General features: G+C 33.1%; 3 protein-coding genes and 1 long non-coding RNA gene across 4 annotated transcripts in view; 1 reads left to right on the forward strand and 3 right to left on the reverse strand.

Moving 5' to 3' along the window:
* Positions 1-19,343: 19,343 nt before the first annotated feature.
* On the forward strand, positions 19,344-21,615 carry LOC135149330 (uncharacterized). Its single transcript, XR_010287732.1, has 3 exons — positions 19,344-19,703; positions 19,880-19,937; positions 21,383-21,615. It is a non-coding gene; the product is annotated as an uncharacterized LOC135149330 (long non-coding RNA).
* An 18,146-nt stretch (positions 21,616-39,761) lies between these two features.
* On the reverse strand, positions 39,762-42,969 carry LOC135149426 (uncharacterized). Its single transcript, XM_064085145.1, has 2 exons — positions 41,787-42,969; positions 39,762-40,958 (listed from the first exon to the last, which is right to left on the reverse strand). The coding sequence occupies exons 1-2, from the start codon at positions 42,816-42,818 to the stop codon at positions 39,762-39,764; spliced, it is 2,229 nt and encodes a 742-aa protein (XP_063941215.1). The 5' UTR covers positions 42,819-42,969.
* A 4,108-nt stretch (positions 42,970-47,077) lies between these two features.
* Positions 47,078-49,184, reverse strand: LOC108201290 (disease resistance protein At4g27190). The gene is given in 2 exon segments (XM_064084178.1): positions 47,078-48,189; positions 48,192-49,184. Coding segments are annotated over 2 exon segments (1,449 nt in total). The 5' UTR covers positions 49,075-49,184; the 3' UTR covers positions 47,078-47,623.
* Positions 49,185-69,767: 20,583 nt separating this feature from the next.
* The window catches only part of LOC108201291 (probable leucine-rich repeat receptor-like protein kinase At2g28990), a 5,414-nt gene continuing 3,092 nt past the window's right edge, over positions 69,768-72,089 (reverse strand). The window contains exons 8-13 of the mRNA XM_064085146.1: positions 72,026-72,089; positions 71,694-71,920; positions 71,457-71,583; positions 71,041-71,103; positions 70,763-70,955; positions 69,768-70,383 (exon numbers count right to left, since the gene is read on the reverse strand). The exon at positions 72,026-72,089 is cut by the window's right edge and continues 67 nt beyond it. Coding sequence (XP_063941216.1) covers positions 69,921-70,383; positions 70,763-70,955; positions 71,041-71,103; positions 71,457-71,583; positions 71,694-71,920; positions 72,026-72,089 — 1,137 coding nt within the window. The 3' untranslated portion in view covers positions 69,768-69,920. The remainder of the gene's footprint in view (positions 70,384-70,762; positions 70,956-71,040; positions 71,104-71,456; positions 71,584-71,693; positions 71,921-72,025) is intronic.

The raw sequence follows: 72,089 nt of genomic DNA on the forward strand, positions 1-72,089 counted from the left end.
CAAATCAATATTTATCTTTGATTATTTGAATCACATACAAATTCAGTTCTTCTCATGTCTTTCATTACACAAATTTGATGCAAATATAATCAAATGTAATTCTTCAACTTCAAATTAGGATGTTATATTATTGCTAATAATTTCCCCCATTATGTTCACTTGTTTATCAATTTATGTAAGTCTAAATGTAAAGACAACCCTATCTGTTACATAGGGATGATAACTCAACAATAGAACAGGACAAGTAAATAACACTACGCCTGCACCGGAATTGGAAGATACGAAGACAAAGGTTGAAGAAGCCATCTACAGTCTTGAAGGAATAAGTTCACTGGAAGAAGTTCATTAATATGTTCATGCCTCAGTGAAGAATAAAGATTGAAGTATTCAAGATTGTGGAAGCAATGAAGATGTTGTCCAAGTACTCGAAAGATTTCAGTGCAACCCCTGAAGCAAGATATTTCTATATATCTTGGTTGGTTATTTATAATCAACAAACTGAAGCATAAACTAACCCGGAACCGACTGATCAATGTTTGCTGACAAAGAAGGTACAATGTTTGACTTCAGTGTTAGTCGCTTGTGAACCAGACCAGTGCACTAAGCGTCAGCACGTACGGAGCTTTGCAAAGTATTTATCGATCGAAGAATTGATCCAGTCATATCAAGTCATTTGTTCCAAAGCCAAGTCAAGCCAAATGTCAGCTATGCCAAAGCTTACTGCTCAAATGCCATATGTCAAAGCTTCCACAGAAAGCCATATCAGGAAGTGACATTTTATATATGTGTGCACTTATATATTTGTATATGTACAAATATAATTATATATGTATATATGTATATTTAATTAAATATAATATATATAATATATATGTATATATGTTTTTAAACATATGTATATGTATATTTATATGTATATATATTTAAATAAATATATATGTATATAGTATATGTATTTATATTTTACATAAACATTTATATATTTAAGTGTATATATATATATTATATTATGTGCATAAATATGTGTATATTTATATCTATAGATAATTATATATATATATCCCTATATATATTTATATTTATATTTACATATAATTTTATGTATATTATATATATTTAAATATATGAGAATATATTTAAATATATGTATATATATATATATTACTATATGTTTATATAAATATTATTTATATACATTTATATATATATCTTTATTTATACATATATTTATATAATATTATGAATATAATATAAATATATGGATGGAGCAAACTCAAGTCAATCTCAGTCAAAGGAGTGATAACAAGGAAAGCTCTTACAATGTGAGGAACAACATTTGACCGAAGTCAACAGCTCTTCCTTACTTAGAAGATTTTCTAAGTACATCACAATGGAGTATCTACACTCTTGAGGAGCAAACTTTGACCAAGTCAAAGTTCGTCCCAAGAGATGAGAGAGAACAAGGGAGCACCTTCACTATGGAGAAACTTTGAATTGGACTTAGAATATTTTCTAAGTCACATACATACAACACCATGGAAGCAACTTCACTTGGAGAGCAAACTTTGACCAAGTCAAAGTTTGCGCCTCCAAGCCATTCATGCAGTGGTGCACCTTGCTCTAACTTAGAAATTTTTCTAAGTACCATCACAAGTGAAGACATGCACTCTTGAGGAGCAAACTTTGACCAAGTCAAAGTTCGTCCCAAGAGATGAGAGAGAACAGGGGAACAACTTCACTATGGAGCACTAGTTGGAGTATTTACTTAGAATTATTTTCTAAGTCTTGGCTGATCAACTTGGAAGAAGAGGAGCCAAAGCGCAACCTTTGACTTTAGTCAAAGTTTGCGACTTTGACCTCCCTAAGAGAAGAGGCGCAAGTTTACTTGCATGAATTAATTTTAAGTGAACTCCCCTTGCTTACAGTGTAACTTGGCGCAAGTTTTGACTCAATTAGTCAAAATACAAGGTACATACAATGAAGCCAATGGAGCGCAACTTTGGAGCGCAAACTTTGACTTAGTCAAAGTTTGCGACTCCAAGTGTCACAGTGATCCCTGCTTAAAATTCTAAGTTGATTTTATCTCAAGGCACAGCCACAGGGGTACACTGATTAAGCGCAAACTTTGACTGTCAGGCGCCAACTTTGACTTTGCTGTGGGATATTGAACTGGCGCAACTTCAAGTATATATATTGGAGTTAGATTTATTTTGGATATCTGAATCCGTCCAGGACGAACTCAAGTCGTCCAGGACGAACTCGTTAACCATGGTTAGTTTATGAAAGTCTATAAATATGTGATTGTGGTTCTCACAATTCAAAACATCCTTCGGGATGAAATGGCCAAGTGCTCTGCACGGCTACTCCCACTATACACACACCCTAGCCTAGCTTTGTAATAGAAATATTAGTAGTGGTTAGAGTTTGTAATATTGAGAGTAGTGGCCATTGTAGCCAACCTTCGGGTTTGGATTTGTAGCACCTTCGAGGTATTTATCAATATACAGATATACCTTGGAAAATATTGTGTGTTGGTTTAATATTTTCATATCCTCAGAAATCGACCCAATAAATATCCGGAACACGAAACCCATTACAGGACTGCAATTTATTTATCCGCAAGATTCGAAAGAATTTTAAATTGTAGTGAGTATCGTATTCAACCCCCCCTTCTACGATACTTTGGACCTAACAATTGGTATCAGAGCCAGGCTGATTGATATACAAATCAGGATCCTTATCGTACGGAAAATCAAGAACCTAGCTTTTGATATTTGATTAGGGGAAATGTTCTTCCGGTTTGTGTTGCTGAATTTGTCCGTAGGCCTAAGCAAGGATTATCTGTCGGATACTGAACTTTGGACCGGGACTTACAAATTTATACTTTAAATTTTAATAAGTTTATTTTATAAATTTAACTTAATTTATTTTAAACTTATTAATTGAGTTTATTATGAATTAATTAAATTTATCTTATAAACTTAATTAAATTTACTTTATAAACTTTGCTAAATTCATTTAATAAATTTGCTTAAATTTATTTTAGACTTGTAAAGTTTACTCTTAGACTTTATCAAGTTTATCATAAATTTTTATAAATTTATTATTTAAATTTGTATAGTTTATGATTTAAATTTAAGTTAAAATATAAAATATAAATTTAAGAGGATTTAACTGATTATGGATATAAGTTCAAGTTCAAGGGTTCAAATTCATTTGTTCTGGAAGCTATGATTTAATTGGAGACGAGACACTTGAATATTTTCAAAAGTTAAATTTATCTAATAAATTTTAATATATTTACTAAATGAATTTGAAATAAATTTATTCTAAACTTATTCAGTTTATTATGAATTTATTTGAATTTATTTTTTAAATATAATTAAATTTACTTTATAGATTTAACTAAGTTTATTTTATACTTTATTTTCTTTCATCTTTTAAAACTTAATTTTAAAATTTATTTTCTTTATAATTTAAACTTAGTTTAAATAATCAAGTGTCCCGTAACCTTTTTAATTATTCTACACCAAGACAAATCAGATTGACATTTAGTTGAGACAGATCAGGCTGACAGATTACAAGACAAACACCGGGATTTCAAATACCAGATTCTCAGAACCGGTAATGGAATTACATTGATGACCCAATCCAATTGATTACTCAAAGGATTATTAGAAGCAGTTTTCTATGTTCAACAAAGCTGATTGTGATTCGAAGAAGATTCTATTGAAGACTAATTTGGTACTACTAACAGTGAATTTTGAAGAAGGTACTTCAGGCCTTGATTTGAGTAATTACTCCGACTTGATTATCAGATCACCAGATCAGGATGGGAATTTGCTACATCTGCAATGAAGCATCTTTCCAGGGCTCGGAATATCAACTTTGAATGGCACCACTAGTAGTAGGAAAAGAGAAGTTTTTGCAAAAGAATCTTCAAGGGATTTCAATCTAACTCAGTGATTCAGGGATATACAATTACTCAGTGAATTGTACCAATGCTAAATCTATCTGGAATCAGCTGAGATCAAAGACAGAGAACTGTGGAGGTTTAAGGATATAATTATCGAGTTACTACCGCACCAAATCAGTTTCGTGCATTTATGTCAGAACCTTAGGATTGAACAGAAGAGTTTGTAACTGCTGAATTTGAGGAAGCTCAAGTCGACGAAAGTTAACACTTTTGAAGAATGTGAGGACATAACTTCAAGGATTAGCATAACACTGTCTGAGAGGTTTAGTCATGTCAGATTCAGATGGAATCCATTGGTTTCAAGTGGTGACTCTTCAGGGTTCAGTTCAAGGAGGTTGTTTTCAAAACTGAGTTGGTCAATACACACAATATTGTTTGGTATCTTTAGCAAAGAAGGGTTGCTATATATATTGAAGCCTCGACAAACAAGGATGATAGGGCTTGTCTGAAATTCAAGTGGATGTTTTGAAAGAAACATCACAACAAGTTCTTATGCTATTTTAGGAAAGGTGTGAGCTGGATCAGTTGCTGATGAGAAGGATGATTATGGTTATCTGGCTATCATAGCATTCTCTGAAGATGACTCAACTCGCACATCTCAGGTACGAATTCTTTCTAACTATGCAATACATATTTCTTTATATTCAAAGCATGTTATATATCTCTGAGTAGAATTGTTTAACACACAAGCACAAGCATGATAGCATCACAATAGATAATGTTGAACTAGTATGCTAGATCACTGTTCTGGTAACTAGGATTGATGATAATCTTGTGCATGTGTCTTTAGCAGATTCTTAACATGTGCATGAATATTTAGGATTTGATTATTTGCAATGGTGAGATTAGAAGCTTTCCTTTGGAACACGACTCTTAGTTTTATGGGTTATGATCCTAGCATATATAACTTTGTTAAAACACTTAGTTTCAAATTCCCTAGTACAACTAGATTTGCTTATTTATCTGAATTGTTTGTTAAGGAATTTATTTGTTCTATGATGGAATGTCTACCTTGTGTCAGTAGAAATTTTAGAACTTCATGTTAGATCTAAAACTGACTTAGGTAATAGAGATAGTATAATGCCATATAACAACAGATTGGAATCAGATCCTTATGCTCTTAGAAGATTATTGAATATATGTAATTCTACTTTATACCTGTTGCACTTGTGTTAATTGGTTTGAGTAGAGAGTACTGAATCTTCTGAATTGCATAACTGCCTGTCTTGCTCTTGTCTTATCTTTGTCTGTTTGCCATGTGTACTCAACATCATGTCTGTTTATTTTCATGTCATGAATGCATGTCTTTGTACTTGCATTGATTTTAGAAAAGCATGTTTGAGAATCACATTAGGGCAATGTCTAGATAAGAATTAGCATGTTAAGGCTGCTTCTGTTGTTACCACTGTTAAAGAAAAATCTCTAATCCATCCGGACCCAGTTATGATTGGGGACCATAGAACTCTTTCCATTTGTGATTGCAGGTTACATATGTTCCATATGATTTTTGGTGCACTCTGTTTGCTGAGTAGCTGAAATCATATATTTACCAAAAAGTACCCTGTTAGCAAATGTGATCATGTGAGCAGTTCCGTCAATAATCTTTGAAAGATGACAACAAAGATTCTCTTACGGGACATGCCTGTTTTCCTGGAATGTCATCATGGAAGCATATCTTTCTTGCAAGGAGTCAAAACACACATTCCTAGTATCAGACGGTTCTCTGACAAAGGACATTATGTCAGTTCATGGAATAGTGTTTTATCTTAAATCAGGAAGGATGTGAATTTGCTCGTGGCTAATATGGAACTTCAACTGAAGATGGAGTGAACTGTTTTGATAGTGAAGCTTCATCGGATGAGTATTAGCTATGGCACTTGAAGCTCTCAAACTTGTATGTCAAAACAAGGAGCTCTTTTTATTAGTAAGAAGAGATTTGGTGAGAGGACTGCCTCATCTGGAATTCATTATGGATAAAGATTATGAGGTATGTCAATAGGGAAGTCAAAGGAGCATCGCACAGAAGCAAAGATATGATCATTATTACTGAGCCGCTTCAGATGATACGTATGGATTTCTACGGATCAGTTAATGTCATGTCTACAACAAAGCCAAATATCTTTTTGCGAAGATCATTGACTACTCTAGATTCTTTCGTGTTGTTCGTATGTGTTCAAAGGACAAGATGTCACAAATGAAGGTTGATCAAGATGAACCCTGATCATTGATAAATCCAGAAAGACACCATTCTTGTCAGTGGCCAATCAGAAGCAAACACTAACTCTTGGTATGTGTTTGGAGGAAAATGCCTCTTTGCAAGTCTTGCATTTGAAGCTCAAAGAATATTTTCCTCGGCTACTCAATGGAGTCTACAGTCTACAGGGTGATTGTGATTAATCAACAGAAGGTGATTGTAAGTCTGGACAGGACATTGAACGACACTTTGCTCCAAGCTGTTAAAGGTGATATCATTGGTATTATGATGATTCAAATCCAAGCAGAATCTCTTTGCAAGGATAAGGATTGTTAAGAAAATCCCAGCAACAGCTTAGGGGGAGCATTTGGTGGATCCACTAGTCAAACTCAACACCACATTGAAGATGAACAGGACATATCAAGAACGTATCTGCTTAGACAAAGGGTTTGGAGTCAATATCATTCCCGGGTTCTAGTTCTTAAATGTTCCGAATTGTGAAGTGAAGACTAGGAGAGCTATTGTAAAAATACGTTATTTCTTTGGGTTTCAATCTTAAGTGAAACTAGATGAAGATTCAGAAGCTCTTAAAGGGATCCAGATTGAGTGATTGCACAGCAAGATGATCTCAATCAGTTTGAAAGCAGATTGTGCGGATTCTGATACCCTGACTTAATGACAATTTAGTACTTGGTATTTGTCGGGTATTTAGATTCCAACTGGATGTTTTTGGCTCTGTTACGAGGGACAAGCCAATTTGGTTGCTCAGAGTTATTACAAAGGAGAAGGTTATGAAGATTATGGAAACAGAATCTTCAAGTTCAGGACTCTACATCTTAGGGACTCAACGATCTTCATTATTGAACTAAAGCACCATTGACGAGACTCGGGTTCAGGATATTACAGTGAGCTAGAGGATGAAGCTTCATGCAACATTTCAAGGACTTTGCAGTTGCAGATCCAACAGAATTTGTATGCTCTTTCTTCACCAGCTCTCTATGAGTTGTCATCCAAGACCTGATGATCGTCACGGACATGGTATGACTTCTGACTAGCATATTATTTTAATATCTGTTTGCTAGAGTCATATTTGGTATCCAAATTATTACCTCTCATGATACAAGGCACACACAATACAACTATCTGTGCTGTGATACCATGATTATATTATATGTGGACTAATGTCACTTGTGCAAGATAATTGCTAAGTGAATGCAGATTAGTGATATGATGATTTTGTTGGAAAGTTGCAATTCTTTATGGTCTACTAGCTAGCCTAAAGAATGATGGCAATAAAAGGAAGTCAAAGATCTTTTGAATATGCGCATTTTGGAAGATTCTAGACCTGCCAAGACTTATGCCAACAACCACTGGACTTAATCAGTACAAGAAAGGTACATCAACTGAAATGTCAAGTCTCAGAGGTATTCAACTTATCACTTTACTTAACTGCAAGTGGATCACATGATATATTTTCTATAAGGTATTACTTCTTTCATGAGCATGTCTATCGTATTTCTTGAATGAATTCATGAGTATTAAATTGTCTATACATAGGACTTGTGAATTTATTTAAAATCCAGTACCTCGTGCTTTTTGCTATTATATATGATTGCCATGTTTATTGATTTGCATGCTTAGATGGTGATTATATGTTTTAGCATGAGTATTTGTTATTTCAAATTATTTAAATTGTGTTGCATGACAATTAAGTGACTTATTTGTTCATGATTTAAATGATTAGAGATGACATGAAGCATGACTTAATTATGTTATCTTTCTTGATCTATACCTATTTAACAATTGGTATCTAGTAGAGAACTTTGTCATAATCAAGTTGTGATATATCTGTTTTTGTGAACATACTTAGGATTATTTTCTAGGTTGAATTCATTTTTATAGGTATAAAATCTGAAGCATGACTTATTCGTTTCTAGACTTGTGACTTGTATCAGTAATTGGTATCTAGTTTGAATCTAGTTAGAATTTAGTCATGATATACTAGTATTTGTGGAGTTACTTAGATTCTCTCTAGGCTAAATCCATTTATATTAGTGTATATATTTGAAGCATAGCTATTTGTGTTAGATATTTGATGATTTATTAATTGGTAATTTATTTCATGTCTAACTGCATATAGGTGTGATACTTTTAGTGTTAGTGATATTTTGCATGCTTATATATAGATCACTAATATTAAGTGTTAATATTTTCTGCGAGGAGTTGTGTGAGTTTACTTGTACTTAATGCTTACATGTATAGGACTCGTGAACTTTTCTTCAACTTTCCCTCGGGCTTGCGAATATCTTTGTATGATTGTCATGATTTTAGTTGTTATATGCTGATATGATAATTATATGATATTGCGTAGGTAATTATTATTTTATCTTAGTTAAATTGTGATCCACAATTATATGCTTATTTGTTTCATGATTAACTTTGATAGAATAATAGAAGCATGATTAATTCATCTTTGAAATATTTGATTGGTATCTTTTCTTGATGCTTTATTGATGTTTTATTTGTGAATTGATTGTGATGTATTGGCACTGGTGAAATATTGTTGCATATTTCTTAAAACCACTAGTGCAAATATATATTAGGTGTTTAATATTCTGAGTACAAGGGAGACAACAAAATCTTTATTTTGTCTCATATTTATGTTCTGGAGTGGTGAGTTTCTTCAAAGAAATTTTCTTATCAATTGATTTCAACAATTGGTATCCACTACTCTATTTCATAAATATTTCTTAGAATATTTTGCATCTATACATGTAGCGTCATAGGACGAGACATTGATTATCTTGTATTTGTGTACTTGGTGATCTTTGTCACTTGCAGCGTCTGTTTTGACGATGTGCTAGTATGAGGCATTTTCACTAATTAGTGTGGCGAGTGCTTTATACACTGTAGCGCATAAATTTTCTTGTTTCCTTTTTAAATTGTAGTGAGAAACAGGAGTCTGTGTCTTTTTCAAAGACAAGTTCATTTAAACCTTTTATGCATAGATTCAGACTCTCGTACTCAAACCAGTTTTTAACGGAAAACTTTGATTCTTTCATCGGTTTTGATTGTCATTCTTTATGAAAATCATTTTTACAATCACAACTGATTCATTTTTTCTAAAAAGATTAAATGCAATTGCTTTCATTTAAAATCATAGATTTTCTAAAGTGCATTTATATCTCATTCGGTTCTTTGGAACTTTATCAGCCTCTTGGCTTTCCTAGATAGTCATAAGGTTGAAAACCAACAATCTTTATCCCAGACTATAAAACCAAATTCAGAACACATCCCAACTTTTCCCCTGGAGTAATAAGGAACTTTTTAGACTAGAGGTCAATGAGGGAGAAACTGTACTCGTTACAGCAAATAAGGATGTGAGGGATATAGTGTACCCACAGCTCTACCTCTCAAGAAGAAAAGGTGTTTTCAAATTTGAGGTAACTGTTGCTCATCTGTATTCTCCCAAAAGAATATAGAGCTGAAAAGGCAATAAAACAGTCTCTGGAATCATTCTCTCAACAGGATGAGTCCATTGAAATTCGCTCGTCAGCCAGAGCATCTTGTATTGAGTCAAGCACATTATCAGTCATCACTCTGATGAAGAGCCTAAACAAAAATCTTATGGACACAATACAAGAGAGTGCACAGTGAGGTTAGAGGTTTTGTTCCAGAAGCAACTTCTTCATTTACCATTTTACGGTAGATAAGATGGTTGATGCCTTTACAGGTGTAAGGAGGAAACGAGGATCTCAATTGCCAAATCTTCAGGATTCTCGTCTCCCTCCCCAGATAAGAACAGATCTGGATCCAATCGGAATGGATTTCCTATTTATAGGAGATCGGCAACTCTCTGACTATGAGTCAGTTTATTGATGAGTCAGTTGAGGATTGGGGATTTACGAAACCCCATTGCACCGCCAGTGACCTCTCTTGAAGGGGCTATGGTGATTTTCTCATGCAGGTACAGAAGACCATACTTTGAGTGCTGAGAGAAACACTATGAGCCAAACACTGAGAGCTAAACACTTGGTGCGATTCTGAGAAGAACCAGTGAGATATCAGAATGAGAAATCTGTGAGCATGAGTGAGTGCAAACACATAGGAAATTGAGAAGAGTGAAACACTTGTGAGGTACATATTATAATATTTAGTATCGAAAACTCACATGTTGTTGAAAGAATTGACGGAAGCAACTACGGTTCATTCCATTTCACGGTGTGAACTTGTGGTTGATGATTCTCTTGAATCAAGTGTCTTCACAGACATTGAGGAGGACTTAGGCCTTTGCCATAATTAAGCCTTTGTCTAACCTCCCAGAGCAAACAACTCTGGATCCTTAATTGGATAAGCCACTTAGTGGTTGGCAACTTGTGGACCATGATTCGGATTTATCTGATGAGTCTATAGGGACTGGGAATTACGAACTCCCATTGCACCACCGGTGACCCCCTTTAAGGGTGGCTAAGGTGATTTTCTTGCAGGTACTCAGTATTTTGGAAGCTCAGTATTTGTGTGGAGGGATACACTTACAGAACTCGTGAGTGACACCCTTACCCAAAAACCGAGAGAAAATTGAGTGTTGAGTGATACACCTGCAGAACATTTTAGTGAGACACCCACTAATTACCAAATTTATACCTACAGACATAGTGGATGTTGTTACTGGAATGTCAGTTTTTATTCCTTACTTTTCCGTTTGGAACCTATTCTTTCAGCATAGGCACCAACCCAATCAAAGTAAACCCTTCTTCTGAACTCTTTCTTCGACCCCAGCTTTAGCGTTGTTTAGTTCTCTACGGGGATATTATCTTTTGGTACAGGATGTATTGGACACGTTCCTTGACCATATTTGATACCACATATCCTCGGAGGATTCCACAACTAAGGGGGAGAATATATTTAGGGGGAGAATATATGAAAGGGGGAAGAAAAAGTAAGTTAGCTTTCTTCTGCTGTCTACAACTAAGGGGGATTAAACTACTCTTTAGCTGTGTACTACTGAGGGGGAGATTCTTCTTTCAACTAAGGAGGAGGATTGATCTTTCATCTAAGGGGAGACAACTACTTATCACTAAGGGGAACCTGATCAAGGTAACGGGAGGAGAAGTATAAGGTGATACATTTATTCTTCAGTAAATGGTAGACATGAACTCATTCATTACCACTGAAGAATTCAATGAAGCTGCTGATTGTTCTTTGCATAATGGAATGTTTTGAATTCTCTTCAAGACAGACTATCAGGATTATCTGGCAGGTAAGCAAGAACCAGAGAAATAAAGGTGATATGCACATTTGTTATTTCTATTCATGAAATCTGGAAATGTATTATATGATCCAGAAACTTTGTAGCATTATTTACTAGTCCAGGACTTTACTTTTTCTAGTGTTAGTTGAGTTATCCTCCAGAGGATTTGCTTGTTATGATTAACAAACAAATAGGGGGAGATTGTAAGTCTAAATGTAAAGACAACCCTATCTGTTACATAGGGATGATAACTCAACAATAGAACAGGACAAGTAAATAACACTACGCCTGCACCGGAATTGGAAGATACGAAGACAAAGGTTGAAGAAGCCATCTACAGTCTTGAAGGAATAAGTTCACTGGAAGAAGTTCATTAATATGTTCATGCCTCAGTGAAGAATAAAGATTGAAGTATTCAAGATTGTGGAAGCAATGAAGATGTTGTCCAAGTACTCGAAAGATTTCAGTGCAACCCCTGAAGCAAGATATTTCTATATATCTTGGTTGGTTATTTATAATCAACAAACTGAAGCATAAACTAACCCGGAACCGACTGATCAATGTTTGCTGACAAAGAAGGTACAATGTTTGACTTCAGTGTTAGTCGCTTGTGAACCAGACCAGTGCACTAAGCGTCAGCACGTACGGAGCTTTGCAAAGTATTTATCGATCGAAGAATTGATCCAGTCATATCAAGTCATTTGTTCCAAAGCCAAGTCAAGCCAAATGTCAGCTATGCCAAAGCTTACTGCTCAAATGCCATATGTCAAAGCTTCCACAGAAAGCCATATCAGGAAGTGACATTTTATATATGTGTGCACTTATATATTTGTATATGTACAAATATAATTATATATGTATATATGTATATTTAATTAAATATAATATATATAATATATATGTATATATGTTTTTAAACATATGTATATGTATATTTATATGTATATATATTTAAATAAATATATATGTATATAGTATATGTATTTATATTTTACATAAACATTTATATATTTAAGTGTATATATATATATTATATTATGTGCATAAATATGTGTATATTTATATCTATAGATAATTATATATATATATCCCTATATATATTTATATTTATATTTACATATAATTTTATGTATATTATATATATTTAAATATATGAGAATATATTTAAATATATGTATATATATATATATTACTATATGTTTATATAAATATTATTTATATACATTTATATATATATCTTTATTTATACATATATTTATATAATATTATGAATATAATATAAATATATGGATGGAGCAAACTCAAGTCAATCTCAGTCAAAGGAGTGATAACAAGGAAAGCTCTTACAATGTGAGGAACAACATTTGACCGAAGTCAACAGCTCTTCCTTACTTAGAAGATTTTCTAAGTACATCACAATGGAGTATCTACACTCTTGAGGAGCAAACTTTGACCAAGTCAAAGTTCGTCCCAAGAGATGAGAGAGAACAAGGGAGCACCTTCACTATGGAGAAACTTTGAATTGGACTTAGAATATTTTCTAAGTCACATACATACAACACCATGGAAGCAACTTCACTTGGAGAGCAAACTTTGACCAAGTCAAAGTTTGCGCCTCCAAGCCATTCATGCAGTGGTGCACCTTGCTCTAACTTAGAAATTTTTCTAAGTACCATCACAAGTGAAGACATGCACTCTTGAGGAGCAAACTTTGACCAAGTCAAAGTTCGTCCCAAGAGATGAGAGAGAACAGGGGAACAACTTCACTATGGAGCACTAGTTGGAGTATTTACTTAGAATTATTTTCTAAGTCTTGGCTGATCAACTTGGAAGAAGAGGAGCCAAAGCGCAACCTTTGACTTTAGTCAAAGTTTGCGACTTTGACCTCCCTAAGAGAAGAGGCGCAAGTTTACTTGCATGAATTAATTTTAAGTGAACTCCCCTTGCTTACAGTGTAACTTGGCGCAAGTTTTGACTCAATTAGTCAAAATACAAGGTACATACAATGAAGCCAATGGAGCGCAACTTTGGAGCGCAAACTTTGACTTAGTCAAAGTTTGCGACTCCAAGTGTCACAGTGATCCCTGCTTAAAATTCTAAGTTGATTTTATCTCAAGGCACAGCCACAGGGGTACACTGATTAAGCGCAAACTTTGACTGTCAGGCGCCAACTTTGACTTTGCTGTGGGATATTGAACTGGCGCAACTTCAAGTATATATATTGGAGTTAGATTTATTTTGGATATCTGAATCCGTCCAGGACGAACTCAAGTCGTCCAGGACGAACTCGTTAACCATGGTTAGTTTATGAAAGTCTATAAATATGTGATTGTGGTTCTCACAATTCAAAACATCCTTCGGGATGAAATGGCCAAGTGCTCTGCACGGCTACTCCCACTATACACACACCCTAGCCTAGCTTTGTAATAGAAATATTAGTAGTGGTTAGAGTTTGTAATATTGAGAGTAGTGGCCATTGTAGCCAACCTTCGGGTTTGGATTTGTAGCACCTTCGAGGTATTTATCAATATACAGATATACCTTGGAAAATATTGTGTGTTGGTTTAATATTTTCATATCCTCAGAAATCGACCCAATAAATATCCGGAACACGAAACCCATTACAGGACTGCAATTTATTTATCCGCAAGATTCGAAAGAATTTTAAATTGTAGTGAGTATCGTATTCAACCCCCCCTTCTACGATACTTTGGACCTAACAATTTACGGTTGCCATATAGATTGATCTCTACACATTGATTTCCCATTATATTATTTGTCCAGTTGAGGTGATTTATACAAAGACTTGTTCATGTTGGATGGGTAAGTTGTATCCTTACAAAATCTACACACTTGATGCACAACTATACAAAGTGATCAATTTATGCAAATTGATGGGTATTATAAATGTTTTGATTAAATTAAACCCAGCCAAATATTTTGATTTTCAACCTAAAAGATTTCTTATGAATATGATTTCTATTAATATATCCCACTTTTTTTTACTTATTTATATTCATGCTCTTTTTGTCTTTTGATGGGTGTTTATCTTTTATATAAGCTTGAATTCAACCAATATTATAATTCGAGTTTGATCATAAATAATTATTGTATTATGATTTGGATGCACCTAATGTTCATAATAGCCCGTGACATATTTGTTTAATGGAATTTGAGTTTTCTTCAATCGTCAAATATTGGAAATATTTATTTGACCATATACTTGAAATAATAAGTTGTATAAATCAAGTATATAAAAGGAATATTTGGAGAAAACAATGAAGAATGTGCTCCAAGATAGATTGATCTCGGATCCATTCTCCTTGTAGTGCTTATAGGTACGTTTAGAACAACACTCACTACCTCATAAGTGCTCATAGCCAATACTTTGGTAGGTTGCACTATACTTTTTAGTTTTATTTTTGGTAATACTACCAAAATTGTGTTTTATTTGACATGATTACACTTTTGTATTAGGGATAAATGCAACTTTACTTTCAAATATTACATTAAACTCCACCTCAAATTGTTGCAAAAGACTCAATCGTTTTAACAATTACAAAAATTAAATGTATTATGAAAATATATATATATATATATATATATATATATATATATATATATATATATATATATATATATATATATATATATATATATATATATATATATATATATATATATAAACTGAAATTTCATCCTCACACATTTCACTCTCGAAGATCTCTGGTCTCTTGATGCTCTCTTATCTTTTTAAGCTCAGGTCTCAACTCCCATTTTTTAAATATTTGACTCAACTGTTTTTTTTATGTTGCTCAAAATTTTTATTTATATTCAGGGTTTCTCTTTGTAGGTATAGTTGCAGTCTCTCTCTATCTTTATAATTATGGTTTTATTCATATTTTTGGGCATACTTTTAATTTGTAATTAGGGTTTTTATATTTGGGGTTCATTGGGGGTTTTTTATATAGGGTCAATCGGGTGTTTTCTATTTGATTTGTTGTTGAGGTTTCAGATTTGTTAATTTTGGTCTTCGTGTAATTGAACTATAGTTATGATTTTGTATATTATAATTTAGGATTTTTTGGTAATTGAACTTGAGTTAGGGTTTTGTAAGTGAACTTTAATTGTGCTTTGAATCACACTGCAAAACACAATCTCCAAGCTCCTAATATTTTAGTAACTGAGTTGAAAATAGTCTCTCTCCACAATAATGATTAATATATAGAAATGTTGCAGCTCTCTCTTGATAAATTCATATAGTATATGCTATTATATTCTCTCATGTACTTGTGCTGTTATATAGTGGAAAGACAACGGAGAAGCTCTTAATATACTCATGAATGAGTTAAAAGTATTCTCCCAGCATAAAAATTATTGATATAGAGAAATTATTACTCGGCTGATAATTTTAATAATCCCTCTATATACCATATCCTCTAAACGTACAATCCTCCAATGTCATTTAACATGAATGATTCAACGGGATGAATATCACCTCGCACTCGAATTCTAATGTTAGGATCTTAAGCCTTGAGGATGAGAAAAATGCTAGTTGAGTATCCAAAAAAATATGGCTTGAGGATTTAAAAAATTTGACTTATATTTTGGCTACTATTGACCGTCTCTCAAAAAAGCTTTTAAGGTTTTTTCAAGATAATAAGGATGTCTTTGCATGGAAAATCATAAATATGCTATGAATTGATCCCCAATTATTGACCAATATGCTAAATATTAACCCAAACAAAGAGTATTGAATTAGATGAAGCGAAGTTCTCTACTTAAAAGGCAAAAAAACATTTAAATAGAGGCAGACAATTTCTTGAAATGAAGGTTCTTAAAGAAAATTCATTTTCTAGAACCGCTTGTAATACATTGTTGGTGATTATTTTGAGTTACAGAGAATTCCAACTTTGTTTGCTGCCACACTCTATGGACAACACATATTGAGTTTCATGGATGACTTCAACATATACAACCAAATGAAAATGCATATGGAGGACACCCAAAGGTGTCAATTATAATTGACTTTTGTGTGTACACGCCCACTAAAACATTATCTATGACCTTGACAATAGTGATTAAAGTGTCTAAGCATATCCTTGGAAAATAGTATTAATAAAAATATGGAAATAGTATCAGCATATATGATATCACATTCATAACTTTGGGTAAATTTCACATGTATTACTCTTGTCAAAGCAAATACACACTACAAGAAATCTTGAATCAGACAACACTGATCAGACAACGGACGCTGAAAAAAGCGTTGGCCGAAAACGAGATACAACGGTTTATTTTCATCCTCGAAAAACTATTGTTTAATACCACGACCTACAATGGTTAAAAAAATGTTGTCTAGTAAATTCAATCAGACAACGGTGTCTTACCTGTGGTATTGTGTAATGATGCACGATAGACAACTGTTTTTAGAGCCGATGTGTGAAGAAACTTCACACAATAGTTCAAGAAACCGTTGTAAATAGACAAGTGTTTTATTTGTTGTGTTGTTTAAGAGCAGTTCAAACAAGGGTTCTATATAGTGTTGTGTGACTGGAAAGCTAACATACAAGTGTTTTTGTTACCATCGTAACATGGCCTTATAGACAAGCCTCTACTAACTAATAAAATGTTGTCTGACTAACTGAATTTTAAGAAAATAAATGTACATAAGAGAGTGCAAAGATACAAAAATCCTAACCAAAGTTATAACAAAATAATCAATTTCTTGATAGTCATAGGTTTTTCTTGCATTAGATAAAGAATTGGTCAAGGAAATGCAAATTTTTAACACAAAAAAATGAAAATTTATTATACAACGGTTTCTTTCCCATAAACCATTGTCTACACTACTTTTATACAACGGGATACAACATAGGTGCATATAAAAACCATTGTCTGTTAAACACTACAGGACAAAAAATACCTTTTAACAATAAGACAAAATTTATGATTTACTAGTATCGTTAAAAAAACATACAAAATGAACATAAAAAAATTTGATTTTTTTAATACATGACTAATATTGTTAGTTCTCGACATCCGTACGGTTAGATCATCAAAATAAATATTTATAAATTAATATAGAGCTAATTATATATACATAACAAAGATTCTATCCAGTACATTCTAAATTGTAAACATAAAATACATACTAATACTTACATCCGAACTACGAAATTGTCTTGGTATTACAATGAACCATACATATTTGCATATATGCATAATAAAAATATATTTTCTAATACAAAGAGTACAAAAACAAGAATTGATCAACAAAATGCGAATTTTAAACTTATAAAAATGAAAGTTTATTATACAACGGTTTTCTTCGCATAAACCGTTGTATACACTACTTTTATACAGCGGATTTTCCCTGAAGTGTTGTTTGAGCCTAATTTAGACAATGGATTCTCATACAACGGTATAACTTCGGTAACAGTTGTGTCATTTTCAATGATACAACATAGGTGCTATAAAAACAATTGTCTGTTAAACACTACAGGACAAAAAATACCTTTTTACAATAAGACAAAATTTACGATTTACTAGTATTATTAAAAAAACATACAAAATAAACATAAAATTTTTTGGTTTTTTTAATACAAGACTAATATTGTTAGTTCTCGACATCCGTACGGTTAGATCATCAAAATAAATATTTATAAATTAATACAGAGCTAATCATATACATAACAAAGTATCTATCCAGTACATTCTAAATTGTAAACATAAAATACATACTAATACTTACATCCGAACTACGAAATTGTCTTGGTATTAGAATGAACAATACATATTTGCATATATGCATAATAAAAATATATTTTCTAATACAAAGAGTACAAAAACAATAATTGATCAAGAAAATGTGAATTTTAAACTTATAAAAATGAAAGTTTATTATACAACGGTTTTCTTCGCATAAACCGTTGTATACACTACTTTTATACAACGGATTTTCCCTGAAGTGTTGTTTGAGCCTAATTTAGACAATGGATTCTTATATAACGGTATAACTTCCGTAACAGTTGTGTCATTTTCAATTATACAACATAGGTGCTATAAAAACCATTGTCTCTTAAACACTACAGGACAAAAAATACCTTTTTACAATAAGACAAAATTTACGATTTACTAGTATTATTAAAAAAACATATAAAATAAACATAAAAATTTTTGATTTTTTTAATACAGGACTAATATTGTTAGTTCTCGACATCCGTACGGTTAGATCATCAAAATAAATATTTATAAATTAATACAAAGCTAATCATATACATAACAAAGTATCTATCCAGTACTTTCTAAATTATAAACATAAAACATATACTAATACTTCTTATTTTAGATTTATATTCATCTATATAAAAATATCTTCTTATTACAAATAAACAATACCCATTTGTATATATCTATTATGTAAATATATATTTTCAAAACAAAGAGTACAAAATCAAAATTGATCATGAAAATGACAATTTTAACTCTCAAAAAATAAAAATAAAAATTACACAACCATTGTCTTCCAATAAAATATACTTCTAAATAAATTAATAAATAATTTTTTAAAGAGATAATCCAAAATAGACTAGTTTGACCGTGTAGTACTTTTACTAGTTTATTATTAAAGATTAAATTTAATATTTAGGTTGAGAATTAATTTAACAATCAACTAATATTTTGACTCGTACTTCTAACTAGTATTTCGTCTTAGATTAATGTCTTGATTTTAAAATAAATATTTATCGACATATATGTATAAAATAAAAATAAATTAATATTTATTTTACACATCTATAAAAATATTTGTAAAATTTATTAATTTTATATAATCTCTTAAAATTTGCTTATGCAAATTTTGCATCCCACTTTTAGTTCATTTCCTCGTTCAATTTTTCATTTCCCCCCTTATATTCCCTCCTTATTTTACTTCTCCGTTGAATCACAAAGTCCTTCATTTCCAAACAAGACAGCCGCTTAAGACCAACCAATACACAATATGAACCCTAGATCTGGGAATTTTTTCATCTTTGTGTCTCTTTCATATCTATCTTTAATTCTCTAAACTGGTTTGTTTGCTCTTTGATTTGGACGTTGTTAGAATACATCTTTATTTCTATGTGCCTAAATCTCATGTTTAATTGATTTTTATTTTGCCATACAAGCAAGCTGAGCTTGAATCACTACCGGAGTTTTCTTTGCCGCCCAAACATCTTCTAATGGTATATACAAGTCAGCCCATGAGACCAGACAAGTGTCTGCATCTGAACCTTTAGTTGGTATCAATTTTTTGCCCATTTCTCTATAATGTTGCATCTGGTTATTTCCCTTAGGTATTTTCTTTAGTGGGTATGTTTTGGATTTTATTACATTGTTAGGTAGTATACTGATTACTACTAATTTATTCTAATTTATCTTAATTGTACTGATTTGTTCGCACATCTCGATTTTTCAGGTGATTAGGGTTTTTACAGCTTCTTGAAATTAAGCTTTCAATTGGGTTTGAAATCAAGGTAAATGGGGTTGTATTTTGGGATTTCAGTTGATGTATTTTGGGTTCTTCAATTTATATGAATATATTTATGAGCTAATATTTTGGGTTTGTATTATCTGGAGGGATATAAATGGAGAGTGTGGGGAAGACTAAGTAAGAAAAAGAGGCTAGGGGAAGAGTGATTGAGAGAAGGGGGAAATGAGTAAGAGAGAGATAGAGAGATAATGGGGGGGGGGGGGAGTGATTTGGTTTTACTTGATGTGAATCTTAAGATTCTTGTATAATAATTTATATGTACTTGTATTGGAAACTCAGGGAAGACTTGATTTTTGGTTAGTGGTTTTCTTGATGTTGCAATTGCCTCATTGGAGCCTCATAGTTCTCTGTTTGGAGAAACAGAGAATTCTCTGTTTGGAGTCATGAGTATTGTTTCCCTGTTACTAAATCTTTTTAAACCTATTACCTCTTTTAATCTTCTTTTGTATCTAAACTGTTACTGGGGTTTGATATTATCAATATGCGGTGATTTGTGTATCAATTTGAAATATCTTAATTGATAATTACTAATACTCGTGTAAGTGATTCTTCTCCTAGGTGTATGTACTCTCAGATCCTAAGTAGGTCTTTTCTCTGGAATGCTATCTTCACTGTTTCTTTGCTTGGCATTGTCTTAATTCAAACACAGATACAACTTGTTTTGTACACACAGGATTCAGCCTTTTTTAGCAGAGTTTCAGCTCTTTTGTTCTCTCAATTCTATCTCACTTCAATATATTATAAGATTGATAGGAAGTTCTATTTATATACCAGTAGAGGATTATGCCATTGCTTACATAATCTAACTAGTTGTTCTCATCCATTACATAAGCTATATTTAATACTAGCCTACTATATTGACTGGTGACCAACCTTGAGTTATTTCCATCAACTGGTGCGGTATATTCTCCACAAGCTTTGAACTGCATGAAACTAGCATATGAGAGTCAGTGTCTATACTTCAGTTTCAAACTAGCCCGCCTTATTTCCAAGAATGTATATGCGGTAGAGGTGCTGCTCTTAGTTGAATTCTGCCATCTTTATTTAAGTCTGCCATATTTCATGGGTATAGTGATTCTATTTACTTCCATTCATATTACTCCTTTTATGACCGAGCTGTTTACATTAATGCAAATTCTTCAAGAATTTGAAATTCTAACAAAGATTGCATGGATTGAGGATGAACAATACACATATAATATATACTATATGCAAGGTTAAATAAACACAAAATACATACCCAGTTTATTAGTATCTGTCTTCTTTTTATGTTTGTATATATCCTACTTATCATACTCTTCATCCTATATGATCATCCTCAAGCTCTGTTTTGTAGTTTGCATGAATGGTACATAAATTTTACTAGACTATTGCATTCATTAACATTTTCAAAAGAAATTGACGGAAATTTTGTATTTCTTATGTCAGGGCTGATGCATTCAACTGGAAGGTAAATGAATTATAAAAGAGCGGAGGAAATAAAGAAACCAAGATAGAGAATATAGAAGAGCTAGCAGTGGAGAGCTCAAATCAAATTAAAGAATCTTTGTCGTAGATTAATCTTCATACCAACCAAGTTATTGGTGGATATTAGATGGTATATGTGGTTTGGTTGTAACACTAGTTATTAGTAGTGCATAATGATGATTTTTGTTTACAAATTTTTGGCTTGTTAATTACCGTCTCTAGTCTAGTTTAATCGAGTTATGTAAAATCATTGTCTATTATACTTTTAGCTAATTGGATAGTATAGGGCCATTGTCATATAAAACATGATACAATGGCTGTTATTAATAAAAAATATTGTCTCATAAAACTGGAAACAATGATTTCTTGTTAGAAAACCATTGTCTAAACAAATGACCAGCAATAATGATGAAACAAAAATCATTGTTAAAACATGTAAAAGACAACCAACTGTCAAAAAGAAAACCGTTGTCTGACATAAATAAACACAACAGTCTCACTAATTAAAATATTGTTAGAAGGGCCTTACACAAGTGGGTTGGTGTTCGAAACCCGTTGTACAAGACAGGAAAAAACGAGCTTCTCTATTCAACTATCGTTGTATGATCATCCTACCAACAAGTCTACCTAACTACTAAAACAGTTGTGCAAAGTCTTATCAACAACACAAATTTGGAAAATGACTATTGTTATAAGACATTTACAACAACATTTTTTTTAGAAATCCCGTTGTTGTTTCTGGGTGTTGCACAACGTTTTAGTTAAAGTAAACCATCGTGTTGCCCACACTCAGACAACGTTCGACCCGTTGTCTGATATGCGTATCATACGGCGGCTCGATAGACCACGATTTTTCGAGGTGTCAGACAACGGGCAAAAACGCTTGTCTGATGCTGTTTTCCTTGTAGTGACAATGTATATATAACCTGCATAAATATCTCATAGGACATCTAAAATAAGACCGATTACATAATGTTGATGCAATCTGCATGAAAATCAAATTGAACTTACAAAAGGCACATAATAAAATTGTTTTACACATTTCAAAAATGAGACTCTTTTGAGAAATAAAGCCATTCATAAAATTACTTTATAGTATTAATTGAAGTGGGCATGATTTTTCTTTTTTTTAATATTATTTGTTTACTAGATTCTTTCAAGTTATTAAATATAATAAATAATATAAAATAATAACATCAACTCTACATTCTCATTCGAGACTATATATTTAAAATCGTTAATTATAGAATCTTTTCATATATTTTACCATTCCAAGTAATAAAAAGTATTAAAATAATATTTTTATTTATTAGAACTAACAACAAAAAATTGAAATATATTTTTGTCAATAGTTCTATATATATTATCCTCATTTGTCCTTATTCAATTTTTACAGAAAGTCAAGAGAGATAAAAAAAAATATTGTGGACCGAGTGAATTCAAATTAGGCTATAGTTTTCATACACCCGGGTTGGACACAACTAAATCAAATCTAATAGTTTTTTATAGTAAACACTAGGACCCGCCCCAAGCCAACCTAGCCAAAACTTAGTAGCCTCATCCAAGCTTTATATATATAATCCCGGTGAGCCCCAACCAATCATTATATATATTACCCTGAGCCCAACTTATTTCTTGGAAATTTTTTTGAAGGAGTAAGCAATTAATTCAAGGAATCCCACATCTGGGCAAGAGGTACTTAAATTAGAATGCTATGTACCTAGTAAGAAAGTGTAAATATTTTGTGCTCCATATTTATTTAATTGTAAAAATTTATATGTTACATCCTTTTGCAATTCCTAGTGACTTTATTGGGTAATTGACCTAGATCTATTATAAAAAGGTTGTTTCAGATAATAGTTTTTTACTTACAATTTGTTTCTTATATATTCTCAAGTTATCATGTGATTGTGTACATTGACCACAGGATAGTAAAAACATAATAATGGAAATTTTTCTTCAATTAGTGTTACTATGATGATTACTAATGGCACAATGTTTTAGGATTATTGTTGTTATGTTGATGTTTATTATTAGTGAACTTTAAAATATTTGTTAGATGAACTGTAGTTATATTCAATTTCAATTAAACTTTTCTCTCATATAATTTTAAAGAAAATCAATTTTAATCTCTAACTCTTAATAAATATTTATAGTATAAGTATATAAAGAAATTTCCAAAATTTGAACTCAATAGTGTTTAATATTAATGTTTAACTTAAAGAAAATGAAAACAACACATTATAAGCACAACTAAGTATTTGATGATATTTCTACAAACTCTGGTCACTAAAAGGTGCATTATTTAAAAATTAAATGGCTGTTATTAAGCTCATTTTCTTTATGTTAGCATAATTTGTCTCCCTTTATCTCAGAAATTGGGTTGAGTATGGAGACATTTAGAACAATCACACACACACAAAATCTTGTTACTATTTGGGTAGGTAAGCTAAACCTTATGTCTCCATGGATACGCTGTTGAATGGAAGACACATAGACATCCATAATGAAGGACTTGAATGATAAAGTGAAGCATACAAAAGTATAACTCATTTGATTATTAATATAGTTATATTCAATCTATATTCCTTATACATATGAAGCATTTTACTTCTATATGTGTGTGTGTGTGTATATATAGAAATATATATATATACATATAGATAGATAGATAGATAGATAGATAGATAGATATTGATGTTATTACAATACCGTTCTAGCAAGGTAAAAAGACTTAGTCTTATATTTATTCCACTTGTTTTATTAAGATGTATGTTGAATACCTTGAATCTAGTATATCTTAGTGAGCATGTTATATGGTTTTTAGTCTACTAATATGACATGTGAATAGTCTATCTTATAAAGATATGTACATTGGCTTTCTACAATAACATCTTTTAAGAACAGGAGAATATAGTGTGCTAAATTAATGTACATTTCCTTTGAAACCTAAAGCTTAAACTATTTACACATTACAATAAATTGGTCATCATATACCTTATAGAATTCTAAATTCGACACACACATTTCAGGTGCACCCATTCCTTGGAAAACCAGCATGGCTCGACCTGTTCGTGGATAAAACGTTCTTTGACGTTTGTTAAGTTCATGACTTTTCCAAAAATTACCGAAACATATATGGTATTAATTGTGATTTAGCCCTTTGGCAACAGTGTATTACATCAGATTCACATGATGGATACAATATATTAAAAATTTATCGACTTGTCGAGAAGAATGTGGTCCACGATGATCAAATGAAAAAGTATATAGATTGCACCAAGATTCAGGTATGTGATAGAAATGATGATAAATGAACTTCATAAAAGTGTGGAAGTTAATTATTTTCAAGCTCAAAGATGTCAAAGACATAACAAGAAAATGAAACTAAATAAATTATCAATTCTTCAAAACAAGGTTAGAGAGAAGTAGTCACATGGGGAGAAAGGAAGAGCTAGAAAATAGACAAGGGGGTTAAAATTTTATGTATATTCATTGTAATATTACCTTTTTATATTATTACCATATGTTTGAATACTTTTTGAATAATATCCCACTCTGTTGTTCCTCGTTTTATCCTTGGTATAGTCCATAGTCAAACTCTAGTGAAATAAATTAGCATCCAATGTCAAAGTTTTTATACTTGAAATCAAATTTTGTAATCACACACAATTTATATCCTTACACACACATACGCGCACACACACACACATATATATATATATAAGAAAGTTCTATGGAGACTGTATTATTTGGAGACTGCAGAGACTTAATCCTGACCATCCAATCATTAAACATCCAGTGGGTGCATATATTTTGTCCTCCACATTCGTTTCTCTCCCTATCCTGTCATGCACTTCTAAATTAGTGTCCTGCACATTCGTTTCTCTCCCTATCCTATCCTCCACTTCTAAATTAGTGAACAACAAGCGGTACTTGTAAATCCTACATACAAGAATAAATGTATCACAAAATATGCGAGACACATTATTAATATACATTACTAGAAATGCAGGACAAGAATACTCAAAATTAGAAAGATAGACCGAAATTAAAAATCAAAACTCATGTCGATGATCTTGCAGCAATTGAAGTCATGATATCCCAAGAATCTATTCTGGAAACTGCAATGTTCTATAATTGCTGTTTACAAGAAATGCGGGACAAGAATATTGTAAATTATAATAGTAATTGTTGTTTCCTAGAATTGCTTGACAACAATATTTAATCATGTCCATTAATTGATAGATTATATTTACGGTAGATCTTGTAGTCTCTAAGGACTCCAAAATTTTATGGTCTCCATTGAGCCCAACTCATATCTCTCTCTATATATCACATATGACATATAAGTTCTTATAAAAGTTATTGTAGTGTCACTAACTATATATATATGTCATAGAAAAGTTAATTTGGATTTAAAAAATACTTGATATGCAGTGTCGGTCACCTCTGCCTAGTGTATGCCTACCAAGCCTAGCTCCCGTCACCTACACATAAGCAATGCATAGTTCAGGTAAATAATAAAATAATTTCACCCATCACCGGTAGTTGACTTTCTACATAGAAGTTTTGCCTTGACACATACTCTCGACGGTGAAATAGTATAATACAAAGATAACAAGTCAAACTATAATTTGTCAAAAAAGATATACACTTATTATAATTTATAATATTGTTTAATTATATGTATGGTCGGGACTACAGCCTTACATTTGCAACAAGCTGTCGGTTAACTCTCCCTTAAAACTTTTCCACACAATGACTATGGTTCGAAGACAGATGAAAGATCTACATGTGAAACATGTAGAAAAATTTTGAGCAACCTATCTCGCCATCGCTATTGCAACATCAATTGCAAGGTAACTTATGTATTCAAACACGCAAAAGAAAGTGTTCATTTTTTATTTGAAATGGTTTTAGATTGATTCATATATATGTACATATATATTATATATATATACATATACATACATACATACGTATAATTGCTTACTTTAAAAACTAAACTATCTTGTTTAGGCAATAGCATTCTCAAGAAAGGCCAAAAGCTCGGATCCACCATTTCTAGCAGTCAAAAAGAGAACAAGATCAAATATCGAAAGAAACACAATTGCCCCTAGCCATCAGACTTTCAATGGACAAGAGGTGGGAATCAAAAGATATAAAAGAAAATGAACCCCTCAAAGGGCTCCCTTCTTTTGATTTACTTTAAATTCAAGACCGGTTGTTTCTAGCATACTCATAAAACTCATTTTCAAATATTACTAATTTAATAAACTGAATAGGTTAATGTTATGTTTATTAAGATTAAGAACTATGAACCTTGTACTCAATGTCAACCACTAACTATGAAATTAATATTTTGAGGCCCTTTGTAGTATATATTATGTTGGATTTATATTGGAGACATTTTAAGTCTTTCTTTTGCTCTCAATATTAGTTTTTTCAAATCACAAGCAAAAATATTCATATAGAAAGACATGATTTAAAATTAATCACCACCGAGTGTCTTTAGTGTAACTTCAACTTGTAACAATGACAGAACCAGATTTATCATTTACATTGAGTAGTCTAAAAGATCCAGGTCTAAGCCAGTAGTATTAATCAAAGATATAAATTATCAAAACTGAAAATTATTGTCTAACAAAAAGGTATTAAGTTGGTAGAAGATAGAATGCATTAAGTTGGTAGAAGATAGAATGCATATAATTTTATCTTGGTTGAGAAGTTTGTCACTCGGTTGGTGAGGTATGTTGCTTATAGATTCTTGATAGGACTTAGAGTTCTTTGTAATAAACTTATGAGTTAGGTGGCCATAATAACCTTAATTAATTCACATCATGTACTTTATGGTAGGGGAAGGGCTTGTGATGGTCCTAGTAAATGGACTGAGAGATAGGTGAATGTTTTACTCAATTTCACTAATCATTAAGCAGTACTGGGGCCGTTTGGGTGAGCTTAAAATAAGTGCTTATTGCTTAAAATAAATAAGTGGAGTGAAAGTTAGAAGCAAGATAAGACTTATAAGTGATTAAAGTGTTTGAGAAATAAGTAGAAGTCCTGAAATAAAAGCTAGCATTACTAGCTTTTTATAAGTGCTTCTTGACTTTTTACACAAACGGTACGAATAAGTGCTTCTAACTTATAAGCCGAGAAGTCCGGCTTAAAATGGGTTGCCAAACACCCACTTAATAAGGGCGAGCCATCTCATTAAACCGCAATGTGATTTAAAAACCATTGCCCCTATAAGAATATTCAATATCTTAAAATTTATAACAACAACTTTTAATTTTTCTTTGAATAGAAAATTTATTGCCCCTCCCACAACACTAAAAAAAAAGCAGATTGGTATGTACTTGGCAATAGCTGGGTCCTACAACACTATCCTTAAAGGATATGACTCCATGCCTTGGAGGTCCTGGCTTCAACATCACTTGGCACTCGAATTCTAATTTTAGGATCTTAAGCCTTGAGGATGAGAAAAATGTTAATTGAGTATCCAAAAAATATAACTTGAGGATCAAAAAAATTTGACTTATATTTTGGCTACTATTCATAGTCCTTTGCATGGAAAATCATAAATATTCTATGAATTGATCCCCAATTATTGACGAAGATGCTAATTATTAACCCCAACAAAGAGTATTGAATTAGATGAATCGAAATTCTCTACTTGAACGGCAAAAAAACATTTAAATAGAGGTAGACAAGTTCTTAAAACGAAGTTTCTTAAAGAAAATTCATTTTCTAGAACCGCTTGTAATACATTGTTGGTGATTACTTTGAGTTACAGAGTATTCCAACTTTGATGGCTGCCACACTCCATGGACAACACATATTGAGTTTCATGGATGACTTCAACATATACAACCAAATGAAAATGAATAAGGAGGACACCCGAAGGCCAAAGGTGTCAATTATAATTGACTTTTGTGTATACCCGATGTGATTTTTTCGGACTAAAACATTATCTATGACCATGCCAATAGTGAATACAATGTCTAATTAAGCATATCTTTGCAAAATAGGATTAATAAAAATATGAAAATAGTATCAGTATATATGATATCACATTCATAACTTTGGATAAATTTCACATGTATTACTCTTGTCAAAGCAAATACAATGTATATATAACCTGCACAAATATCTCATAGGACATCTAAAATAAGTCGGATTATAATTATATAATTATATTTAAATACACAAATAATTATTTTTAAATGATCAAAAAATTTAAAGATGTTTCTCAAGTATACTATATTCATTATATACAATGCATAATATGGGTAGCACTCCATAGCATACCCTCTTATATGGAGTTACGTAGCACACCATTATAAATATATACGTAATATATAATTTATTATATTTTTTATGAAATATAATTGCAAATTTTGATTATTGAACCGAAAACGAAGTTATACAATTTTTTTTATTCCAAAGATCATCTAAAATTATGCAATATCTCAACATGATTCTATAACAGAATAATAATCATCCAGAATTATTCTGTTGTAGAATTAGTTCCGAAAATATACCTTTTTCCATCAAATTTTAAGTGTTAAATTAATTAAAATAGATATATTATATAGTATTCTATATTAGAATCACGTTTTATATGTATTCTATAACAGAATTTATAATAAAAATGATGATTTATAGTGGCGCACTATGTAACTCCATATAAGGAGTCCCTCGAATGTTGGCCTGCATAATATTACTTACAGTATATAAACACACATATCATCTTTTTTTGTTTCAAGTAGTTTTCCTTCATCCTTCCATAATGTTGATCCAATCTAAATGAAAATCAAATTGAACTTACAAAAGGCATTTAATAAAATTGTTTTCCACATTTCAAAAATAAGACTCTTTTGAGAAATGAAGCCATTCATAATATTACTTTATTGTATTAATTGAAGTGGGCATGATTTTTCTTTTTTTTTAATATTATTTCTTTACTAGACTCTTTCAAGTAATTAAATATAATAAATAATAGAAAATAATGACATCAACTCTACATTCTCATTTGAGAATATATTTAAAATTGTTAATTATAGTATCTTTTCGTATATTTTACCATTCCAAATAATAAAAAGTATTAAAATAATATTTTTATTTATAAGAAATAACAACAAAAATTTGAAATATATTTTTATCAATGGTTCTATATATATTATCCTCATTTGTCCTCATTCAATTTTTACAAAAAGTCAAGAGAGATAAAAAAATATTGTGGATCGAGTGAATTCAAATTAGGCAATAGTTTTCATACACCCTGGTTGAACACAACTAAATCAAATCTAATAGCTTTTATTATAGTAAACATTAGGACCGGGCCCAAGCCAACCTAGCCAAAGCTTACTAGTCTAATCCAAGCTTTATATATATATATATATATATATATATATATATATATATATATATATATATATATATATATATATATATATATATATAAAATATTTTACCATTTCAAATAATAAAAAGTATTAAAATAATATTTTTATTTATAAGAAATAACAACAAAAATTTGAAATATATTTTTATCAATGGTTCTACATATATTATCCTCATTTGTCCTCATTCAATTTTTACAAAAAGTCAAGAGAGATAAAAAAAAATATTGTGGACGGAGTGAATTCAAATTAGGCTATAGTTTTCATACACCCTGGTTGGAGACAACTAAATTAAATCTAATAGCTTTTATTATACTAAACATTAGGACACGGCCCAAGCCAACCTAGCCAAAGCTTAGCAGTCTAATCCAAGCTTTATATATATAATACTCCTGAGCCCAGACCAATCATTATACCCTCAGTAGCCCAACTTATTTAGTGAAAAATTTTGGAAAGAAGAAGCTATGATCTCAATGAATTCTGGGCAACTGGTTGGTACTTAAATTAAAATGCTATGTACCTAGTAAGAAATTGTAAATATTTTGTGCTTCATTTTTACCTAATTGCAAGAATTTATATGTTACATCCTTTTGCAATTTCTAGTGATTTTATTGGGTAATTGACCTAGATCTATTACAAAAAGGTTGTTTCAAATAATAGTTTTCTACTTACCATTTGTTTTCTATATATTCTCAAGTTATCATGTGATTGTGTACATTGACCATAGGATAGTGAAAACATAATAATGGAAATTTTTCTTCAATTAGTGTTACTATGATGATTACTTTATATTAATGTTTGAACTCAATAGTATTTAATATTAATGTTTAACTTAAAGAAATGAAAAGAACACATTCTAAGCACAACTAACTATTTGATGATATTTCTACAATCTCTAGTCACTAAAAGGTGCATTATTTAAAAATTAAATGGCTCTTGTTAAGCTCATTTTCTATATCTTAGCATACTTTGTCTCCTTTTATCTGACAAATTCGGTTAAGTATGGAGGCATTGAGAACAATCACACACACCAAAAAAAAAAATGTTACTATTTGGGTAGGTAAGCTAAGCCTTGTGTCTCCATGGATACCTTGTTGAATTGAAGACACATAGACAAACATAATGAAGACTCGAATGATAAAGTGAAGCTTACAAAAGTATAACTCATTTGATTATTAATATAGCTATAGTCAATGTATATTCCTTATACATATGAAGCATTTTACTTCAATATATATATATATGTGTGTGTGTGTGTGTATAGACATATATATACATATAGATAGATAGATATTGATGTTATTATAATACCGTTCTAGCAAGGTAAGAAGACTCAGTCTTATATGTATTCCACTTGTTTTATTAACATGTATACCTTGAATCTAGTTTATCTTAATGAGCATGTTCTATATCTTAATGAGCATGTTCTATGGTTTTGAGTCTACTAATATGTCATGTGATATATAGTCTATCTTATAAAGATATGTACATTGGATTTCTACAATAACATCTTTTAAGAACAGGAGAATATAGTGTGCTCAATTCATGATGTCCATTTCCTTTTAAACCTAAAGCTTTAAATATTTACACATTACAATGAATTGGTCATCATATTCTCTATAGAATTCTAAATTCGACGCATACATTTCAGGTGCACCCATTCATCGGAAAACCAGCATGGCTCGACCTGTTCGTGGATAAAACGTTCTTTGACGTTTGTTCAGTTCATGACTTTTCCAAAAATTACCGAAACAAATACTGTATTAATTGTGATTTAGCCCTTTGTCAACACTGTGTTACATCATATTCACATGATGGACACGTACAATATATTAAAGCTTTATCAACTTGTCGAGAAGAATGTGGTTCGCGATGATGAAATGAAAAAGTACATAGATTGCACCAAGATTCAGGTATGTGATAGAAATGATGATAAATGAAATTTATAAAGTGTGGAAGTTAAGTATTTTCAAGCTCAAGAGATGTCAAAGGCATGACAAAAAAATGAAACTAAATAAATTATTAGTTCTTCATAACAAGGTTAAAGAGAAGTAGTCACATGGGGTGAAACGGAGAGTAGAGATAGAAAATAGACTAGGGGGCTAAAATTTTATGTATATTAATTGCAATATTACCTTTTTATATTATTACCATATGTTAGAATACTTTTTGAATAATGTCCCACTCTGTTTTTCCTCGTTTGATCCATGGTATATTCCATAGTCAAACTCTAGTGAAATAAATTAGCATCCAATGTCAGAGTTTTTATACTTGAAATCAAATTTTGTAATGACACACAATTTATAACCTTACATATATATATATATATATATATATATATATATATATATATATATATATATATGTATATATATATATATAGGCCAACATTCCAGAGAGGGACTCCTTATATGGAGTTACATAGCGCGCCGCTATAAATCATCAATTTTATTATAAATTCTGTTATGGAATACATATAAAACGTGATTCTAATATAGAATATTATAGAATATGTCTATTTTAAGTAATTTAACACTTAAAATTTGATTAAAAAAAGTATATTTTCGAAACTGATTCTACAACAGAATAATTCTGGATGATTATTATTCTGCTATAGAATCATGTTGAGATATTGCATAATTTTAGATGATCTTTGGAATAAAAAAAAATTGTATAACTTCGTTTTCGGTTTGATAATCAAAATTTTCAATTATATTTCATAAAAAATATATTAAAATATATATATTATGTATATATTTATAATAGTGTGCTACGTAACTCCATATAAGAGGGTATGCTATGGAGTGCTACCCTATATATATATATATATATACTTCTCATATATATATATGACATATAAATTCTTATAAAAGTTACTGTAGGGTCACTAACTAAATATATATGTCATAGACAAGTTAATTCAATGCATAGTTCAGGTAAATAATTAAAAAAATTCCACCCATCAACGGTAGTTGAATTTCTACATAGAAGTTTTGCCTTGACACTTACTCTTGACGGTGAAATAGTCTAATACAAAGATAACAAGATCAAACTATAATTTGTCAAAAAAGATATACACTTATTATAATTTATAATATTGTTGAATTCTATGTATGGTCGGGACTACAGCCTTACATTTGCAACAAGCTGTCGGTTTACTCCCTTAAACCTTTTTCACACAATGACTCTGGCTGTTGAAAGATCTACATGTGACACATGTAGAAGGATTTTGAGCAACCCATCCCGCCATCGCTATTGCAGCATCAGTTGCAAGGTAACTTATGTATACAAACACGCAAAAGAAAGTGTTCATTTTTTATATGAAATCGTTTTAGATTGACTCATATATATATATAGAGAGAGAGAGAGAGTTAAGTTCTATGGAGTACATAAAAACATTGGAGTATTGGAGTACAAATCATAATTTTTTAGTTTGATCCTATATAATATCTTTGATTATCCAAATTTTGATATAATCTATCATTTATAAGTTGTCTTGCACATAATTGTCAATTAATCATTAATATCTTTCAACTTTAACAAGTATTAAGATTATTGTTCTGCTTATTAGTTATATTGCAGAACATAGAGTCCTATGATTTATAAAAGTAATTATTCTACCATTTGATCACGATAGTTTATGTTGCAGAACATAATGTGTAGGTTGTCAAATATTTACAAATATTATTGAACAAAAAAAATTGAAATTTAGATGACTAGATTATATTTTATCAAACTTTGTACTTCAATACTCCAATTTTTTTTGTACTCCATAAAACTTAACTATATATATAGAGAGAGAGAGAGGGGGAGAGAGAGGGTGTATCAACGGGTAACTCATTTATTTGAGTAACCGCGCTCAACCCTACGATCATTGATGATGAGAAGGTACACTATACTTGCTTTTTTCTACCGCCATGTGTGGTAACGGCAACATTGGGCCAGGCTGGACGTGTGTATCATATGGGCCAGGGCTGGACACGGACGTGTGTATCATATCAGTATTTAATTTAGTTATAGTTTCCTAATAAGATAATTTTAAAACTTTATGTTTATACTTTATTTTATTTTTACACAAAGCAATATAATTTCATGTATAATTATATTTTTAAAATCATTCTCGTATAGTAAATTTATTATATTATATTTTGTATTTTGTGTAATATTAGTCGTGTTCAGTGTTTTTTATTATATTAGGTAAAATTCTTATATATATTTATAATTAAATTCTTAGGTTTTTTAATTAAAATAAAATTTTATTACTATAATTTTATGAAAAGATGGGGTTATTTAATTGTTCATGTTCTTTATTTTTATAACTATATTTTATATAATTTTATATATTTTGAAGATTAAAAATAAAATTGCTATAATTTTCCTAAAATAATATGTTTAGTAATTACACATGTTCTGTATTATTATAATTATGTTCAGTATTAATTTAAGTATGTTCTGTAATATAAATAAAATCTATATACATGTAATGTACTGTAATTTTATATTAAGATTATGTCTGTACTTCTGTATGTTCTGTATTTTTACAATTAAGTGTTGTAATCATGTAGGTTCTGTATTTTTATAAATATATTCTATACTTTTAACTGTGTTCTGTAATTAATGTAAAAATATAAATATCTGTAACGTAATTTTATCAAAATATTGTATTTTGTAATTAGGCTTTATGCATGTTCAATATAAAACAGATCGCAGTAAAATATGAAAAAAAAAATGATAATTGTTGTGTGTGCACAGTGTGGAAAAGCCCGTATGAAAAATATAACTGTCATTCTGACATGATCCAGTACTACAAGCAACACATAACTCATGTGGGTAAAATAATATAATAGTTGTGGTTAAAAGTTACGTGCTTACTATTTAAGTGGTTACCCGCTGGGAACGCCTATATATATAAAGTTATATGTAGACAACTTTTATTGGAGACCGTGAAGACCACTTATGTTGCAATCAAAACACTATAAAATACATTGTTTTGTGATGTATGATCAACAAATATCATGTATTCATTAAAATTGTTGAAAATCATCTATATTTCATAAGTATATAATGTATGTTCTGCAAGTTGAACAATGTCCTGCAAACTAAATTTATTTCGTAGAATATAACATTTTGTAATGTTCTACATGCGAAACTTATATGATATTCAAGATTTTAAAGTGAAATAATGATTTTGTACAACATGATGTGCAAAACTATACGTTTTGCAATGTTTTTATGCAATATTTGGTCTCCACGGTCTCCAATAAAAGTGGTCTTCATAGAATTTTAATATATATATATATATATATATATATATATATATATATGCGTATAATTACTTACTTTAAAAACTAAACTATCTTGTTCGGGTAATAGCATTCTCAAGAAAGGCCAAAAGCTCGGATCCACCATTTCTAGCGGTCAAAAAGAGAACATGATCAAATATCGAAAGAAACACAATTGCCCCTAGCCATCAAGTAGTCAAGAGGTGGGAATCAAAAGAAATAAAAGAAAAGGAACCCCTCAAAGGGCTCCCTTCTTTTGATTTACTTTAAATTCAAGACGGGTTGTTTCCAGCATACTCTTAAAACTCATTTTCAAATATTACTAATTAATAAACTGAATAGGTTGATGTTATGTTTATTGAGATTAAGAACTATCAACCTTGTACTCAATGTCAACCAATAACTATAAAATTAATATTCTAGGCTTTGTAGTATATATTATGTTGGATTTATAATGGAGACATTTTAAGTCTTTCTTTTGCTCTCAATATTAGTTTTTCCAAATCACAAGCAAAAATATTCATATAGAAAGACATGATTGTGTAACTCCAACTTGTAACAATGACATAACGAGATTTGTCATTTACATTGAGTAGTCTTAAAGACAGGGCGGTGCGTCAAATTGTAGGTGCCCTGTGCAAAATTAAAAATATGCGCCCCAACAACAAAAAAAATATATTAATTATATAAAATAATTAAAAGTAATTATTTTTTTTATTATTTTGACATAATTATAAAAAATTAAAAAACGGGAAAAACAAGTACAAAAATAGTAAGATATAATAATTATAAAGAAATATAATCATACAAAAACTAATTTAAATGTAAAATTTATTAAATTTTGATGTAAAACTTTAACTAACTGATTTATTAATTTTAATTTAACTTTTCCATTGAATATATAAACATTAAATAGAAACCTAATTTAAAATAAATTAGATATTCAAAAATTGAATTATTAAAATAAATTGATTAGTAATTAGTTATCTAAATTACTAATCAAACAGATTAATATTCTTATTACACATTTTTCTTATTAGTTTTATTTAAAAAAATTATAAATTATTTTATCATTAAGACTAATATAACATTTTTTTAATTTTGCTAAGATAATATTCAAACAACGCATACATATACAATGTGCCCCTCAAAATTATGGGTCATGTTCTGTCCAACACCTCGAACACCTTCCGGCACGGCCCTGCTTAAAGAACCAGGTCTAAGCTAGTAGTATAAATCAAAGATATAAATTATCAAAACTGAAAATTATTGTCTAACAAAAAGGTATTAAGTTGGTACAAGAAAGAATGCATATAATTTTATCTTGGTTGAGAAGTTTGTCACTCTGTTGGTTGGTGAGGTATGTTGCTTATAAATTCTTGATAGGACTTAGACTTCTTTGTAATCTCACATCATGTACTTTATGGTAGCGGAAGGGCTTGTGATGGTCCTAGTAAATGGACTGAGAGATAGGTGAATGTTTTGCTCAATTTCACTAATCATTAAGCACTTAATAAGGGCGAGCCATCTCATTAAACTGCAATGTGATTTAAAAACCATTGCCCTTATAAAAATATATTTGAATTAAATTTTTATAAGAATATTTAATATCTTAAAAATTTATCACAACAACTTTTAGTTTTTCTTTGATTAGAAAATTTATTGCCTCTCCCACAACACTCAAAAAAAGCAGATTGGTATGTACTTGGCAATAGTGGGTCCTACAACACCATCCTTAAAGGATAGGACTACATGCCTTCTAGGTCCTCGCTTCAACATCACTTGGCACTCGAATTCTAATTTTAGGATCTTAAGCCTTGAGGATGAGAAAAATGTTAATTGAGTAACCCAAAAATATGACTTGAGGATCAAAAAAATTTGACTTATATTTTGGCTACTATTTATAGTCTCTCAAAAAAGCTTGACAGGTTTTTCCAAGATAATAAGGATGTCTTTGCATGGAAAATCATAAATATACTATGAATTGATCCCCAAATATTGACCAATATGCTAATTATTAACCCAAACAAAGAGTATTGAATAAGATGAACCGAAGTTCTCTACTTGAACGACAGAAAAAACATTTAAATAGAGGTAGACAAGTTCTTAAAGAAAATTCATTTTCTAGAACCGCTTGTAATACATTGTTGGTGATTATTTTGAGTTACAGAGAATTCCAACCAACTTTGATGGCTGTCACACTCCATGGACAACACATATTGAGTTTCATGGATGACTTCAACATATACAATCAAATGAAAATGAATAAGGAGGGCAAAGTTGTCAATTATAATTGACTTTTGTGTATACCCAATGTGATCTTTTCCGACTAAAAAACATTATCTATGACCATGACACTAGTGAATAAAGTGTCTAAGCATATCTTTGGAAATAGTATTAGCATATATAATATCACATTCATAACTTTGGGTAAATTTCACATGTATTACTTTTGTCAAAGCAAATACAATGTATATATAACCTGCATAAATATCTCATAGGACATCTAAAATAAGTCCGATTACATTTAAATAATTATATTTAAATACACAAATAATTATTTTTAAATGATCACAAAATTTAAAGATGTTTCTCGAGTATACTATATTCAGTATATACAATGCATAAAATTACTTACAGTATATAAACACACATATCATCTTTTTGTGTTTCAAGTAGTTTTCCTTCATCCTTCCATAATGTTGATCCAATCTACATGAAATCAAATTGAACTTACAAAAGGCATATAATAAATTTGTTTTCCACATTTCAATAAGGAGACTCTTTTGAGAAATGAAGCCATTCATAAAATTACTTTATAATATTAATTAAAGTGGGCATGATTTTTCTTTTCTTCTTCTTAATATTATTTGTTTACTAGATTCTTTCAAGTAATTAAATATAATAAATAATAGAAAATAATGACATCAACTCTACATTCTCATTCGAGACTATATATTTAAAATCGTTAATTATAGTATCTTTTCGTGTATTTAATCATTCCAAATAATAAAAAGTATTATAATAATATTTTTATTTATAAGAATTAACAACAATAATTGAAAATATATTTTTATCAATAGTTCTATATATATTATCCTCATTCAATTTTTACAAAAAGTCAAGAGAGATAAAAAATATATTGTGGACGGAGTGAATTCAAATTAGGCCATAGTTTTCATACCCCATGGTTGGACACAACTAAATCAAATCTAATATCTTTTTTTATAGTAAACACTAGGACCGGGCCCAGCCAACCTAGCCAAAGCTTAGTAGTCTCATCCAAACTTTATATATATAATACTCGTGAGCCCCAACCAATCATTATATATATTACCCTCAGTAGCAAAACTTATTTCGTGGAAAATTTTGGAAAGAAGAAGCTATGATCTCAAGGGATTCCAGATGTGGGCAACAGGTACTTAAATTAGAATGCTATGTACCTAGTAAGAAATTGTAAATATTTTGTGCTCCATTTTTACCTAATTGCAAGAATTTATATGGTACATCCTTTTGCAATTTCTAGTGACTTTATTGGGTAATTGACCTAAATCTATTACAAAAAGATTGTGTCAAACAATAGTTTTCTACTTACAATTTGTTTCCTATATATTCTCAAGTTATCATGTGTACACTGACCATAGGATATTGAAAACACAATTATCAAAAATTTTCTTCAATTGTTGTTGCTATGGTGATTATTAATGGCACAGTGTTTTAGGATTATTGTTTTTACGTTGATGGTAAAATAATGTGGATTTTCTAATAAAATTTCAAATAATTGATTAACTAATAACGTTGAAATAATTTGCTCTAAGTGAACTCTATCTGATCTCCGGCGCTGCCACGCCTTCCTCCTTAAACAGTCTCTTTATGTAATGGTTGAGATCCGGAACTTGTCTCCACGGATGCTCATCAGTTAAGAAATATCCCTTTCCTGTATTTGTATTCAAGCAAGTGAAATTCTCTGCTCTGGGACACCCGAATAGATGAAAATTTTCTAATTTGGGCATATTGATGTTAGAATATAAGATCCTGGAAAGGGCCATTCTCTAACACCTTGAGGTTTTAGGAGAATTGGTCACTTAACATGGTATCAGAGCTTAGGCTCGCGGGAGACTCTAGTTCGACTCCCAGTGACCCCCAATATTCTCAGAATTTGTTAAGGACACGAAGGCAATGTTATGCCCCAAAAAGCTGGGCGCCCGTGATCCACTCTCGACCCATAAATGGGCTTTCGAGTGAGGGGAAATGTTAGAATATGATCCTGGTAAGCCCTCCTCCTAACTCCTTGTGATTTTAGAGTAACTGGTTCCTTGACATGGTATCCGAGCCAGGTTGGCGGAGGACTCGGGTTCGATCCCTGCCACCCCCAATATTCTCGTAACTGGTTCCTTGACATGGTATCAGAGCCAGGTTGGCGGAGGACTCGGGTTCGATCCCTGCCACCCCCAATATTCTCACAATTTATAGTGGCACGAATGGCAAATTAATGCTCCAAAGATGAGCGCCCGTGATCCACTCTTTGACCCATAAATGGGCTCTCGAGTGAGGGGGAATGTTAGAATATAAGATCCTAGAAAGGACCATTCTCTAAAACCTCCGCCAACCTGGCTCTGATACCATGTTTCCTATACCATGTCAAGGAAACAGTTACTCTATAAACCAGAGTTGAGGGAGTGTGATAGTCTTGGCATTTGCGTCAGGAGTTTCATCACCCTTTGCATCTTCCACAATGTCTTCTAATAATCTGCAATTTGATACTTTCAAACGATAGAGTTTTTGGAGATTTCTGAAAACAGAGCACGTGAAGAGAGTAGAGAATCCACAGTTATAAACTTCCATATGCCATAAATCCGGCATATAGCAGTCGTAATTTGCACCGTGGATGAAGGTTTTTAGGTCTGGCATATTTCTGAGTTCAAGTAACCCGAGTTTTGAGAGGCAGATACTAATATGTTCACTCGTAACAGAAGTTTCATCTCCCCTTGCATACTCAAATATGCCTTCTAACATTCTGCAATCCTGAACAAGTAAGTTTCTTAGACTTCGTAAACTTCCAGAGGCTGACCACATGAAAAGAGAAGAGAGCCCACAATTACTGACTGAAACAGAGTATAAATTTGGCAGTAGGCACTCATGATTTGCACTGTAGATAAAACTCTTGAGCTTTGGTAGATCTTTAAGAATAATTGTATCGAGTTGAAAGAGTGTAATAGTCTTCTTGTTCATGCCAGAAACCTCATCACTCCTAATATTCTCCACAATTTCTTCCAAAAGAGCACACCTTGATATTTTCAGAATTTTGAGACACGTGAACTCTGAGAATGGAAAAAGAGAAGACAATCCACAATTCTCAACTTCCACTTCCCTTAAAGACGGGACAAAGCCCTCATGATTTGCATTATGAATAAAACTTTTCAGATTTGGTAAATCTCTTAGAACAACCGTCTCCAGGCGAGAGAGTGTCATAGTCTTCTTACTAATGCCAGAAACGATGTCATCCTCCACAATTTCTTCCAACAAAGCACAACCTGAAATTTCTAGTTCTTCGAGTTGTTGTAGACTTCTAAAGCTTGAGAATGTGAAAAGAGCAGAGCATCCGGAGTATCTGCAAACTCTAAGCACCTTCAGCCTTTGGAACTGTAAAGATTTCAGCTCAGGCGACCAACATCTATTCAAAATGAGTGTTTCAAGATTATGTAATTGAGGCTGCCATTTAGACGGAATTTGCATCTCGTGATCACCGCTTATATTCAAGCTCTTTAGTTGGCTGGTGAACTCTATAGGTTCCAGGTTAAATCTCCCACAGCTGATTAGTTCCAAATCCACCAAGCAAGGGAATTCAACCTACAAAAGAATTCATGTCATTTTCTATTCGCATAAATCTTAGGCATGTCCAAAAGTAATGTAGGGTTACCCAAATATATACTCCATCTGTCCCTCTCATTTCTTTACCGTTTATTTTTTGCATTGTTTGACACACACTTTAATACGCATATAAAAAATACTAAAATAGTTTCACAACATAAAATTTCTTTTTCGCAGAAAACTTTAAACATTAAACTTTTATTTAGAAGAAAAAAAAGTTCAAAATAATTATCAAACTATATTTTATGAGAGCATTAAAATGCGTGTCGAACCCCCGTCCCCCAAAGTATTGAGGGGGATAGAGGGAGTAATAAACATTTCAATTTATAGTAAATCAGTAAATTATATTAAATGAGAACTCTCATGATTATCCTATTTGTATCATTATAATAAATTAAATTTGAAATCTATTAGTATGGAAATAACATAAAAAAATGATAAGAAATATGAAAAGGAGGGAAGTAAATGTATAATTACTAAAAATTAGTGTACGTGCCCCAAAATATAAAACCTTTTACTCAAATGACATGACAGACGAGTGGCTGCTTTTTTTAGACAATTTAGATTTATAAGCTTTGCAAATGACCCTCTGATTTTTAGACAATTTAGATTTATAAGCTTTGCAAATGACCCTCTGATGAGACAATAAGTGGCTGATTTTAACTAGACGGTTTATGTGCGCACAGAGTTCCATTATAAAACTAGCATGGTCGAATAATACAACTACTAAGGTAAAACATAACATGATAACAATAAATTGATAAAAATAGAGACCTGCATGTATCAACAGGGTAAAGCGCAACATACCATTATATGGAATAGAGGTTGAAACCGGGAAGAGGGCTGCATCATGGCGTCTTTATTTTCCCTGCGGAAGCTTCTGAGTCTCGGCACTTCGCTTAGCTTCAATTCTTTTAAATTGGAGAAGTTTATGATATCTTCATTGCTTGAGCCATCATTCATTACTATTGCTTCCATCACAGGGCAGTCTTTTATTATCAACTCTTGCAGCTGGGTGAGACATTTTGCAACAGAGTAGCAGAAGAGGTATTTTAAAGAGGAACATCTTTTGATTATTAAATAGGATAGTTTAGAAAAAGATGTCTGCTGAATCTCACCCTGTGACATCCTTGCTAGATGCTCCGTTTCGTCACATTCTTCAATGTGCAGCTTTTTCAATTCTGTGAATGCTTCCTGGTTGCTGTCCAAGATACTACTCACATTAATATCACTCTGCTTCAATTTCACATATTCAGCCTTCTTTACCAGACTTTTCAAGCTTTCTTCATGATAGCCTAGCAACTCAATCGATGTTTTGTAAGACAAATCTGCTCTTTCATAATTTGACCAATCCTCACCCACACATATATTAAATAATACTAGATTATCAAATATATTTGTATTTTGAAAAGGCTCAGATAATTCAAATTTTATCTGCAAACTTTTCAAGTGGGGTAGTTTATTAATCTCGACCAAAATCGGTTTCGCAACAACAGAAATATCTTCACGCCAAATCACCAATCCACCAGGTATATGCAATTGTTCTAGTCTGGATAGGCTGGATATGTTGTTTGGCATGATTTTCACTTCCGACCCCTTGATTTCTAACTTTCGAAGGTATTTCAGGTTTGATAAATCAAGAGGTTTTTGGAAAAAGCTATCCAGAATGCAGAGAGTTTCTAGGTTTTCAGGAAACAAGCAACCATTCGTGTTGTTAAAGTTGTTGTAATTATGTAAATCAGAGTTTGTGTATATCAGAGTTTGTGTATATGTTTCAGTGTGTGAGGTGTGGAACAGAATAAGGAACAAGAGGTTTTTTTTTTTAATTTCTGTTATCATTGTTCAATCTTTTGTCTCCTTTATATAATAGGAGAATACAAACCAAATACATGAATGATAAAAGATACATGATCAGATACATCTCCTTAATTCTATGAACCATACTTAATGCACTCCTCAACTTCCATAATATTAGTTTATCCAACATATTCCTCCCTTAAACTAATTCCTTGTGATCCTTCATTCCCATCATCCTTTTGTAAGCATCCAGCAAGGCTTTGGACATTGGTTTAGTGAGCACATCTGCAACCTGATCTCGACTAGCAACATGACGTAAATGCACATTCTTCTCCTTTACATGCTCCCGAATAAAATGGAATCGAACATCAATGTGTTTACTCCTTTCATGATGCACTGGATTCCTGGCAAGCTCAATTGCAGACTTGTTGTCGATGCAAACTTCAGTTGATCTCTGTTGTGGAATTCTCAAATTACTAAGTAACCTTCTTAACCAAATAGCATGACAAACACAGTGAGAGGCTGCTACATATTCTGCCTCACAGGTTGATAATGCCACTATCGGCTGCTTCTTAGAATACCATGTAAAGGCAGTGTTTCCCATAAAAAACAAGTAACCAGATGTGCTTTTTCTTTCATCCACATCTCCACACCAATCACTATCAGAATATCCCTGCAATTTGTAGTCCTCAGTTCTGGAATAAAACAATCCCAGAGTTTTTGTTCCTTGGATATAACGTAGAATTCTTTTAATTGCCTTCCAGTGTGACTGTTTCGGATCTTCCATAAATCTGCTCATAATTCCAACACTATATGCAATGTCGGGTCTTGTGCATGTAAGATATCTCAAGCTTCCAACCAAACTTTGATATAAATTTGCCTCCACTGAATTTCCTCCCTCAAATTTAGAAAGTTTTGTACCCAATTCCATGGGTGTTGCTGCTGGATTACAGTGCTCCATTCTGAACTTCTTCAATATAGCATTAGCATATGCTTCTTGAGATATAAAAATTCCTGATTTTTCTTGCTTTACTTCGATTCCAAGAAAAAATTTCATCAAACCCAAATCTGTCATCTCGAATTCTTGGGTCATCTCCTTCTTAAACTCCTTAATCATCTCTTCATTGTTGCCCATAAAAATAAGATCATCAACATAAAGTGCAACGAATAGTAAATTACCTCGTCTTTCTTTGACATAAAGAGCAGCTTCATATGGACATTGAACAAATCCATTTTTCTTAAAGTAGGCATCAATGCAAGTGTTCCAAGCTCGTGGCGCCTGTTTTAAACCATATAGTGCTTTAAACAATCTCAACACCATTCCTTCTTTACCTGGTTTTGCATATCCAGGTGGCTGGTTCACGTACACCTCCTCTTCTAGCTTGTCGTTTAAAAAGGCTGATTTTACGTCCATCTGGTAAATAGGCCATTTGTGTTGAGCAGCTTGAGATATCAGCAGCCTTATTGTCTCCATCCTTGCTACAGGTGCAAAAACTTCATCATAATCTATTCCAGCCTTCTGTCGATAGCCCTTTGCTACCAACCTCGCTTTATATCTTTCTACTTCTCCTTGTGCATTTAGTTTCTTCTTATAAACCCATTTAACATCGATAGGTTTACATCCTTCTGGAGGTTCCACCAGTTCCCAGGTTTTGTTCTTCTCAATAGCTTTAATTTCATCATCCATTGCTGCTTTCCACATCTTATCTTTTACTGCTTCTCCAAAATCTATGTTTTCTGCATCAGCCACCAAACATACTAAGTGCACCTCACCATGTTCATATATATCTTGTAAACTTCGAGTTCTAGGATTTCTCGGCTCATCCTCATCTGATTCTTCATTTTCAGCATCAAAACTTGTTGCTGAAATCGTAGAAATCTGAATATCATCTTCTGTTGTTTCCTTATCATGTGCTTTACACCAACTCCATACATCATCTTCTTGTATCTTCACATCTCGACTCACAACAACCTTCATAGCAACTAGATCAAGTAGTCTGTAGGCTTTTGTTTTCTCATCATAGCCAATAAAAATATATTTCTTGCTTTTATCATCCAACTTTGTTCTCCTCTGATCAGGAACATGTGAATATGCCACACTCCCAAAAACTTTCAAGTGTGAGACAGTAGGCTTCCTGCCACTCCATAATTCTTGAGGTGTTTTATTCCCCAAGTTTGAATGTGGGCAGCGATTCTGAATGTAAACAGAACACTGCACTGCTTCTGCCCAAAGTTCTTTTGGCAGTTCCTTGCTCTTTAAAATTGATCGAACCATGTCTAGAATTGTTCGATTTTTCCGTTCAGCCACGCCATTCTGCTGTGGTGAATAAGGGGCTGTTAAGAACCTTCTAATGCCATGTTCTTCACAGTATTCTGTAAAAGCAATTGAAGTATATTCTCCTCCTCTATCAGAACGCAATCCCATGATTTGCATTCCTGTCTTCTTTTCAACCAACACTTTGAATTTCTTGAAAACTTTTAATGCCTCAGATTTTTCAATTAAGAAATAAACCCAAGTTCTTCGAGAATAATCATCAATAAAAGTGATGAAGTACCTCTTGGAGCCATATGATCCAGGTGTGATAGGACCACATATATCCGTATGCACCAACTCGAGAGGCTTTGAAGCACGATAAGTCGCCTTTTTCTGGAATGAACTCCTTGTTTGTTTTGCCAGCACACAATCTTCACAAAAACCGCCTGTATGATCCATGCTTGGTAGTCCATGAACCATTCCTTTGTTGGCCAACTCCTTCAAACCACCATAGTGTAAGTGGCCAAGTCTCTTGTGCCATAAAGTTGCTGTATCTTCTGATTTTGCTTGTAAACATTTCTCCTGTATGTTCTTCAGATTCAGCTTCAACATTCGATTTGGAGACATTTCAGTTTTAGCAACTGTCCTGCCATTTTTGTCCTTCAAGCACATGACTTTATCTCCCATAAAAATTGAGTATCCTTTTTCAATTAGCTGTCCAAGACTCAGAATATTATTCTTCATGTCAGGGACATAATACACATCTTCAATTTTTCCTCGTTGGCCATCCTTTCTAGTAAAACATACTTCACCCTTTCCTTTTACTTCAATCTTCGAAGAATCTCCAAATGACACAACTCCAGAATTTACTTCCTTCAGATTAGTAAAGAGATGTTTGAGGCCAGTCATATGATTGCTGGCCCCACTATCAAGATACCACATAATATCATCTTCAGGAATCATACCTTTGCAGGCCATTAGTAGAACACCTTTGTCTTGTTGCTCCTCCGTTTCGACTAGATTTGCATTTTCCTCAACCTTCTTGTTAAACCAGCAGTCTTTGGCATAATGTCCAAACTTTCCACAATTGTAACATTCTACAGATCTGCTTCCTCTTCCAGAATATGATCTTCCACCTCTGCCACGGCCACGTCCTTGACCACGCCAGTTTTGTTGATTTGTCTGCACTTTCTCTTCAAATCTGTTGTTTACAGGACCTCTTCCTCTGCCTCGAGTAAAAAACTGTTTTGCACGTCCACGTCCTCTTCCTCTACTGTATTGCGTATATAGGACTTTATCTTTGTCTTCAACTGAGACATCAGTTTTCAATACTTGAGATTCTGTCTCCTCCTTCTTTAGTAATCTGTCTGAATATGCTTGCAGAGATCCCATCAGTTGATCAACAGTCATGGTCTCTATATCATTTGACTCTTCACTAGAGATTCCAACAAGTTGCAATTTTGTATTCAAAGATCTTAATATTTTTTCATTCACACGTGCATCTTCAATCTTTTCTCCATAATTCTTCATTTGATTTACAACAGAGGAAACCCTCGTGAAGTAATCCAGGACTGATTCCGTATCTTTCATACATAAAGACTCAAATTCACCACGTAGAGTTTGTAATCGTACCTTCTTTACTTTGTCAACACCTTTAAAATTGTTCTGCAAAATCTCCCAGGCCTCCTTTGCTTTTGTTGCAGATGCAATCTTCTCAAACATGCCTTCATCCAGGCCCATATGTATAATAGACAGAGCTTGCTGATCTTGTTTTCGAGATTTTGCCAGATTGTTTTTCTGCGCTTGATTCAACGCTCCTTCATTCTCTGGTTCCTCGTATCCTTTGTCAACAATTTCCCATGCCTCCTGTGATCCAAGCAAAGCTTTCATCCGAATACACCAGTGGCTATAATTTTCTTTGGTAAGTTTTGGAACAGCAAAAGAGTTATTCATGTTTGTAGAGCTCTGATACCAAGCTGTTGTAATTATGTAAATCAGAGTTTGTGTATATCAGAGTTTGTGTATATGTTTCAGTGTGTGAGGTGTGGAACAGAATAAGGAACAAGAGGTTTTTTTTTAATTTCTGTTATCATTGTTCAATCTTTTGTCTCCTTTATATAATAGGAGAATACAAACCAAATACATGAATGATAAAAGATACATGATCAGATACATCTCCTTAATTCTATGAACCATACTTAATGCACTCCTCAACTTCCATAATATTAGTTTATCCAACAAAAGTGAGTCGGGTCACAGTTATCTAAAATCAATGTCCTCAGTTTACCCAAGGGTTGAAGAAAGAATTGCAGGTTCGAAGAAGGATAGCTACGACCTACAAGATGTAAAAATCTCAAATTCGCAAACATAGTGAAGCAGCCGTCTAATAATTGTTGTTTATCATTGCTGCGTTGTATCCACAAGCTATGCAGATCTGGGCAGACAAGATCATGAGGGATATGAATATTATCACCATCCAGATCTAGACGTAAAAATTTGGTAGTGACAAAATCAGCATCAGCGTCAAGCAACCGCGCGTCACATGTTACGTGTGAAAATGCAAATTTTGGATCTCTGAACGCTATAGATCTCCCTACATCTCTGATGACATCATGAAGTTTGATACTATCATCTTCTTCGGAATCGAGCAACAAAGAAGACGATCTGAGAGTATCAACCATTGATAGTACCCGAGTTTCCCCAGAATCCCAGATACAAGGTGTGACCCTGTTGCCAACTGGATCAGCTTAGACATCGGGATGTCAGCATCTTCGTCGAACAAGGAACACAAAAAAAGACACGACTTGGCATCGCCGTGTAATTTATTGATACTCAATTCTACACAAGCATATACTTGTGGTTCTACTCCAGGAATGTTTACAAATTCACCCTTCTCTAGTTGTTCAAGTGCATCCACCCATGAATTGTGAGTTTCGAATTGGAGCGCTTTACTGATCGCTTGAATTAAGAGTGGTAAACCCCCGCATTTATCACAAACTTTCTTTGCCAGAGATTCATCATGCATAGAATCAATTTGAGCAGAATTGACAATATTCTTAAACTGATCCCACGCTTCATCACTTTGCAGGGGTGTAATCTTAACAAGAGTCTGGCACTTGTTACTTAAGCATACTTTTTCCTCTCGAGATGTCAAGAGATTTTGGAACCCATTGGACTGTTTCCATCACCAAAGGGAATTCCAATAACATCTAGTGGAATTTCCCTCCATACATCGTCTAGTATGACGAGGGTCTTGCCCGCATTCAATAAACTTTGTTTAAGCTGAGAGGCTCTGCTTTCCACATTATCTTCCGATACAAAGTTGCAATCTAGATGCCCAGCAATCTGTTTCTGTAAGTGTATTACATCCAGCTTTTCATTACCCACGTTCCCTCGTGTGACCTTGTTAAAGATCTTCTTCTCCTCAGCATCTTTCCATAGTTGTTCCATCATCCTAGTTTTCCCCACTCCTGGCATTCCATATATACCAAGGACCGGAGAGCTTTCAGTGATTAGCGCATGCCATAGCTCCACATAAGCATATTTTCTGGATTGAAATTCCTGAAACTCGGTATTAGTTTTGGGTAAATTTTCACCTGGCGCAAGATGTGCAATTTCATTAGCCAGGAGCTCCTTTCCGGAATTAATGAGCTCAGTTAGCCTCTCAGTCTTCTGCACCGCCTCTCGGCCAAGTCGAAAACGAGAGACGGGGTTGGGAATAGGCACACACTGAATGCACCTGCATGAATGTCTGTTTTTGTATTTTTCTGCAAACTTATGGGCACTCTCCTTGATTTCTTCAGCCTCTTTCTGCCACTTATCTACATGAGGCTTGATTAGTTCACCATTAGCTCTTTCTGCAGCAACTTTTGTGGACACCCTTTCCTCCTCAGTGTTAGCTTTTTCAACTTGGGAATCGAGAGTCTTAACAAGATCCTTGTAACAGAACATGTAACGGAATCCACGGAAGATGGCATCAACTGCAGCATTAGATATTCTATCCACTAGTTTCCCTACGCTTGGAATATCAGATAAACCAACCATGATTCTTTTTTGGAATTGTCAAAGGAAAAAAAGAGATTGAAAGAAGGGTAAAAAGAGCACAAGAGCAAGGAGTTTTTAGATTGAATTAATGGGATAGTAAAATCTTGAGATCGAGGATTAATCCACAGGCATAATGCACCTCATAATATATTATTATCTCATTTAAGTGCGTGTTAGATCCACTCCTTGAGGGCAAGCACATGTTTACGATTTTAAATTAATCTTAAATACTCCATAATCTCTAGTTTACAGCCTCGACAGCTTAAACAAGTCAAGGCATAAGATGCTTAGGATTAGATCCACTCTTTGGTACTACCTTATGCTTAGAATTTTAAACTATCTAAACTCTTAAAGGCCTCGAGATTTTAAGAAGACATAGAATGCCTGGCTATAGTCTGCTAAGCGAGCAAAGTATATGATAAAATTTTATCGGTCTTTCTAAGGTATACCCAAGGACACACAATAAGCTCAACTAAAGAAATATTATGCTTATTAAGAAGATGACAAGTTATAGTTTAAACAAATAAAAATATCACCTTTACCATGAGTAGATCAATATTAATATTAATTAAAAAATTGATAATGCACGAGGACTGACTCAATTCTAAAAAAAGAAGTGATGTACAGGTTTTGGGATAAGAAAGAACTCTGCAAGAGATTCTTGTTTTTTAAAAGAAGCATACTGACATTTACCTTTATCACATATTACATCCCATGATCTTTTTTTTATATAGTATAATTGTATATATACATATTTTTCTTTATTTTTATTTTTAAATTTGGTCTGATCATACATAAATTAGAGAAATCTAAGAATTAAAATTTTATTTTATAATGTTAAATATTTCTTAGGGAGAACAAATATTATTTTCCGGGTCGCCAAATTTTTATACTACAATTTTCCTCCAGAATGTAGACCTCCCTACGCCGGCCACATCTCCTCCTTGTCACCTCTTCCCTTTAGTCATTCCAGGTTTACGGGGACACCCTACACGTCCTCATAGCCCTTCTTCATCACCTACTCTACCTCTACAAACAATGACACTTGTCTTTCACTCCTGAAAATTCAGATTATGACTCATCTTCATTGGAGTATAAAAGAAGAATGCAAAAGAAAGATAAAGGAGGTCCGGGCACACCCACAAAAAATCTTCTGGTGCTGGCCATGAGCGTTCCGGCATCTTCAACAAGTTTTCGTCAGCCATCATATGGCGCCGCCGGGGACGGCCATGCCTACCTGATGTTACACACCACTATATTATGAAGATCTCACTGAAATTTTCTTGCAGTACCACAACAACATCTAGGTACAACTTAGGCTAGAAATAAATCTTTGATCATGTACTCACTAGCTAGGTCATGACGATTAATATCATCAGCATCACTATGCCATGCCTCGAAAAAAGCCTCATCGATTTGGATCCCAAGCCAAACAACGAATATATGTGGCCTACGTGGCTGCGGCTCCTTCTCTCAAATAACCAACATATATATATATATATATATATATATATAATATAGGAGGAAGATCCTAAGAAAACTCAGCTTATCAAGAAAACCGAGAAACCCACTTAATCACCGTTGATTTTATAATCATAATATAAATAATAATTTATCAAAAAATCAATCAAATCTAATTCATAAGGGATATTATAGTAATCTTCTACATATATTTAATGCATTCAATTAGTACATATATTTAATATATTCAATCAGTACATTTAATAAGATATGTAATTGGTTGATTTCCTTTTCTATATTATCCATATCTCAATCAATCAATCAGTAGTATTAAATTTGAATTTCAAATTTCAAAATATTCACCTTGCTAAAAGAATGATCGAATATCTTAGAGAATCTTATTTATATATTTTGCGTTATCTTGGGTATGATAACGAATCTCTTACCATTATTATAGCGGATCATCTAATAATTTTGTTTATTACGATCTTTTAAGTGTTTTACTAATAAATTTAATATTTTACCAAGATTCTCTTAAGTGCTTTACTAGGATTCTTTCAAGTGTTTTACTCATTTAAATATATTTAAGATTTTCTGAGATTCCTTTAAGTGTTTTACTAATTTAAATTAAATATTTAAAATAAGTTTTTCCTAAGATTCTTTCAAGTGTTTTACTCATTTAAATCTATTTAAGATTTTTTTGAGATTCTTTTAAGTGTTTTACTAATTTAAATTGAATTTTTTTAAAGATTTTTATAAGTGTTTTACTAATCTAAAAAATTAAAGATTTTTCAAGATTCTTTTAAGTGTTTTACTGGTTTAAAATTATTTAAGATTTTCTAGGATTCTCTTAAGTGCTCTAATAATTTAAAATAAATTTTTTTTATAAGATTTTCTAGGATTCTTTTAAGTGCTTTACTAATTGAAATTGAATAATTTTTTAAGATTCTCTTAGGTGTTTCACAAATTTAAAAATATTTAAGATTTTCCAAGATTCTCTTAAATGTTTTCCTAATTTAAAATTATTTAAGATTTTCTAAGATTCTCTTGAGTGCTCTATTAATTTAAAATAAATTTTTTCCTGAGTTTCTTTCGAGTGTTTTATTCATTTAAATATATTTAAGATTTTCTGATATTTTTTTAAGTGTTTCACTAACTTAAATTGAATATTTTTTAAGATTCTCTTAAGATTTTCTAGATTCTTTATGTATATGACTAATGTGAGATTCTATAAGGTATTTTATATCCATAACACACAAGACTTATTATTTATATAAATTTGTAAATGACTAATGTGATAAAAAGATTTATGTATACTATTTGGTTGAATCTTTACTTCAAAATATTTAATTTTAATGCTAAAAGAATCCATTATAAATATAAATATTTTTGACATAAGTTATTCAATGTTTAAGCCCTTAATTTTATTTATATATTCTAAAATCATTTTTATTTATTTTCTATATTATTCATATCTCAATCAATCAGTCAGAGCATTTAGTGTATATTAAATTTGAATTTCAAATTTTAAATTTCAAAAGATTCACCTTAATAAATAGAGAAGTTTTATCACATTATTTTAGCATTTATTTTTATTTATGATTTTTTAACGTAGGAAGTTTTTTAAAGTGTTCCTTTTAATATTTTATAATTTTTGTATTAGAATTCTTTTATATTAATTAGTTTGAGATTCTTCAAAATAATTATTAAAAGTACTAAAAGAGTCAAAAGAATATCATACGAAAAATAATTTATACAATAAAAATCTCAAATTTTAAAAGAATCTTGCATGTCACAAATATTTATTATTAAAAATAATAAAATATCTAAGTGAATCTTGTATATATATTGTAAAAGAATCTTGTACGGTGCTATTAAACTCAAATAATATGACAATATTGATTATGGGATATTTTTGACAATAATCAAATCATTTTAAATATTTTAGATTATGGAACTCAAAAACACCATGTGATTCTACAGATTGATATCAAATGTTGAGACACAATGGAACTCCTGTAGACTTTTTTTTTTGATAAGCACTAGAAATTATATTATATTAATAAGCGAATTATATTCAGAATACAAAGACCCCTGGAAACAACCAGCGTCAAACAACCATCAAAAGAACAACAAAGAGAACACACGTTGATTATAAACATAACTAGAACACAAACTAGAACACAAACTAGAACACCTAAAAATTAACTAGAACACAAACTAGAACACCTAAAAACTAACTCAAGATCAACTTCCACCTTAGTAAAGAACCTAGTATTCTAAGTATATCCTTTAGAATCAGCCAAGCTTTCCAACTCCAGAAGAACCTGATCAACATCCATCAAGTCTTTACTCACATCGCAGAATTAGGAAATCGAATAATCAAAAGGAAGGACCTTCGAGGAAAACATAAGCTCTTTAGAACCTAGCTTAGCATTCTCTGAAATGTTTATATCATGGAGATTCCTGATCATTTTATCCTCCAGCACATCTTGCGCATTCTATCCTCCAGACTTGGGAACTCACAGAAGAACCAATTTGATCATAAATCAGTCATCCGCCTCGTTCTTTTTCGGCCCAGCTTCTTTCGATTTCTCTTCCAACAACTTTAAACCTAGCTTCCTCGTCACTGCTGATCAAGACAGAGATCTACAAAGTTTAATCAAGCCTGCAGTCACTGCTGATGGAGAAATATAATTTATAAGTATTTATTTAATTATCTCACTAATCAAAATAATTAAATTAATTGTATAATTTATTTATTAAATTGATTCACCTTCGAATTAATTTAATTCATGAATTTATATAATTAATATAATTAAGTGGGTAATTATCTAATATTTATATAATTATTAAAACTGATTTAATGCTTCAAATAGCTCGGGATGACATTATATAATAATGTCATACCGTGCCCTTGTATACGACATTCCCAGGAATGACTTGAAAAAGCCATTCTGATGATGTTTTAAGGGTTATTTCATTCGGTATGACTTTCTGATTGAAAGTCATACCGTTTGCTTGCATCAGACTTACACTAGTATGACATTAAAATGTCATACCGTGTCCTCTATCCAGACATTCTCTGTTGTGTGTATGACTTGCTTGTTTATGACTTAAAAAGTCATACAAGGCTCAACCGAATGACTTTCTTTGGTTATGTCATGCCAAATGAACCTTGAAGGCCAAGGAAAAATGTCATACCGCCCCTGGCAGTATGACATTTTTCCTTATATATGTCATTCCTTCTTTGTTTTAGGGCATGGCTTTGTGTAATAATGTCATATCTTCCATTGTAATGTCATTCCTATGCTAGAAAGTCATTCCTTTCAATGTCATACCTAGATCCAAGTGATTTGCCTATAAATATGGCTTCACTTCTTCATTTCCAAGTGTTCATTGCATTGTAAACTTTCAAGTTGTTTGTAACTTGCTATTCGTTATATCCACAGTTTTCTATGCTTTGATCACTCGGTTGTTTTAATCACTAAACAAGAATACATCCTGTCGAATTTATTCTACGAACTTTAGTGGACATTAAAACGAACCATATTAATTATATAACGACTTAAAAGATTGTTATATTAATTAATTAAAATCTGATTAACAAGTTTTATTCAAATCAGATTATTCCGCCGCGATTTTTAGTGACGATTGTATTCAACCCCCCCTTCTACAATCGTTTCAGGACCTAACAATTGGCATCAGAGCGGTTGATACCATTTTTCCGTATCAGATCCTATACACATTCTATAACGTCCAAATATTTTTTATTCGAATTAATTTTATTCCAAAAATTAATTCTGATTTAAAATATTTTTCTTTCAAAAATCCAAATCTCATCCAAACACTATTCACTTCAAATCCTTAAATATAAGTACACAAAAGATCAGTAACATTAAAATCCCACCGTTCAGCAAGGAACACTTTGGCCTATGGAAGAGGCATATGTTATTGTTCCTCTGCACCGCCAACAGAAAATATATCGGGATATTAAACAAAGGTGTTTCTATTCCGATGAAAGTCATATTAGCACACGAAGAAGAAGGTGTGTTAATACCTCATCAGACCATTCCTAAAGAACTTCATGAGTACACAGATGAAGAGGGTGAACAGATGAACTTAGATGACGCTCTTCAACTAATTTTGGTCGAATCTCTAGATCTAGTAATGTACAATGTTGTTGTTAATTGTACAAACGCCAAGCAAATCTGGGATACGTTAGAGATCATCAATGAAGGCTCAGATGAAGTCAGAGAAAACAAGAAAGAGATCTTGATGGCTCAGTATGAACAGTTTGGTTCCAATCCCGGAGAAGGGATTTCAGAAGTGTTTATCAGACTTAATAATCTGATTAATAATCTAAATTTAAATGGGAAATACTACGACAAGAAAGAGGTCAACATGAAATTTCTCTTAACACTTCCTGAACATCTGGAACACAGAATCACTGCCATCAGGGAAAGCAGAGATCTGAATGAGATATCTCTGGAGAGACTCTACGGAGTGTTGAAAACTTATGAACTTGAACAAGTTCAAAGTAAACAGAGATATGGCTGGGGTAAAACACTGAACCATTCGAGAGCTCTAGTTGTTGAGTCACCTGTACCGGAAGACAAGAAGGATATTGTTGTTCCTTCTAAAACCACTCAGGAATTTGTTGTACCTGAGATGGGTCAGACTGCTTCTTCTAGTGGTGACGAAGAGTTCTATACAATGGAAGAGCTAGAACAATTAGAAGATCAATCTCTATCTCTGTTTGCCAAGAAGTTTGGAAACATGAGATTCAGGAAGAATCCTTCCTACAAGTACAAACCTACTGTGAACAGGTTTCAGAAAGGAGGTTATTCATCTTCTACGAGCAAAGGAGGATACAAGACTGGGATGGTGGATCGAAGCAAGTTCAAATGCTTTAACTGTGGTGAACCAGGACACTTTGTAACTGAATGGAAACAGCCCAAGGTTCAAGGAAAGAGAAAAGATTCCTACGACGAGCTGAAGCAGAAGTATGATGCACTTGTGAGAAAGCATCAGGGTACTTCTGGAAGTCAAAGTTTCAAAAGCAAGTCTTATCTGGCAGAAGGGAAAAGCTGGGATGATACAGACAGTGATGAATAAGAGCAGATAGGGAATATTGCTCTCATGGCTAATGCTGGATCATCTTCACCTCCTCCTGCTGGAAGCTTTCAGGTAGATCCTACATGCCCTAAACTTTTTATGCAATTAGGACTTGAAAGAGATGATGCTATTAAAAAGTTGAAAGCTGCCAATCTTAAAATTGATACACTAGTCTTAGATATTCATGCTTATAAAATGAATGAGATGAACGTATTAAAACCTAAAATAGAACAACTGACTATGGATTTAGGATTACAATGTGCTAAAGTCAGAGTTCTAGAGAAAGGTGAGATTGCTTTAAGACTTCAGCTAGACGAAGAGAAAGTGAAATGTAAAGCCTTTAAGGATGCCTCCACTATAGTCAAAGAACTTAATGATAAACAAGAGATCAAGAGAACTGTTGGAATAGGTTTTGACTATAACAAATCTGTAGGTAAGGCTAGTAACATTACTCCCTTTAAGAAGAGTGCTGAGGAGAGAGGAATTCCTTTTGTTTTGAAAGATTCCCCTCAACCCCTGTTCAAATCCTCAGAAGCTGAACCTCTGTTAGAAACTCCTGTTGTCATTAAATATGAACTTAAACAGGAGGACCTTAAAATGAAAGAGAGTAATGATAAGAGAGATGAGATCCTGACATCACTGAAACCAATCAAAGTGAAAGGCAATGTTAGGTTGCCTAAAGCAGGTTTAGGTGTCAACTCTGAGAGAACTAAATTTAACAAGCCTAATAACTTTGTGAATAGTAAGAACAAGAACAATAGATGTCATTCTACTAAGAACTTTAAATCTGTTAACAAGGTTATAGTAGAATCTATTGATGTTCCTACTGCTGTGACTGATATTCCTGTTGTTCCTGTTTTTGATGCATGTCATAAATGTTGTGGTGTTGATAATTGCATGACTTGTGCTTTCAATATGATGTCTTCTTATTTTAGAAATGTGCATGCTAAAAATGAAAACACATCACCTAGGCAACACACAAACAATAAGCATGCTAGATCAAAGACTGCTAGTCCTCCTCGTGTTAGGAAGGAGACTTATGTTCCAAAGCCTAAAACCAAGGTTTATAAGGCTGTTGTTAAGGAAGTAAGTTTAGTCAAATCAGAACCAAGTATCAGTCCAAGAGGCTCTGTTGTATTACCTGATAGAAATCAATTCTTTAAGTTTGCTGGACCCAATCAAGTGTGGGTCCCAAAGAAGGTTTAATCAAGTTGTCTTTTGCAGGGTGCCAGTGGAATTGTACGAGTTACTTGGGTGCTTGACAGTGGAGCGTCAATGCACATGACTGGCAATAGATCCCTGCTGGAAGACATAAGAGAAGGAGCTGGCCCAACAGTCAGTTTTGATGATAATAGCAAAGGTCGTACTGTGGGATATGGCAAGTACAAAATTGGAAGGATCATCATAGAAGATATTGCTATAGTTGAAGGACTTCAACATAATCTCCTGAGTGTCAGTCAATTTTGTGAAAAAGGATATTATGTTCATTTTGAAAAAGAGATATGTATCATTAAACATATCAAGGATAAGCGTCCTTCACTATGTGGCATAAGGAAAGGCAATATATTCGTAGCTGATTTGTCTTCAGGACCAGGAAACGAAGTTCACTGTTTCTACGCCAAAGCGTCTGCTGAAGATAGTTGGTTATGGCATAAGAAGCTCTCACACCTCAACTTCAAAACCATGAACTCTCTAGTCAAGAGAGATCTAGTGAGAGGGTTGCCTTCCCTGGAATTCTCAACTGATGATCTCTGTGAAGCTTGTCAGAAAGGAAAAGCGAAGAGAGCATCTCACAAAGGCAATACCATCAATACCATTACAAATCCACTTCACTTACTGCATATGGATTTGTTTGGCCCCATGAATGTTGCATCAATTGATGGAGGAAGATATGCCTTGGTTATTGTGGATGACTTCTCAAAATTTACTTGGGTTTACTTCCTGGCCTCTAAGGATGAAACTCCGATGACAGTTATTGATCATATAAAGTTAGTTGAATTGGATAAAGGTGTGCCAGTGAAAGCTGTAAGATCAGACAATGGCACGGAATTCAAGAATCAAACTCTAATCAACTTTTACTCTGAAAAGGGAATTAGAAGGCAGTATTCAGCACCAAGGACTCCTCAGCAGAATGGAGTCGTCGAAAGAAAGAATCGTACACTGATTGAAGCTACAAGGACTATGATTGCTGAAGCAAAGCTTCCACTGTACTTTTGGGCTGAAGCTGTATCTACTTCCTGCTATACCCAGAATAGAACTTTGATCAATAAGGATCATATGAAAACTCCATTTCATCTGTATGACAACAAGAAACCTTATGTCAAACATCTTCATGTCTTTGGAGCCAAGTGTTATGTTCTCAAGGATGGAGAAGAGAACTTGAACAAGTTTGAGCCAAAGGCATCTGAAGGAATCTTTGTTGGTTATACTAATAATGCTTATAGAGTTTTTGTAATTGATACTCTGTCAGTGAAAGTTAGTGTCAATGTTACATTTGATGACACTAAACTCCCAAGTTTACAATCTGCTGATCCATCTGAATCTCTGAAGTTTGACAACTATCCAGATTCTAATTCAGATGATGATATGCCACCTGAGGTTGCAACAGGTGATGACAACAATGATAATGATCCAGGCAATGGTGGAGGAAATGGCAATAATGCTGGAGATTCCACTGATGCTAGTGGTGGATCATCAAGTCAACCTGGCAACAGCTCAGGGGGAGCTGGTGGATCAACTAGTCATACACATCATCCTAATGATAATACTGCTGAATCATCAAGGACACAACTTCCAAGGGAAAGGATTTGGAGCAGAGATCATCCCTTTGATCTAATTATTGGTGATCCTGATGTTGGTGTAAGGACTAGAAGTGCTACATCTAACGAATGTTTATTTTCCGGATTTCTATCTCAACTAGAACCAAAGAAAATAGATGAAGCACTTGCTGATCCTGATCGGGTTCTTGCCATGCAAGAAGAACTCAATCAATTTGAGAGACAAGAAGTTTAGGCCCTGGTTCCAAGACCAAAAGGGAAATCTACAATTGGAGCTAGATGGGTCTTCCGTAACAAGTTAGATTGTGATGGCATTGTTGTGAGAAACAAAGCCAGACTGGTTGCAAAAGGTTATTCTCAGGAAGAAGGAATTGATTATGATGAAACCTATGCTCCAGTTGCTCGGTTTGAAGCAATCAGAATATTCCTTGCATTTGCTGCACACTCCAACTTCAAAGTTTATCAGATGGATGTAAAAAGTGCATTTCTGAATGGAAAGCTGGAAGAAGAAGTATATCTGGAACAGCCCCTGGCTTTGAAAATCCAGAATTTGTTGATTTTGTATACTTCCTATTCAAAGCTGTCTATGGGCTCAAGCAGTCACCAAGAACTTGGTATGACACTCTCTCTGACTTTTTAATTGAAAATAAATTTACCAGAGGTGTCATAGACAAAAATCTCTTTTACAAATTGCATGATAATGATATGATATTTGTTCAAATATATGTTGATGATATTATATTTGGTTCTACTAACGATAACTTGTGCAAGAGATTTGCTAAGTTACTGCAGAGTAATTATGAAATGAGTATGATGGGTGAGCTATCCTACTTTCTTGGTCTTCAAGTAAGCCAAAAGGTAGATGGAATCTTTATTTGCCAGTCAAAGTATGTCAGAGATCTTCTAAGAAAGTACAATCTAGAAGACTGTTCACCGGCAAAGACACCCATGGCCACTGCCACTAAGCTTGACCAGGATAAATCTGGTAAGAAAGTTGATATCTCAAGCTATCGAGGTATGATTGGCTCATTACTCTATCTCACTGCTAGTAGACCAGATATTATGTTTGCAAAATGTTTGTGTGCTAGGTTTCAGGCTGATCCTAAAGAATCACATCTTATAGCCGTCAAAAGAATCTTTAGATATCTTAAGGGTACACCTGGTTTAGGTATTTGGTACCCTAAGAATACTGGTTTTGACTTAACCAGCTATACAGATTCTGATTATGCAGGTTGCAGGATTGATAGAAAGAGTACGTCTGGAAGTTGTCAATTTCTAGGATGTCGGTTGGTTTCCTGGTACAGCAAGAAGCAACACTCAGTGTCCACTTCTACTGCTGAAGCTGAGCACATAGCTGCTGGAAGTTGCTGTGCTCAGATTCTCTGGATCAGGAATCAATTAAATGATTATGGTATTGCTGTCGACAAAATTCCAATATTTTGTGACAACACCAGTGCCATAGCCATTTCAAACAATCCAGTACAACACTCCAGGACCAAGCACATAGATATCAGGTATCATTTCATTCGAGAACATGTCATGAATGGTACTGTGGTGTTACATTTCGTACCCACAGCTGATCAGATTGCAGACATCTTCACTAAACCACTTGATGAATCCACTTTCTCTAAGTTGGTTTGTGAGCTAGGGATGTTAAATATGCCATGATTCTCTTTGTATATATTTTATATGTATTTTATATATTATTATATATTTTTGTGAATTTTCTGTGTAATTATATCTATTTTATTAGATTTTATATAATTGATTGTAAATTATCTGATAATTTTCTATGTAATTATGCTTGTTCATATTTGTCTCTGTAATTTTCTAAGTGCTGCATACTCCCCTGTAATATTCTCTATGCATTTAGATAATTATGTGTGTTTATTTTGTATTTTTCAAAATTAATTAAGCATAAATATTTGATTTTAAGTTAATTCATTTTAATCAATTAAAGTTAAATTCATAAGTATTTATATTTAATTAAAGTTGAATTTTACAAAATATATGTGTAATATATTATATATTTATGTGTATTAGATTTTTGATTAAATATGCAAAAGGTTTTATTGTTTTTAAATAATCAAAAATCATAATATTCTATTTTTCTTTTCTAAATAAACTGTTATTTAGCTCGGTATGACATTATTCGAAAATGTCATACTGGCTGGCTTACTGAGTACTCCTCGCATACGGTATGACATTTTGAATATGTCATACCAAATTTTTCATGCCGCCTTATATGTTTGCGGTATGACTTTCCAGAATATCATACCGAACTTCCCAATATGTCATTTTACAAAATCTAGGTATGACATTCACATGGAAAGTCATACCGACCTCACATATACCGTATGACTTATCTTTTGAAAGTCATACCTTTCCACTTCATCTCCTCCACTTCACGCACATACACAGACATTGTTCCTCATTCGGTTTTCAAGTTTTAACCCCAAAACTTGCCGGTTACGATTTATTCAAGTGTAAAAACTTGCTGGTTACTCATTTAAATCACGATTTAAGTCGAATTGCTGCCGGAATTTTGAGTTTTTGAAACCCATTTTGCCGAGTCACCGAGTTGAACTGAGTCATCGTTTTTTGAACCAATTTCGAGCGAGTTTGGCCGAGATTTCTCCGGTTTTGAGCTTCTGTGACTGAGAATCGTTTGAATTAGATCAGTTTGTTGGTGTTTTGGAACAACTAATTTGAAACCCTATCCTTCTATTCGAATTCTAGGGTTTTTAAAGTCAATTTGGGGATTTCTGATTTAGGTGGAGCTTAAGGACGCGTTTGGGAGTTTGTTAAGCCATTTTAAATTAAATTAAATTTTAATTCGAATTTAACCCTTTAATTCGAATTATTAATTAATTTAAATAATTGATATTTAATTATTAATTGAAATTTGTGAGATATTTGAGAATTAGTATTTTATTTGAAAAATTCTCACTTAATTCAATTTTTAATTTTGAAAATGGCCGGTCGCTTTGTAATTGAGGAGACAAATTTGAATGGATTCTTTGACCCCGAGGCTAGTTTGGCTCATTTTAGACCGTGGGTCCGTTTTCTGAATAGCCAGTCGCTCGTCAGCACTGCTATTACAGCTCATGCAGACCTCCAGATACAACCAATTCAGGACTTCTACTCGACAGCCCTGAATACTACTTTGTTGGATAATCATTGGGTTTCTGGAGATATACACGGAGGACGTACCATTCATATCAATACTGATGATGTGAATAGGATACTGGGGTTTCCGAGGGAGAATTTTGCTGAACTCCCTACTGAAGCTGAACTCACCCAATTCTTCGAGACAATCTTATATCAGGGAGAGATCAATTTGCCTAGGATGTTGAAAGGCAATCTGATGCCTGAGTGGGACCTCTTCTTCGACACTTTGGCTAAAGTGTTTGCTCCGACCACTCGCAAGAACTTTAATGTCATAACTTCTTTGCTTCAGAAGATTGGGTTCAGCATTGTTTATAATCGTCGAATCAACTTTGGAAAGCTTATTCTTCAAGCCATTCTTTCCAAGTTGGGACCTCTAAGGAACAGATCTGTTGAACAGAACGCAAAGGTTGCCTGCTTCTATCCTCGCTTTATCATGTTGTTTTTAAATGATAAGATGACTGACGCTGAGAAGGAACACTACTCCAACTCTCCGGTGGCACCAGTTCCTCGTGCCTGCACCAAGTTAATGACTCAGTTGGATAACAAGAACAAATTTGACAATGTTCCTCTCATCACCACTCCTCACCTGCTACAGATGTTCAACACTCCTCTGCCGCCATACCAGCTTCAATTGGCTCCTCCCGCTCAACTACAGCAACATCAGCAACAACAACAACCGCAAGAACCTCAACCCCTCCAAATTCAACACCCTGCACAACAACCTCAACAACAACCTCTACACCAACATCATCAACAGCATTCCCCACAACAATCACAAGAAGCACAGTCTTCACACCATTCCTCCAACCAATCATCATATCACTCCCCTACTCATCAACAACAACAGTCTATCCCTTCATTTGCAGATCAAACCATGGAATATGATTTCTTCGAGAATCAACCATCTTCATCTGAACCTCTCCCACACCAAACACAATCTCAACTCTTACCACAAACACAATCTACCTCCCAACCACTTCACTCTGACTCTCCTATCAACCAGGAGCTGTAGTCCTTCCACCAGGAACTACAGGTAGCTCAGGTACTTTCTAACTTATCATCTAATTTTAATGTTGATACGTCAGATTATGGTTGTGATTTTGTTTGGGACCTTGATTTTGTTTTCCAGCCTACCAGCAATGAACCTGACAACACACATGTTCATAACCTAGCTGATGATTCAATTCAACAAACTCTCGTTTCTCCAAACACATCAACCAACACTTCAATGCAACCTATTCGTAAAGTTGCCAGGAAACGGAGTACGAGTAGTTTACTTGGTCAACGCGCAGCTCTGTCTCCCTCTAAGAAACGAAGGGTGGAAGCCGTGGAGACAACTGCAGCCTCATCTTTACCTTCCCAACAGGGTTTAGATTTTGAAATGGCAGATAAACAGTCTCTGGACCCATTCTCTCTACAGAATGTGGCCATTGAAATTGACCGTCCGGCCGCGGTAACTTGTACTGAGTCAAGCACTGCGCTAGCACTCACGCTAGTGCCAGCCCAAACTGATACATAGGTTCCTATGATTACTGAGTGCACAGATTTTCAAAATAAATGTTTAATGTATGAAAACTTTTCTGATCACCCTTTCTTTTCTGATCAGGCGGAACTTGGCAGCGTGCAAGTTAATTTGCCCTCACAGGCGTCCGGAGGACGATTTGTTCCTCCACTACCTTTGCTCCCATCTCAAGGGACATTGGTAGTTTGTACAGGTACAGCAGGAAGTGTGAATTCTATGAGTGATGTAAGGCAAACACCGAGCGATACACATGCACGAGAGGCTAGTAAAACAGCTCTGAGTGTACGTGAGGTGAGTGCACACACTAACACTGTTCAATTTGAGGAACAAATGGCAAAGCTAAGAGCTGAGCTTGAACACATGATTGCTGAAAATGAAAGGCTGAAGGGTGCACAGTTGGTGACCTTAGAAAAGAAAGCTGAGGAAAGGCCATCCAGTTCTTACAGGGATGAGCTCAAAGAAGAGATCCATGAGTTAGCTGTTGAGATGCGATCCAATCATGAACTTTACATGTCTAAGTTTGATTCCATCGACAGCAAACTTGATCAGCTTCTCAGGAATTCCAACAAATCTGATGATCAACCCTCTGGAGAGGATCCCTCAACTAAGGGAGAGAATAGAGAAGACAAAGGTGACAGGGATGATAGAGGCAATAGCTCAAATCAAAGCAACAAGGAAAATACCACTTCTGGATCTGCCCCTGACAAAGAAACTGATAAGTCTAAAGGCAAAGAACCGTTACATCAGTCCGACAATGTATTCAATTCTGATAGTTATGATGACTATCCACAGGATATGGATGATGATGACGTCTTCGATGCTACCTATCGTCAAGCAGAAGAAGAAGGTAAATTTGATGAGAGTTACTTGTTTCAGGATGAAGAACCTGTTGACCTAGAGCATGAGGAAAATGTCCGGAAGTTCAAAGCTGAGAATGAAGCAAGGAAGCGTAAGCTTCGTGATTATCAGAAACTTCTCGAGGACAAGTTGATCACAGAAGAACAAATCAAGATCGAGAAATAGAAAATCTATGATGCTGCAATCAAGCAGAAGAATCTTGATATAAGGAGAAAAGAAGGAAAAAGCTGGGACATAGCAAGAAGAATCTTTAATGGACCTTAAAGGGAGCCTTTCAACGACAAAAAGTTCTTATCTCTGATCTATGATCTTAGAGAGGTAAACCCTGACGAGGATGTCTTTATGCATGCCCTTGCTTTAGAATTGTCTTATGTAATTGTGGCAGTTAAGGGATTGCTAGAGGAATGGGAGCTAATTGTCTATACACAGAGGAATGGTTCTTTCAGACTATTTGTCGAATCTCTAAAATCATTCTCTGTATCTGAGCTCTGGGTGCTTCGAAACAAGGTTAGGCGAAGCTCCAATCTGAACGAACTCCTTCGTGACAAACTGCTGGAACAAGCTGTATTCAACAGTCCTCAGGTTGTCAAGAATCTGTACTGTGTAAAGTTCGTTCACAAGGAGATCTTCAGCACTGTCTATCTCAATGATCAAGCCTTGTCAAAGTATCTCGCTAAGCAACTTGCTCTTACCTCCACTTTGTTAGGAACCAAGGGCTTCGCTTCTAAAGCTAAGTCTGATGCTGATGATGTGATTCTTGCTTACTGCACTCGAAAGAATGTTGGTCAGTACTTTCGAAGGATGAAACATGTTACCAAATCTCAGCCATCAGACTTCTGCGAAGACCCTGTGGAATTGGAAGTACTACATTAACTGGCTCTGGCAAGGGAACGAAAGAAGCGTGGTGAATCCACTACATCTGAAGTGCCAACCAGGGAAGAACCATCAACTCCTATCCTTCACACTTCTGATATCGAAGAAGGAGAAGTTGATCTTTAGATTCATTAGGGATTTGTAATATATGTTCAATAAGAACATCCTTTTGTAATCTATTGTAATCTTTTGAATTCTGGTGAATGTTTAATGAAATACCAGAAACTTTTTGCTATTTACAATTCATGTTTAATCCTTTGTCTTATCAGTTAGTTGAGTTATCCTCTCGATAATTTGCATGTTATGTTAACAAACAAATAGGGGGAGATTGAAAGGCATATGTTTAGCCTATTTGTAATTAAAGAGGTACCAACTCAACTCTGATAAGAAAGCAAGGTAAATAGCAAGTACTGTTGAAGGAATCCGTACGAAGAACGTCAAGTGATTTATTGAAATTATATGTCTGAAGAATTTCAGGATGCTGCTGCACACCACTGGAAGAAGTTCATTAATATGTTCAAGCCTCAGTGTACAAATAATCTTTTGTAGCACGTCCAGAAGTCCAGAAGGTATAAAGTTTTAATACTTTATTTATTCAGAAGATTCCATACTATTGTTACTTATGAAGAAGAACTACGAAGACATAGACTCGACGAACAAGCCTCGTTTCAAATGTTTATTTGATAAAGAATATTTAATTCAGCTAGATACAGATGAACCAGACAGTACATTTGTGTGTCAGCTTCTCAGATTAAGTGTTCTGCATCAACTACAAGTGGCCGTTCGATCAAGACAGAGATCTACAAAGTTTAATCAAGCCTGCAGTCACTGCTGATGGAGAAATATAATTTATAAGTATTTATTTAATTATCTCACTAATCAAAATAATTAAATTGGTTGTATAATTTATTTATTAAATTGATTCACCTTCGAATTAATTTAATTCATGAATTTATATAATTAATATAATTAAGTGGGTAATTATCTAATATTTATACAATTATTAAAACTGATTTAATGCTTCAATATATAATGTCATACCGTGCCCTTGTATACGACATTCACAGGAATGGCTTGAAAAACCCATTCTGATGATGTTTTAAGGGTTATTTCATTCGGTATGACTTTCTGATTGAAAGTCATACCGTTTGCTTGCATCAGACTTACACTAGTATGACATTAAAATGTCATACCGTGTCCTCTATCCAGACATTCTCTGTTGTGTGTATGACTTGCTTGTTTATGACTTAAAAAGTCATACAAGGCTCAACCGAATGACTTTCTTTGGTTATGTCATGCCAAATGAACCTTGAAGGCCAAGGAAAAATGTCATACCGCCCCTGGCAGTATGACATTCCTTATATATGTCATTCCTTCTTTGTTTTAGGGCATGGCTTTGTGTAATAATGTCATATCTTCCATTGTAATGTCATTCCTATGCTAGAAAGTCATTCCTTTCAATGTCATACCTAGATCCAAGTGATTTGCCTATAAATATGGCTTCACTTCTTCATTTCCAAGTGTTCATTGCATTGTAAACTTTCAAGTTGTTTGTAACTTGCTATTCGTTATATCCACAGTTTTCTGTGCTTTGATCACTCGGTTGTTTTAATCACTAAACTAGAATACATCCTGTCGAATTTATTCTACGAACTTTAGTGGACATTAAAACGAACCATATTAATTATATAACTACTTAAAACATTGTTATATTAATTAATTAAAATCTGATTAACAAGTTTTATTCAAATCAGATTATTCTGCCGCGATTTTTAGTGACGATTGTATTCAACCCCCCCTTCTACAATCGTTTCAGGACCTAACAACAACCCTATCTGTTACATAGGGATGATAACTCAACAATAGAACATGACAAGTAAATAACACTACGTCTGCACCGGAATCGGAAGATACGAAGACAAAGGTTGAAGAAGCCATATACAGTCTTGAAGGAATAAGTTCACTGGAAAAAGTTCTTTAATATGTTCATGCCTCAGTGAAGAATAAAGATTGAAGTATTCAAGATTGTGGAAGCAATGAAGAGGTTGTCCAAGTACTCGAAAGATTTCAGTGCAACCCCCGAAACAAGATATTTCAGGATATCTTGGTTGGTTATTTATAATCAACAAACTGAAGCATAAACTAACCCGGAATCGACTAATCAATGTTTGCTGACAAAGACGGTACAATGTGTGACTTCAGTGTTAGTCGCGTGTGAACCAGACCAGTGCACTAAGCGTCAGCACGTACGGAGTTTGCAAAGTATTTATCGATCGAAGAATTAGTTCAGTCATAACAAGTCATTTGTTCCAAAGCCGAGCCAAGCCAAATGCCTAGCTGCTCAACTGCCATATGTCAAGCTTCCACCAAAATCTATATCAGGAAGTGACATTTTTATATGTGTGCACTTATATATTTATATATGTACAAATATATTTATATATTTGTATATATGTATATTTAATTAAATATAGTATACATACTATATATGTATATATGTTTTTGAACATATGTATATGTAAATTTATATGTATATATATTTAAATAAATATATATGTATATAGTATATGTATTTATAATTTACACATATAATTATATATTTAAGTGTATATATATATTATATTATGTGCATAAATATATTTATATTTATAGAGAGTTATATATATATATATATATATATATTTATATTTATATTTACATATAATTTTATGTATATTATATATATTTAAATATATGAGAATATATTTAAATATGTGTATATATATATTACCATATGTTTATATAAATATTATTTATATATAAATATATATTTATATATACTTTTCTTTATATATTTATGTTTATATTTATATTTATAAATAACTATATATATCTCTATATATATTTATATATATTTGTATTTGTATTTACATATAATTATATATTATATATATTTGAATATATGAGAATATATTTAAATATATGTACATATATTATTATATGTTAATATAAATAATATATATATATGTGTGTGTGTATATATTTATATATACTTTTATTTATTAATATAAACACAACATAATATATTATATTATATGCATGCATGTTGGGATGATGTCATGTGTCTACTACAACCTAGGGTTTGCATGCATATGATGATGTCATGTGTCCATGGAGCTAGGTTTCACTCTCTTTAAACTCTTGTTGTACACTGAAGCCATGCACACATATATTAACGTAGGAGAGATAACAGCAGTGTATATACAGAGTGGAGAACTCACACATATATACACTCTCCTGAACATACTGGCGCCAGTTTGAGGAGTGATAACAGGGAAGGTGGTACACTCTATGAGCGCAAAAGTTTGTGGTAACATACTGGCGCCAGTTTGAGGAGTGATAACAGGGAAGGTGGTACACTCTATGAGCGCAAAAGTTTGTGGTCTTGGGAGAGAGAACAATAGATGAATTACACTGTTGGCGCAAGATTAGTTAACTTAATTATTTTCCTAAGTTAAAGATATCTCACAGGAGGCAATGGAGGCGCAAGTTCAACATGGGCGCAACTCCACCCCTCCTGGCGCAAACTCACTTTACTTAGAATAATTTTCTAAGTACAAGTGACCCTAAGTGATCACTCTTGGCGCAAGTTCACATCAGGTGGCACCAATTCAATTGTTTCTTGATTTTAACTAAGTCAAAATGACTTATGGTGAACACAGGAGGCGCAAGTGCAAGGAGGAGCAAATTCTGGGACGAACTCAAGTTTTAACCACAGTTAATTTGAATTCGTCCAGGACGAACTCAATTCGTCCCGGACGAACTCGTTAACCATGTTTAGTTTATGAAAAACCTATAAATACCCCATGTGTGTTCTCACAATTGTGACACAGACACATATTGTACAAACTCTATCCACACAACCCCTTAGCTTAGCACACCAAAAGAAAATATATTTTTAGAAGCTAGGGGTTGTAGTGTTTGTATCAATAGTCATTGTAGCCAACCTACGGGTTTGGATTTATAGCACCCTTCGAGGTATTTATCATTATACAGATATACCTTAGAAAATATTGTGTGTTGGTTTAATATTTTCATATCCTCAGAAACCGACCCAATAAATATCCGGAACACGAAACCCATTACAGAACTGCAATTTGTTTATCCGCAAGATTCGAAAAAATTTTAAATTGTAGTGAGTATCGTATTCACCCCCCTTCTATGATACTTTGGACCTAACACACTCCTCGAAACAATCCTACTTTCCATATTATTTATATACATCCTTTTTTTTGATGATTTAATTTAGAAATAAAAGTGTGTGGCTAAGATTAGATCTCAATTCTCGCAACAATGAGAATCTTATTTGAGAACACCCTATATATATAATATAACTTTTTTTTCCAGGAACAAATAATATATACAAACTTATATATCATACACATGATAATATAAGGAAATTAAATTCAAATATAATTACAATAAAACTCATGAAATTGTTATATATTATTTTAAGTTATACATAAAATAGTGTTGTCGCATAAAGTTTTTATTTATTATAATATAAAATTTTAATAATAAGTAAGTAAATAACATAAAAATATAAATATCACAAAATTATACTCCCTCAGTCCCATTTTATGCGAGCTTGTTTGACTTTCACGAACATGAAGAAAAAGGGAGTAAGAAAGAGTATATTTAGTTAAGAAGTGGGTAAAGTGGCGGAACCTATCAAAATTTAATAATAGATTTGAGATAGTGGAGGAATGTAGTGGGCGTAATAGTGTTTATTTGATAAAAAAAAAGGAGTATAAAAAGGAGAACAAATACTAAGCATAATGGTTTCATTCTTTTTGAGATGTTCCAAGAAAGAAATGACCCTTATACCACATTATCATTCTAAAAGAAATTTAAAAGAGAATAACATCTTCGATAAAGTTCTCGATTAAATTTGGAAAAGAAAAAATTCACTCATGTATATACAATGAAATTGCTGAAGATTGGCATAAACACCAACAATATGGTCTTAAATTTTCAGCCAAAATAAAATAATTAATTTGATTAGAACCATTTAACAGTAATAACAATCAAGCAGTTGCACCTCGAAAATACAGAGGATCCTGCATTAGTACATTGGTCTTGGGCAGTGGCGGAACTCTTGGGACCATCGACCTTTCTCGATCAGTAGAGATTTCATTTGAATCTTGTGGATGAGCATCAACATCGTGGGTACAAAGTTCTGCAGCCACTTTTAGATTTGTTACCACCATATTCATAGTTGGCCTTACAGATGACTCCCGAGATGTGCATGATAGTGCTAATTCAATTGCTTTCTGCACAGAGCGCACATTATAATTTCTTCCAAACCTCGGATCGACAACCTCTCTAACATCACCATTTTGAACTTTCATGCTAACCCACCGATAAATGTAAATTGTTTCCTCCGTTCTTGATTGTATTAATGGTGGTTGTCTTGTTATCATCTCAAGCAGAACAACCCCAAAGCTGAACACATCACTTTTTTCCGTGAGCTTCTTTGTATATTCATAACTGCAGAAAAAAGAAAACCGTTGTCAGGCTAAAAAGATACAAGATTTTTAAATATAGCTAATACCACCTGAGATGAGAAACTTACAGGTTCAGCAAATTTTACTTAATCATCTATTTTTATACTTTTAAGTTTTAGCTAACAGTTTTACATAACTCCGTTGGATATGCTCTAAGGCTCCGTGTTATCAGGTTCTTTTCTACTTATTTGACGATTTCTCCTAAAAATAAACTAGAGATCTTGCAAGACTTATAATACCCCTTTGCCACCAACGCTAGATCAAACCAAAAAAGTCTTAATTTGATATATATTACTAAGATGTTTATCAGGAAGAGTTAAATATATAGAAATTGCAAAATGAACAAAGTTATAGTCAATTACTCGGGGTCAATGTAACCATGAGTGCCAGCAACATGATTTGTTGATACGTGAGTGCCGCCTTCATCTGAGTAAGCTCTGGACAAGCCAAAATCAGCCAACTTTGCTTGGAATTGTTCGTTCAATAAAATATTACTTGTTTTCACATCTCTGTGGATGATTGCAGGTTTGCATCCATCGTGCAAATACTCCAGGCCTTTACAGTAATAAGAACTGTAAATAGATAGATTATACACCAAAGAGGAACGAAACCACAACACTCATAAACTTTGACTCCTTACCTTGTGCTATATCCAGTGCTAGCTGAAGTCTTTCAACCCAATTGGAAATGCCTCTGCTTTTCCCTACATCCATAAAATTTTAAAACCAATCATCAGCTTTTCAATTTATCTCCTCCAAAAGAATTGTTAAATACCTCAATCTATCTATGAAAACTTGATTAGATCTAGTAAATTAGCTACCAAAAATCCAAAATATCGAAAAGAAAGAAGGGTAGTGTTATATGCACAGAATTGAGTACAAAATTAATGACATGATAATTGAGATGAGATGTTTTAATTGATGCTATTTATGTGAATACAGTGGGCTCATTCCAATCAAAACTTAAAACATTATTTTGTCAAAGATTTTGTGCCCAATTTTGCGCATCAAACATTTTTCAAGAAAGAATGCTGCCAAACGTGAAATACCATTTTACCTGAGAGATACTCCTTTAAGCTCCGTCCAGCCATGTACTCATAAATGATAACCATGTATGGGTCCTCGTCACAGTAACCGACTATAGAGGTTAAGTTCTTATGGTGAACCCTCATTAACAGACGGACCTGCAATTCAAACTCAGTAATAGTGCATGTTCAAGGTAAAAACAAAAACTAAAAGACGGCATATACCTCTGCATGTTCATGGTAAGAACAAAAACTAAAAGACGCCATACCTCATTTTTAAAATCTCTTTTTGTTGTCTTTTGAGAATTTAGTATCTTTACAGCCACTTGAGTGTCACCTACAGAGCCACGGTACACTATGCTGAAACTACCTTCACCGAGCTTTTCTTGCAAATTTTTAGTCATTTCCAAAACCTCGGAGTACGTATACTGTCTGTCCTTTCTCTCTATGTCACTACCTGTACTTACTTGTGGTTGCTTACCAGTTTTCTTAAACACTGTTTACAGAACAAATTATATAGCTCAACATATGCAAAATAATATTCAATCTTACCAATTAGTTAACTTCGAAGGTTTTCACTCTATGTATATATATTTAATACCTTGCATTTTTCTCCCTTTGATCATCCATATGCCAAACAGTATTGCAGCCAAGAGTACCAAACC

The sequence above is a fragment of the Daucus carota genome, chromosome 9, assembly GCF_001625215.2.
Source record: "Daucus carota subsp. sativus chromosome 9, DH1 v3.0, whole genome shotgun sequence".
Lineage (NCBI taxonomy): Eukaryota > Viridiplantae > Streptophyta > Magnoliopsida > Apiales > Apiaceae > Daucus > Daucus carota.

Excerpts from the sequence above, each read along its gene's own strand:
- LOC135149426 (XM_064085145.1), bottom strand. The coding sequence starts at position 42,818 with ATGATAACAGAAATTAAAAAAAAAAACCTCTTGTTCCTTATTCTGTTC. Across the intron at positions 40,959-41,786 it reads AACCTCTATTCCATATAATG|GTTGAATTCCCTTGCTTGGT; the intron begins GTATGTTGCGCT and ends ATTCTTTTGTAG.